The sequence below is a fragment of the Hibiscus syriacus genome, unplaced genomic scaffold (assembly GCF_006381635.1).
Source record: "Hibiscus syriacus cultivar Baekdansim isolate YM2019G1 unplaced genomic scaffold, ASM638163v2 tig00116982_pilon, whole genome shotgun sequence".
Taxonomy (NCBI): Eukaryota; Viridiplantae; Streptophyta; class Magnoliopsida; order Malvales; family Malvaceae; genus Hibiscus; species Hibiscus syriacus.
Window position 1 is genome coordinate 234,352 of NW_024063505.1, and position 72,089 is coordinate 306,440.

Sequence of the window (72,089 nt, forward strand, 5' to 3'; positions counted from 1 at the left end):
TTCTAGTTGTTATGAGTTTGTTTCTGTTCTCACTTATAATTTTATTTCATGACGGTCTGGTGTTATTGGGTCTCTCAAATCTAACCCTTAAAACCCTTGGGTTTCTTGCTCAAAATTGTTCGTGGGTAATAATACTAAGCTCCTCAATATCGATACTGTTGAAACATTTTAATATTTCGATATAACAAATTAAGTTAAATGGATTTTAAGATTTTCCAAATGATTTTCTAAGTATATTCGATATAACTATTCGAATATCAAAACATTACTCCAAATATTTCAAAAATCATTTTTGATCCTTACTTAAGTGTAAAATTAAGTTTTAATCATAAAACAATTTCAAAAATATTTTACAAAGTATTTCGAACCAATTCAAAGCCAAAAATTCCAGAATACTCAGAGGGAACCGATTCCCCCCCATAGGAGGAACCGATTCCCCCTGAATGGTTTGGCTCCGAGATTTCCAGAATGCTCGGAGGGAACCGATTCCCCCCAAGGGGGTACCGATTCCCCCCTGTTCAACGGTCGAAATATTTGAATTTTACACTTAGGGAACCGATTCCCTATGAGAGGGAACCGATTCCCCCCACTGTCCAAGCTGTTTTATTAAATGTTTTCACACTAAAACGGCTATAATATCTTCTCTAATTATCCCCAACGTTCAGAAGTGATCCAAGGTGTATTTAAGCAAGCTTAGAAGCCATTGATCAACAACAAGAAACATCAAGCAACTAGAATCAAGAGAGAATCAAAGAGAAAGCATCAAACCTCAAGTTTGAGCATTTCAGCCCATCTTCATTCAATATTCATTTTGCTTTCAAGAACACTTTTTTGTGCTCAATTGTATTCATCTTTGAGTTTCTTTTCTTTGTTCTAGAATTGTGCAACATCTTACCTTGTGAGGTTTTCTTGTAAGTTTGCAAATTTTAATCTTCTCTTTGAGAAAAGAGTGTTCTCAAGAGTTGGGGTATACTCTTGAGGGAATTGTAAGGTTATCTCTTTGGCCTCAAAAGAAAGAACAAATTAGTGAATTTGTTGGAAAATCCTTAGTGTGGATAGCTAAGGTAGTGGACGTAGACTTTGTTTGAGAAAGTCGAACCACTGTAAATCACTGTGCAATTGCTTTCAATTTTCTGCAAAAGCTTCCACAAAATTTTTATTGCCAATTCACCCCCCCTCTTGGCCAATTTCGTCATTCGATTAACTCAACAATTGGCATCAGAGCCTAACTCATTTGAAGGTTTAATCGCCTCTTGAGTCGATCCGGGAAGAGTTACATCGATTACAAAGTCATCAATGGCCTCCACTTCAAACTTCGACTCCGGTCTCGATTCGATGCCCGTCAACAAGCCTCCTTTCTTCAATGGAGCTAACTACGCCTATTGGGAATAGAATGATGTACTTCATTCAAGCAAGTGACATGGGAGCATGGAATGCCGTAGAAGAATGATACATTAAGCCCATCACTCATCCAAGGTTGTGGAGTGAAGGAGATACAAAAATATTCCAGCTCAACTCCAAAGCCATCCATATTATCTTTTGTGCTCTTGGACCAGATGAATACGGAAGAGTTTCATCGTGTACAACCGCCAAAGAAATATGGGACAAACTTCAAGTCACACATGAAGGTACAGATGAGGTAAAGAAATCAAAAATTAGTATTCTAACGCATAGCTATGAAAATTTCAGGATGAAACCAAATGAAGACATCAAAGCTATGACGATAGATTTTTCAACGATTGTCAATGGTCTCAAATCATATGGAGAGATCATCTCAAATGAAAGCTTGTGAGGAAGTTAGTCTACTCCCTCCCAAAATCATGGCAATCAAAGAAGACGGCAATCATCGAGTCTAAGGACCTATCGTCCTTAACTCTTGAAGAACTTATCGGTTCACTCCTCACTCATGAGATGATGCTTGAAGATGAGGTGGACCTTGATAAAGTTGAAGAGACACCAAAGGAGAAGAAGAAAAACATTGGAGTTGCTCTCAAATCCACAAAAGATGAGAGTGATTCTAATGATGATGATGATGACGAGGAAATGGCATTGTTTGCCAACGGTTCAGAAAATGATGAGACCTTACCAAGGAAGAAAATTCAAACGAAACGAAGGCCTCAAAAATGAACCAAAAGAGAAGGACCCAATCATTTGCTATGAATGCAAAAAGCCGGGGCATGTCAAATATGATTGCCCACAATTGAAGAAAAAGGTCAATCAAAGAATAAGCACAAGGCTCATGTGGCTACATGGAGCGATGAAGAAGGTTCCGATGAAGAGGAACAAGAAGTAGCAAACTTGTGCTTGATGGCATTCGGGGAAGATTCTAAGGTAACCTCTAACTCATCTGATTTTGATGATTTATCTTATGATGAGCTATTAGAGGAATATAATGGGTTGGCTTCGGATTATGTGAAATTATTTTTAAAATATAAAATGATGTTTCAAAATTGAAAAATGAAAATAAACTCATATCCAAACCAACAATGATCTTGAAAGTAAAATTAAAGATTTGCAAATCAAACTAGAAGAGTTTGAAAAGAAAAATTTAGATTTGCAAAATTTACTTTCAAAGGTCAATGATGATCATCAAAAGAAAATTGATGATCTTAAAATCTCTTTTGAAAAAGTTGGAACAAAACGTTTTGAAAAAGGAGAAAATTCAAAATCCAACTTTGTTAGAAAAGATTTTAGAAACTACAATCATAGAAATCCTCAACGAACCTTAAATGGTAAAATATTTAGAAGTATATGGTTCCTAAAGGACTCATTACTACTAAAGATAAAGATATCCTACAAAAATGGATACCTAAGGGAACTAGGATTTTGGAAACTAATGAATATGGACCCAAAAGAATTTGGGTACCAAAAATCAAAATTAATCTATGTTTGTAGGGAAAGGAGCATTGCTACAAGGCACGGGAAACAAATTCAAACTCATGGTACCTTGATAGTGGATGCTCAAGACATATGACCGGAGACAAAAGCCGGTTCATTGAGCTTAACGCCAAAAATGGAGGAGAAGTGACTTTTGGAGACAATTCAAAAGGTCACATTGAAGGTATTGGTACAATAGTAATACCTCTTCCATACAAATTAAAAATGTTTTATATGTGAATGGATTAAAGCATAATCTATTGAGTATTAGTCAATTATGCGATAAAGGATTCAATGTCTTATTTGAAATTAATGGTTGTAAAGTCATTGAAATTGCATCTAATCGGATTATGCTTGTTGGTCATAGAATAGGAAACATTTACATGGTGCATTTAGATTCTATTGATATGACTAATTTATGCCTATTGCTAAGGATGAGCATGATAGTTGGTTATGGCATAGGAGACTAGGTCATGCTAGTATGAGTGTTTTGCAACGGCTAATTCAAGGTGATTTAGTTCGAGGGTTGCCTAAGCTTAAATTTGATAATGATAAAATCTGTGATGCTTGTGCTAAAGGAAAACAAAAACGAGTTTCTTTTAAATCTATTAATGATGTATCAACTAGTAGAGTATTACAATGATCCATTTAGATCTTTTTGGGCCAACTAGAACTACTAGCTTGGGAGGAAAACAATATGCATTTGTCTTGGTAGATGACTATTCTAGATACACTTGGGTTCTATTCTTAAGTACTAAAGATGAAGCATTAGAAAATTTCATCACATTTTCAAAATAATCCAAATGAAAAAGGTTACTCTATCACTAGTGTTAGAAGTGATCATGGAAATGAATTTGAAAATCTTGGATTTATTGAGTTTTGTAATTCTAACGGTATTAGCCACAATTTTTCAGCACCTAGAACCCCTCAACAAAATGGAGTTGTTGAGAGGAAAAATCGAACTTTAGAAGAAATGGCTAGAACCATGCTTTGTGAAAATAATTTGCCAAAATATTTTGGGCGGAAGCCACAAATACCGCTTGTTATGTTGTAAATCGAGTAATGATTAGGCCAATTTTAAAGAAAACTCCATATGAAATTCTCAAAAATAAAAGCCTAACATTAGCTATTTTCATCCTTTTGGATGTAAATGTTTTGTTTTAAACAACGGTAAAGAAAATCTTGGTAATTTGATGCTAAAAGTGATGAAGGAATTTTTCTGGGTTATTCCTTAAATTCTAAAGCTTATCGTGTATTTAATAAAAGAACTTTAGTTGTAGAAGAGTCTATACATGTTGTTTTCGATGATAATCCCCTTCCGAGGAAGGATTCTTCTGTTAATGATGATGTAGGTATTGTACAAGCAAATGACGTTAGACATTACGTTGGAGAATCATCATCAAAGGAAGAAACAAAAGATGAGGAAACTCATGATCCCCTCGAGAATCCAACCATTGAAGAAAGGGAAGTATCTTTTCCAAGAGAGTACAACTATGTCAAGGATGGTGAAATTATAGGTGATCCATCAAAAGGGGTAACTACTCGATCTTCTCTTAGAAATATCTGTAATTATGTTGCATTTATTTCATGCATAGAGCCTAAGAACATCAAAGAAGCATTAAAAGATGAACATTGGATTATGGCTATGCAAGAAGAATTAAATCAATTTGAGAGAAGTAAAGTATGGACATTAGTTGAAAGGCCTAGTAATAAATCTACTGTAGGTACTAGATGGGTTTTTAGAAATAAACTTGATGAAAGTGGTAATATAGTGAGGAACAAGGCTAGACTTGTTGCTCAAGGCTATACTCAAGAAGAAGGCATAGACTATGATGAAACATACGCTCCCGTAGCTAGGATGGAAGCAATTAGAATGTTATTATCTTTTGCATGTTTCAATGAATTTAAATTATATCAAATGGATGTTAAAAGTGCATTTTTAAATGGTTTTATAAAGAAGAAGTGTACGTGGAACAACCTCCAGGTTTTGAAGATTCAAATTTTCCGGATCATGTTTTAAAATTGACAAAAGCTCTTTATGGTTTAAAACAAGCTCCTAGAGCTTGGTATGAAAGATTGTCAAATTTTTTAATTGAAAAAGGTTTTTTAAAGGAAAGGTTGACACTACATTGTTTTTAAAGAGAAAAGGTAAAGATTTATTAGTAGTTCAAATTTATGTTGATGATATAATATTTGGTTCTACTAATGATGTTCTTTGCCAAGAATTTTCTAAGCTAATGCAAAGTGAGTTTGAGATGAGCATGATGGGGGAGCTCTCATTTTTCTTGGGACTCCAAATCAAGCAAAGAAAAGATGGCATCTTCATTAATCAAGCTAAGTACGTCAAAGATATGCTCAAGAAGTTTGGACTGGAAAATGGGAAACCTCATAACACTCCAATGAGCTCTTCAACAAAGCTTGACTTAGATGAAGGAGGTAAATGTGTAGATGTTAAATTATATAGGTCAATGATTGGCTCTTTGCTTATCTAACTGCAAGTAGACCGGACATTATGTTTAGTGTTTGCTTATGTGCTAGATTTCAATCATGTCCTAAGGAATCACATTTACTAGCTGTTAAGAGAATCTTTAGATACCTTAAGGACACTCCTAGTTTAGGACTTTGGTATCCTAGAGACTCTAGTTTTAGCTTGCATGCTTTTTCTGATGCGGATTATGGAGGATGCAAATTAGATAGGAAAAGCACCTCCGGTACTTGCCAATTCCTTGGAAATATGCTGATTTCTTGGTTTTCAAAGAAACAAAATTGTGTTGCATTATCTACCACTGAAGCTGAATACATTTCAGCTGGTAGTTGTTGTGCACAAGTTTTATGGATGAAACAACAACTTTTTGATTATGGAATTGAAATAGGTACTATTCCTATCAAGTGTGACAATACTAGTGCTATTTGTCTCACTAAAAATCCCATCCAACACTCTAGAACTAAGCACATTGAAATAAGACATCACTTCATTAGAGACCATGTCACTAAGGAAGATGTAGTTCTAGAATTTGTTGATACTTTGCACCAATTAGCGGATATCTTTACAAAACCCTTAGACAAGGAAAGATTTTGGACACTTAGGAGAGAATTAGGTTTGACCAATCTATCTTCACTTAGTGTTTAAAATAATTTTAGCACTTTTAATAAATCTTGAAAAATGCTTATAATTTTTGATTGCATTCTTGCTATTAGTTAGGGGGAGTTTGTGATTCTTAATGAAAATTAATTTTATGTTCAAAAATCAATTAAAGATTAATTTAATTATTTGAACATAATTAATGTTTGATATATGAGTTGCCAATACCACTAGAAAAGATTAATTTAGCATTTTGTGCTTAAAAATTCGGATTTTAGCATTTTGGTGCAGAGGGAATCGATCCCCCCCTGAGGGAACCGATTCCCCCTTTGAAGGGGAACCGATTCCCCCCACAGGGGAATCGATACCCCCCTGGGGTTCTGTTAAAATCGAACAGAAAACCCCAAAATCCCAAACCCTCATTTTATTATATCTTCCACCGTTCTCACCCTCTAAACCCCTCAAATCTCCATTTTTGCCTCAAATCAACGATATTAATCGGAATTTGCTTCATAAATCATCTTCCAAACCTGTTGGAATCATTAAAATCGTGCAAACAACATCTAAATCCCCTCAATCTTCATATTTCAAGGTAAATTTTTCTAAACTCTTTATTTCATTATTTTTGAACATAGGATTAGTTTCAATTAGTTCTAGGTTGAAATAGTGATCGGGCATTGATTATTTAGTGATTAGAAACTAGATGTTACAACTAATTTCATCAAAAACACAAGAATTTTTCAAAATTTTTTAAAATTTTCGAAATAAAAAAAATGTTATTTTTCAAATTATTGTGTTTTGATCAAATTATATTGTTATTATGAAAAACTATACATATATTGTTTCTCAAAACCATATTTTTCAAAAGTTTTTCAAAAACTTTGCCCATTAGGATTGTTTTAGAGAATCTTGAAATATTGAGGACTCATTTGAGTTTTGGGATTAATTGAATTGCATACACTTGTTTTAAAATTGCAGGTTATTATATCTATTCCGATTTCCTTCACCATGTCAAATCCTAAACGTCCTAGGTCTTCATCTAGTTGTTCTAGTCGTCAACCAAATCCACCTCCAAATCCTCCTTCTATTCCAATTTCTAATCCCAATCCCACTGATCCTAACTTGACTATCCAAAATTCGTGTTTCAATCATCCTGGGTCTAGAAATCACCGATATTGGTATTATCAATATTTCGATTCTTACAAAATCCGGGAAGAACGTATTCCTTCTCGTCAAGCTATGTTAGCTATCGATTTTAAATATCTTCCCATTTTACAAGAATGGAAATTTGATAAACTATTTGATCTTGAACCCATCGTTTACCATCAACTTGTTCGTATATTCTACTCTAATGCCGTATGTGTTAAAAACCAAGCTGAAACCGAAACCATAGGAATTCGTTCCTACCTCCTAGGACAATTCTTATATATTGACCCGGCATATATAGCCATACATTTGGATTAGATAATGATGGTATCTCGAATGAAAAACAAATTTTAGGTTCTCGTTACAAAAGAAGAGATAGTGCGAGTGTCTTAGACCTACATGAGCGTTTTCTTCATCTAATGATTTCTTGGTGGTTTCGACCATCCGGAGGTCGTTATTCTACTCTTAGAGCTTTGGATCTTTGGTGGTTACATTGTTTCGAAAACCGTATTAAAATTAACCTACCTCAGATTATTTTTGCTGAAATTGTTGAAACCGTAAATCTTGTTCCTAACAAGAAACACTGTTCATCTCTAGTTTACGGTTGCTTTTTGAGTAATCTGTTTTCCAAAGCTGGGCTTAGAGTCGGTCTAGATGCCGTTTTTCCTCTTAAGAAACAAATAAATCTTCTTTCCTTAACGAGAGCGGGATGGGTAAAGGACAAAGAAACCAGTGAATGGGTTCGTTCTTCTACTCCGGGAGCTAGTTCTTCACAAGCTCCACCCGAAGCTGACGAAGATCCCGAGTTTGAACAATTAATGAGGGATATTGATGAAGCTGAAGAAGAACCTGAACAACCCGAAGAGCAGCCCGAGGAGCAAGCACAACAAACGCATCAAATGCCTCCATATTTTCAATCCTTTATGGAGACATTCGATTTCCGATACGCTACCATGGACTCGCGCTTTTCCTCTATAGAGTCTCATTTATCCACAATGGGAGCTCAACAATTAGAGATTCTTCGGGAGATGCGTGCAAACAATGAATCAACCAACGCTCGTATAAATGAACTCACACACGAGATGGCCGCTATGCGAGCCCGTTTTCCTCCTACCGATCCGGATGCTTGATTTTATGTTTAGCTTTAAAACTTTGAACAAAATGAATATTGTTTCAACATTTTGATTTGTTTGATTTTGTGGATTGTTGGATTTTGGATATATGAATGGTGTGAACTTATATGTTTGGTGTCTTTTATTCATTTTTGCATTATTTACATTATCATTAGCAATATGACCAATTTTGCCATATCACATTATTTATGAATATTGGTTTATGAAACTAATGGCTAACCTCTCTTTTGATTGTGATCTTAGCAGCTTAAGCTTATAATTAATAAATCAATTGGCTAAATGATTTTCAAAACCTTGTTTTACAATGTCTTTTTGATTTAACAAAAAGGGGGAGAAGAATAAGTGTTTAATGTTTTACATGATAAATTGAAGAAGTGTTAAAGTAAGGGGGAGTAATTTCAAACTTGATTTCAAAAATCTTAAAATGTTTTGTTATATCAAAAGGGGGAGATTGTTGAAACATTTTAATATTTCGATATAACAATTAAGTTAAATGGATTTTAAGATTTTCCAAATGATTTTCTAAGTATATTCGATATAACTATTCGAATATCAAAACATTACTCCAAATATTTCAAAAATCATTTTTGATCCTTACTTAAGTGTAAAATTAAGTTTTAATCATAAAACAATTTCAAAATATTTTACAAAGTATTTCGAACCAATTCAAAGCCAAAAATTCCAGAATACTCAGAGGGAACCGATTCCCCCCATAGGAGGAACCGATTCCCCCTGAATGGTTTGGCTCCGAGATTTCCAGAATGCTCGGAGGGAACCGATTCCCCCCAAGGGGGTACCGATTCCCCCTGTTCAACGGTCGAAATATTTGAATTTTACACTTAGGGAACCGATTCCCTATGAGAGGGAACCGATTCCCCCCACTGTCCAAGCTGTTTTATTAAATGTTTTCACACTAAAACGGCTATAATATCTTCTCTAATTATCCCCAACGTTCAGAAGTGATCCAAGGTGTATTTAAGCAAGCTTAGAAGCCATTGATCAACAACAAGAAACATCAAGCAACTAGAATCAAGAGAGAATCAAAGAGAAAGCATCAAACCTCAAGTTTGAGCATTTCAAGCCCATCTTCATTCAATATTCATTTTGCTTTCAAGAACACTTTTTTGTGCTCAATTGTATTCATCTTTGAGTGTTCTTTTCTTTGTTCTAGAATTGTGCAAACATCTTACCTTGTGAGGTTTTCTTGTAAGTTTGCAAATTTGTAATCTTCTCTTTGAGAAAAGAGTGTTCTCAAGAGTTGGGGTATACTCTTGAGGGAATTGTAAGGTTATCTCTTTGGCCTCAAAAGAAAGAACAAATTAGTGAATTTGTTGGAAAATCCTTAGTGTGGATAGCTAAGGTAGTGGACGTAGACTTTGTTTGAGAAAGTCGAACCATTGTAAATCGCTGTGCAATTGCTTTCAATTTTCTGCAAAAGCTTCCACAAAATTTTTATTGCCAATTCACCCCCCCTCTTGGCCAATTTCGTCATTCGATTAACTCAACAGATACTAACCTCTGGGTATTGATACTAATGACTTATTGAAGGCTAATAACAAAGGATTGGTATCAATACTCTTTTTTTAGTATCGATATTTCTGGTCTATGGTATCGATACTTTCCTCAGTACATATACCAAATTTGGCTTCGATGTTTTGAAAAAATATGCATAAGAATTGATACTCATATTGGGGAGTATCGATACTCCCATGAGTACCGATGTCAAAAATAGCTACTGAGATCTGTGAAGTGAACCCGATATCGATATCACCCTGCGAGTATCAATACGTTACCTATAGTATCGATACTTCTAGCCCAAAACCATTTTATTTTTAACACCTGAAGAACAATATCGGTACTATTTTTCTAGTATCGATACTCGTGTCTAGAAATACCATGTTTTGGGCATGAAAATGTCTCTTCAATACTACCAAACATCCTATTGAGGTCCCCAAATGTTATTAAAATGTTATGTGTGTTAAAAGAGATCATAATATGTCTTTTAACATGCTGAAAACATCAAAAGATGCAATCTTCCATGGACATGCTTCGTAACTCATGCAACCTACAAAAACTCACCTAGTGATCTACATGTGATAGAGTTGAGTAAAAAGTGAGTTACCTTGGATTCTAAGTTGCTGGAAACACCCAAAGTTCAACCAAGTGTGAGTTTTTCCTTCCCCTTAGTCTTGGAGTTTTCTCCAACTTCTTTCACCGTGTAAGAATTAAACACATGGATTATTAACATTTGAGAGTCTAGAAATGAATTAAAAACACTTCCTAAGGCTTAGTTCCTTAAAAAATGAGTTGATTTACATTGGGTTCCTAAACCCCACTAAACCCCACATTTGTTTACCATGGTGAAATGAAGAGGTTGAGGGCTTGATTTGAAACTTTGAAGTTGAGGATTAAAATTCTTACCTTTAAATTGCCAAACTAGGGTTGCAAGACCACCAGGTTATCACCTTTGTTGGTTCTAAGTTGAGAGGAAAATGATAGATGAAGGAGGAGAAGAAGAGACAAAGAGGAGTTGAGAAAAAAAGTAGACAACATGAGATAATTAAACAATTAAAGATTTTCAACCTTTCATAAAAAATGGGTAAACTTCTTCCTTGGTCCTTCAAGTTTTGATCATCTCTTAAAAAACCCTTTTTATCACGTGTTGGGCCAAAACCAAGACCAAACTCAAGGCTAACTTGGTCCAAATCCTCTTACTATGCTAATGGATTAATCTAACCCATTCGAGTTAACCCGAAACTACTAACCCAGGATTTTTAGGGCGTTACAGGCCCACTCTTAATTAAGAAACAAACATATTCATCCAAGACTTTGTCATAATCATCATCATTTGGAAATAACCTATAAAACACTTTATTCTCTCTCGATATATTTCACTATCTTTATGAGGAACAACTCTACTAGGATTCTTGATTAGCCAACCATTACTATAAAACATTCAACATATTAAAAAGAAAAGTACACATATATCAAAGAACTAGGAATTGAGAATATAAAATTCAAAACTAACAAAGTTATGTATGTACCTTGGATTTAATGAATGAGTTAGAAAATAAAGAGAAGTATAAGTCTTTGTTCAACGAGCAATAAAAAATTTATAAACAACATGATAAAAATGATTAAAGTCTAAAAGAGAACATTTTCCTTATTGTAAATTTCACTTCACTTTCTCAATCATTGAATCACATATCTCATATACCAAATGAAAGCATGGTTTATCAGTGTCACATACTCTAAGCATGTCATATATGTTCTTTGTAAAATCGATGATGTAAGCTACTTTATCCCATCAATCATCTCTCACAAGGATTTTCTTAACAAAGTTTGCTTTCTCCATGTCATCCTCTCTATAAGAATTTCTTTCATCACTTAGAACCATGATTGAAGTATTTGCTTGATGAGCTTAAACCTCTTAAGCATCATAACGATCAGAGAAAAATGAGTATCAACAACTAAAAGTAACTTAAGAGCTAAATCTTTAGAAGATTATCAATCTCATGTTATAGTTCATGATAAAATTCTTGATTTGCACGACATCCACATGAAATTTAGTAATCCAATGGAATAAGTTATATGTTTCCTTATTTCCCTAGATATTTTTTTACTGAACAAATGTTTTTCAAGGCAAGATTAAATGTATCAAAAACACACGGTATCTAATAAATATAAGAATACATTCTCTCAATAATCTTTCATGCCCCCTTACATTTAGTTACATTGTCAGTAATAATCTACACCACATTTTGATGACCCACTCATCAATCACTTCTTTCATCAAATTGACAATGAAAAACTTATAAAAACATAGACTCATTTATAGAAGTAACCATGAAATTAATGAGAGGTTTTCTTATTGGGTCACTCCAACCATCACACACAATAGTCAACCCATTTTCTTGTCATGTTGTCTTAATCGGTTGCAAGACTTCTCAACATTATTTTTTCTTGTTAGAGCAATGTGGTTCATAATTTATTATAACTAGGGAACATAACAAGGTATATTGTGAGTTGTAGCAAAAGTGAAAGCCCTATGATAATGAAGATTTATAACAAGATTAAAGAACAAACCATTGATATAGAATATTCTTGCAATTTTTTCATCTAATTGGGCCCTAGTGTTCATGTCGAATGATCTAGAAAGAGATGACAAGCTAGGTTTTCTCTTCTTAGAAGAAGAATCAATCTTAACTCCAGCTTGAGATTGAGAGGGCAAAGAAACTTCTTTAGTTACTCCTTGTTTCTTTTTCTTCTCCCACTCCTCTACCAACCTTACCATTTCAAGTATTTTATTTGTAGTTACTTTTTTTTTTTGCAAATTGTAACTCATTCACCTTAAATTTGAAGCAAATGTACATTTATCTTAGTATAACTTCTATTATAAGTTTCACCATAAATGTTACAGCAAAATTTCCAAGTTCCTCTAATAGTCCCCTGTTATATTTTTGTCACATAATCCTATAATGGAGATAAATTCTCATTTTGGGATGATGAAATTGACCCACTCCCACTATTACTTCCAGCCCCACTACCACTTTGAGATGTCGCATTTAAACTAATTGATCTATTTACATTAAACAAAACAAAACAAATCAATTGAGGTCAAGATCATGAATAAAATATTTAAAATTGTGTGTGAAATTAATTACATAATATAACATGTTTAGATTAAAATTTTACACGAAATAGAGTAGTCTTGTAACTCTGATTTCAACAACTAATTTATAAAACAATTCCTTGTACCACCTTCAGACCAATATGGGTGACCGATCCGATCCAAGGTGTCACATTAGGGTAACTGGAGCTACCCACTTTGAAAGTCCGGTAAAAATAAAACTTAAGAAAATTAAAAAAAAATCTCCATATATATATATTTAAACATCTTTCTAACATTAAAACAAAATTCGATAATACACAGCGTAAAACAAGTTTTTGACTTTAATATCAAAGCAATTGTAACTTATATGCCCTTAATTACATGTGTCGTACTCCACAAGCAACGTGGGAGGAACTCTCAAAATTGATGTCAATAAAAGAACAAAATCATTTTCTGTAACCTAAAATAGTAAGTAATAGGATAAGCTTTGGGAAAGCTTAGTAATATAAAACTACCAAATGATGCTAAAAGACAAACATATATAAGTAATAAATGAAAATTCTTTAGTGATGTTGATATATATAGGCTCCAGAGAAGAGTTGAAATTTTATTAGCTGATCCTCAAAGTAACAATTAGGAAGTATATCGATCGGGAAAGTCATACGGAGATAGATCTAAGAGATTTTGATTGAAGAGTTTAGTGTGTTCCATCAGTGGAGAGAAAATGTACATATAATTCAACATTGTAATAATTTATTTTAGTAAAACAGACTTTTAAGGAGACAATAAATTTTAGTTGAAAATATCTGACTGTTGTCCATCCAAAACATAGAAAGTGTAGGTTCCCTTAAACCATATACCACATGTACACCCGGTAAAGACCTTATACGTATTGTATAAGGGCTCGCGGTAAAGACTTACCCTGTGCACAAAGCAGAGGAGTCTGTGGTAAGGGCTTATCCTGTATACAAAGCAAAGGAGCCTTCGGTAAGGACTTACCATGTGCATGAAGCAGAGGAGCCTACGGCAATTAAGGTCTTACAAGTCATAGACTAAGCCCGTGTCACTTCCTCCAATAATAACCAACCTAAAATAGTAAAATGATAATGTCAAAAAACCATGATCTGAATGTATTTTGTAATAGAAAACAAAAGTCAGAGATTGTATTTTATTTCAAACAACAGAGTCATACATTTAAAATCAGAGAAAACAATATCATTTTTCTAAATCAGAGAAAATAATCAAATAAGCATAAAACACACTAGAGGGCCCAATTTATTCTTAGAAGTACTTGATAATTATAAGAAAATGAGAGACAACATTTCAAATAGACTTTGAATTGATTTCCTTAACGATATCTCTATTGAAGGGCTCAGTAGCTAACAGATCAAACTGAACATTCAAGAGCTGATAGACCATGACCATTTAGGATTCAGATACATCAAAAGAATATTCAGAAACTATAACATTAGGGTTATTCAATATTTTAGATATCTAAAAAATTTCCAATATTCATGCATGCAGGGGCATTTTAGTCACTTTAATTCTCAAAGAAATTTTACTGAAATGACTTAATAAGGATCAACGGTAATTTATAGTATTTGAGATTTCCATGACTTAATCGTCTCCCAAATCTGATAGAACTACATAAGTCTTATAACAGTGATATTTACCAAGAACTTAAACAGGAACAGTACACGGATGTTGATTCTTTAATACTGACTGCATTGTGAAGTTGAACAATTCACTTTAAAAAATCTTCCTCAAACGAATCTCAAGGAGACACAAACTTTATTCATATGTTATCTATCCTTATTATTGTAATTTAAGAGTATTAGAAAAGTCTGACATACTAAGGTTGTACTCCATAATCCTTATGAACATTATAGTATTTTAAGCTTTACCAGTATTTTTATAGCTTATCCAATGATATTCTCTTAATCTAAGTAATGACGATATTTAGGTCATTCCAAAACTCGAGAGTATTTCGGTCATTTTAAAGCTCGAGGTATTTCGGTCATTTTAAAGCTCGAGGTATTTCGGTCATTTTAAAGCTCAAGGTATTTCGGTCATTTTAAAACTCAAGGGGGTAAGTCGATCATTTTTAATAAATTCATTCATATAGAGTGTTTTCGATAAAATAGTCTTCAGGAGTTGCTTAGAAACCATAAATTTAAATCGTACCTTCTTAGAGGTTAAAAAGTCATTGTTAGAAATTTTACAGATAGATTAAGAGTTTAACATGCATATCAGTAGTCCTATCGATTCATATCTTAATTCTTAAGTTAATTCTACCATTAGTGGAAATCTACGCCCTTTTTAAACCTTGAGGCTAACTTTATTCAACTTAAAATTTATATTGGTCCTCTATTTCCTTATACGGGTCATTCGAGTCTTAATCAGTTCACTAACATTATACCGGAATCAGAGTAAGTTCATAATAACCAACCATAACACCTATCCAACTCATATTTATTCATGCATTGACCAATTACCAACATGTACCATAAAGTATGCATAGGATAATAAAGTATTACCTCGATTTCTAAGCTATACCACTCGTTCATATTATATCTCAGATACATGGCAAAAAGAATTACATAAAAATGAAGCTTAAACGCAGAAATCAAATCGAATCAGAAAATAAAATGCTGAAAAACAACTTATCAAGTTCGAATTTGATGAAATAGACCCTAAAAATGGTCTCAGATAATAAAAAACATCAAGATAGGTGGTCTCAAAAAAGTCAACAGTCAGTCAACGCCAGTCAACAACGGCTCAGCTCGGTAACTCAGCTAGGCCCAGTTTAAACCGGTTCAGACATATCCAATCATTTTAGAAATTCTCCTGGTTGAAAAAAATGCCCTGGCCAAACGATCACCAAAAATTCCAGAATTAATTTTTAAGTGATTTTGAGTCACTTACCAGTGTTATTTCATGATGGGGAGCAGTGGAGGGATGATTTTATGAACATCTGAAACTTCATTTTCTTTACATTTCTCCATGACAACACTGACGACAAATCCGAGGATACCAATCGACTATTCTCAACATCAGGAACATCATGGTATCAACGGTGTAGCAAACAGAGGTTTGATTGATGAATAACTATGGTGAACCTTCTTGGACAAAAGTTACTAAAAAGGGAAACTTAGAAGAGAGAGAAAGCTATGGAGTAAGGGGTTCCTAAAAATGAAAAAATCCAAGTTTGGATAGCTTTTAAGGTCAACACAAAAAAGGGAAAATTATTTCATAGGTCCCTAAACTTTTGTTGTATTCAAAATTTGGATATGAATTTAATTAAAAATTCATTTTGGTCCCCAAATTTAACTAAAATTTCAATTTAATCCTTAGAATAAGTTTAAGAAAAAATTAGCCCCTAAATTGAGGTGTGACATTTCCAATTACAACTTAGCTAAAAAATGAAAGCAGGGCAAGGGATGGAACAAATAAATAAACGCATAATGAAGCATCAAACCGTATCAAAAATCAATTTGCATGTGCATAGAAGAGGTGTTGTACTAAGCCGCAACTCTAATTTGAGGTACTATTTAAGCATATTAAAAACACAATAATTTTTTCCAGTTTGTACACTAACAACTCTAACTAGTTACAAACAAGAATTACATCTCATAATTTTACTTGGATATTGTTTTAAGCATTTTAAAAACACACAAGAATTTCTCCTATCTCTTTTTCTTTTCCAAAAATATTCCAACACAAAGCAAAAACTCAAAATAAATATGTGAGAAAGTTGTTTACCTCCTCATTGAGTCCATTCTTAATTCGTTCTCCTCTACCTTCACCTTGTTCCAACTTCCAAGTCTCTACTCTATTATGCCCTTCTTTTCCAAGGCGAAAAACAAACGAGGAGGAGAAGCACAAATACTAAAATTATTGAGCACCCCGACAGTCAAAACTAGGTTTTATTTTTTTTAAATTTTTTGATGTAAAATGCCAAAATTACCCCTAGGGATACATGTAATAGTCACATGCCATCCCCGAAATGTCCCTAAGTAAGCATTTGCCATCCCCGAGTTTGTTCAATCGTAATCCACAACTGTGGCACATCTCCGGTATATACCCTAGTCGTCCCTGTGCCATCCCCATGTCGGGAACGTATTAGGTACTTAAAACGCTCTTCTTTTTCCATCCCCATGCTTTATAAGTTTTCACTAATTAGTTCTTTTGGTTCTCTGCATATTGCAAAGTTTCAAGATGACAACACAACTGAATCAAAATAAGCATCTTTACTTTTTGGGTAAACTACACATTTACTACTACGGGTCAGTTTGGCAGGACTTATGAAACGTAACTTTTAAAAGTGTGGTAGAAAAGAAATTTTAAAAGTGTTATTTAAGAGTGCATTTTAAAATTTAATTGTTTGAGATTGTTGTTAAAAAGTCAGTTTGAAAATATAAAATGTCCATTATATACATTATGTTGTAAATTAAAAATATATAATTTAAATTATATTTATATACTTATTAATACTATGATATATAAAATATATCAACTTAAACTATAATAAAAAATATTTTAATATAACTCATTAATAATTTTTTTATAAATGAAATATTTTATTAAGAAAAAATATATTATCAATACTTTTTAACATGTGGATATAAAAGTTTTATGAAATAATAATTTAAATATTTGTTTAGACAAAAATAATATTATAAAAAATACATTAGTACTTGTAAATTAAAGTGAATTTTAATATACCATAAAATGTATTTACTTTTAATTAATTAAAATAAATTATTAAGTAATAAACTATTTTTTAAGGATGTTAATAATAAATTATTAAATTAAAATGTAAATACATAATTGAGTGGAGCTTATGCATTAGTAAGGGTAAAACTATAATTTGCTTCCAAATGCAAAGTTGAAAATGAAAAAGCTACAAATCCTAACTTTTACGGTTAGTTTGAAACCACCGTTTCCAACATAATATTTTTTATTTCTTACCCATTTGCCATTAATTTTGCCGTCAAACAGACATTTTAGCTAAAAAGTGTGTTTAGAAATCCACACAAAACAGGGCATACAACTATCACTTTTGTTTAGTTTTGGTCACTTAATTATTTTTTCAAAGGTATAATGCTAAAGTTAGTCCCCAATGTTTCATTTTGGGGAAAAATGCCTCTTTATGGATGAAAAATGTTAGTTAACAAACAATTAATTCTCTAAAATAAGGGCCTTTTACTTTAAAACAAAACGTTGAGGGCTAAAATACTGTAAAAAAAGAATAAATGTTAAAGTGACTATTCAAACAAATGTTACTTTGAGCCCTAAAATGAAACATTGGTGGCCAAAATGTTAAGAAAAGGGATTGCAATCAAAATGATCATTTTGAAAAATGTTGGGGGACTAATTTTGGAATTATATATTTTTTCAAAAATATACCTAACATTTAGTTTTAGTTTCATTTTGGTCTGTCGTCGTTAAAAAATTAACGACGATGTTGATGTGTCACCATAAGATAATGTCTCGTAATCATTGAAAATTTAAAAAATACCATGTTGTCAATTTTATTAATTTTTTAATGGTGTGTGACCAAAATAAAATTAAAATATAATGTTAAATATGATTTTGAGAGAGAAAATAATAAGTGATCAAAGCTTAATAAAAATGATAACTAATATATTAAACATATAATTGACCCTTGTTCTTTTTATGAAAGGACTGTACAAATTGTGTTGGCGAAAGCATCCATGGTAGATGATCTCCAAAACAAAAACCACGAAGTTAACGTGGTTGTTATTGACTACGAGTGAGAGGTTCACATCAGTTATGACATTAGATTTGTAATGGTGAGTGGCTACAATAAAACTACTTAAATCGTTTTATGATTATATTGTCAAAATTGAATGTATGATGGTCATATCTACATCAATACTATAATTAAGTGGCAATTTGAGTAGTTTACCCAATAAAATTGTACCTATATATTTCATGAAAAATCTAAGTGAATATACTATAAAAATAGCCAAAATAATAATAATGCTCATTTGTTTGAGGGTTTTCATTGCATTTTATCTAAGGGTGTTTGTTGAGCGAACTGATTATGAGTTGAGTATTGTTCGATTTGATTCGAAAATTATTTGACTCATGTTCAACTCGATTTGATACTCGATAAGCTATATAAAATAAGATAAATAATACATAATCAATCTTTAAAATAAAATAAATAACATCCTAAAAATTAATAAACTACTCACGAACTTATTGAATCGAGTTGGATCTTGCTCGACTCAACTCGTTAAGATTTTGAATTGAATTTAAATTTGAGTTAAACTAATCTGATTCAAACATTAATTAAATTTGAACTAAATCGAATTCGAGTCGTTAAATCAATTAACACCCTTAAATTTATCTTGATATATATATATTAGTGTAATGAATATGCCATGTGACTATAAGAGATAGCAAAGCAAAAAAGTAGCTTGTGAAAGACCATTCTTGGTCAATCATATAACATCATGTGTGTATTAACTTATTATTTATAAATTAAATCAAATCAGATCTATTAAAATTTTCAATTCATTAACAGTTGGATATTATGACTTAATCAACAGTCTCTGTTGCGTCACATTGATTAACGCTGTGATTTTACATAGCTATTCGATGATGCACAAGCCTCTAAGTATCTTGCATCAATTGAACTCTTGATCAATTTTAATTTTTTTAGATGTCACGTGACTTACCATAGTTATGCCATATGAAACATACAAGCCTCCAAGTCTCTTGCATTATATAGATAATTTTTTTTGATAAGTTCACACCACCTATTAAAATAAAATTTAAGTTATGATAATTAGATCTATTTGATTTGTTGATCTATCAATAGTTATAATAACCCTATGATTATCCCAACCAGTTAAAAACATTATAAATACCCATCAATATAATCGTAAAAAGGACTAAAACCTTATGTAATCTAGACATCATCTTCTCTTTTGCTCCGATGATCAACTCTCATCCCAACAAAAACACAAATTAACAATCATTCTTTAATTGATCACGCTTCTTTTTTCAAATGAAAAAAATAAATTATCAATAATAGATAAAATTAATTTTTTCGTATCAACACAGATTTATTTATTAATGTGCACAAACAAATTCTTTTGACAACAATACTGCCTAATACAGTTGGCAGAAGCGAATCAAACGGGAACATAGTGAAGTTAATCCTGGAGCGCAAGCACATTATTCTGGAAAAAAAATACACAGCATAAATTCATAATACTTGTTATGAACTTATAATCTAATTTTCTTTGAAGAAATGAAAACATAGTTTTGTAGTCATGTGCATTATTTTACTACCCATAAAGGAATTTGAATGGTAGCTTCTACCCGAAACAAGCCAACAGGTCACGGAAATCAAAGCTGCTGGAAATGGATCGGATCCGATCAGTTCACTCAACCAAATTATTAAAATTAGAAATGACCCACCAGCTTAATTAAATTAAACTAACCACTAAAAAGTTACGATTCCCTTCATGTCACATTCTGTTTAAAAGTCAGTTTTGCCCTTGTCTTTTTGCAGTTATCGATGAAGCAAGCAAGACTGGAAAGGAAATGTATGGTGTTATGTGTGTCAATTTATAAACTCGTTTTTCTTTTCAGAATTTTGATTATCATATATTATGTGTTAATGTATCTGTAATGCTAATTCAGAATTTTTAAGTTTGCCTCTAAGGCTTCACCTTTGGTTCAATAATTTGTGTTGTTTTTACATGTCAAAGAACTGGCCTTTTTGCTCTATATCTCCTAAATCTTTGTTTTTTTTTTTTTCATTCTTGTTTAGTGTCTCCCCCAGAATCTCTGAAATCTAAAGTACGTTCTTTTAATCTGTTTGATGCAAGATTTGAAGTGGGTATTTGAAGAAACCGCCATTGGTGCTCAAATGAAGCTTCTTTGACAGTAGCTTGAGGTGATCCGGTGCAATGCAGCTTTATAAATCTGCAATGGGAAAGAAGTTTGCTTCAGTGCTTCTTTTCTCTCTTGTTACAGTGATTTTCTGTACCACTGACCCGGGTGACCTTTATGTTCTAATGCAATTCAGAGATGGACTTGAGAATCCTGACCTCTTGGAGTGGCCTGAAAATGGCGGTGACCCTTGTGGTCCTCCGAGCTGGAGCCATGTATTCTGTGATGAAGAGTCCCGGGTCACTCAGAATGAAGCTCAAGGTGTGGGCTTGAAGGGTACTTTGCCCCAAAACTTGAACAAGCTCTCCATGCTCAAGAACATAGGTCTCCAAAGAAACCAGTTGAGTGGAAAGCTGCCATCTTTCGATGGCTTGTCGAATTTGCAGTATGCTTATTTGGATTACAACATTTTTGATTCAATCCCGACTGATTTCTTTGATGGTTTAGATGATTTGCAAGTGTTGGCATTGGATCACAACAATTTTAATGCCACAAGTGGCTGGTCATTCCCCAAGGCTTTACAAAACTCGGCTCAATTGACTAACCTTTCTTGTATGAACTGTAATTTGATTGGTTCATTGCCAGATTTTCTTGGTTCCATGCCTTCCTTGACAAACTTGAAGCTTTCTGGTAATAGTTTGTCTGGTGAAATCCCGAGGACCTTCAATGGCAGTGCTGTGCAGATGCTTTGGTTGAATGGGAATCAATTCACACTTCTCTACAATTGGATTGTTGCTCAATAAGGGCGATTGTTATCTGATCTCCCTGCTCTAAAGGTGTTTTATGTGAGTAGGGACGCTAATAGAGTTGCTCATGCTTTGGCTAAATGGGCCTTATCGAACCACAATCCAGTTAATTTTTTCCTGAATAAACCTGATTGTATTAAACAACTTGTAATCGAGGATGCTATTGGAATATAAGCAATATTTATTTCAAAAAAAAAAAGATGTAATTTATCATAATACTATCTGAAAATACCACTGCAGGATTCTTTACTTTGCTGTAAGGTTGAAACCCTATGCATAATAATAGACAGATAAAATTCATATGATTTTGCAACAAATGATATCAACTTCTTAAGGCATTGCTTGGGTTGAATTCTACAATATCAAACATCTACTGAGTAATTGAGTAAGAACCTAGTCCGGTCAACAGCAGATGCACCAGCCTGCTCGGCAAGCTGTGGTTTCTAAGCATAAGCCACAACAGCGCCGTCAGGGCACACTAATGGCATATGCAAACCCCAACAATTTTACTCCCCGACTCATTCAAGACTCCAGCCATATTCCTCCAGCTGCTTTCCTAACGGGAAAAATAAAATAAAATCAAATACCACATCAATTCTAATATTAGACGAGTTTTCCAATTCTTTCTTTTCTGTTTACCAACAGTGAGGAGGTCTTGGAGGTGTTGCCGCATGGACAAAAAAATGTTAAGCCCGACTTTTATTATTGATTATTTCATTGACCCGACTCACCACGTTATCTATGGTTTTAATGAATGATAGTTACGAATTTTAAAATAATTTCCAAATAACCACGTACTTTTTATTTATGCATAAGAAAAATATGAAGATTCACATTGGAAACAAATTATATGGACAAATACTATTGGTTGAGACCACAAATGACCGGCTGATCCGAGACCATTTAATAATTTCTCCCTATTGGGCTCACGCAGTGACGTGGAATTGATAGAATTTAGGGCTCATGCAGTGACGTTGAACTGATAGAATTTAGGGGTTAACTTATTTTTTTTAAATAGAGGTTTAAATTAAAATTTTCAATTTTTTTGAAGGGATCAATTTACATTTAAAAAAAATTGTGTTCTAACTAAATTTTTTAAAATTTTGAGACTTCATGAGAATCAAAATTTTTAAAAATTATGGGAGGGTTTAATTAATAACATTAAAAAAATTAAAACTTAATCTAAATTTTTATAAATTTTATGGGGTCAAATTAAAATTTTCTAAAATTTCAAAGGTCTAAATTATAATTTTTCAATATTTGGGAGGCCTTGGCCCCTACATGTCTTTATTGTGATATGTCTCTTGTCTAGTGATGCTTGTCGATTGTGATTTGGTTAGTATTGAATTTGTGTTCATTAAAAATATTTGTTGCTCAACTCGATTCGTTGTTCATTAAGCTCACTAAAATTTTGTTCCGTTAAAAAATTTGTTGCTCGATTTGATTCGTTGCTTTTAAGCTCGTTAAGATTGTTACTCGTTGCTCATTAAGTTCACCAGAATTTTTACTTTTTCTTAACAATAGGTAATATTTATTAACATACTATATAGAGCTTAATATAAATATAATTTAATAAATTTAACAAAAATTTTATCAAAAGAGTGTATGAAGTAATTTTAAAATCTAAATTCTAAAGTAATAATACATATATATTAAACTAATAATTAAGATTTAATTTTTGGATGTAACAAAATAATAATTATCTATTATTAAATTAATAATTTTTTTGCATAAAATAATTTTTTAAGATAAATACTAAAAAATTATAAAGAGCTTAACGAGCTGCTCTCGAGTTTATCGAGTCGAGTTGAACTTTGCTCGACTCAACTTGTTAAGATCTTAAATCAAACTCGAGTTTAATTCGAACTTTGATCAAGTTTTGACCAATTCAATTTCGAGTTGCTCAACTCATTAAGTAAACTTAACTTAGACTCACGAAAATTAATGATCGAGCGACTAAAACATAATAAATTGATAGCATAAGTGACTAAATTGTAACGTTGTAAAACCTATAAGCGAAATCAGATGTGCTTAAAACAAGAGGGATCACAGTGTTGTTTACCCCTAATATTTGATATCTATTCCATGCATCGACCTTCTATATCTCTCTCCAACTCTAAGCAGAGAAACAGTAACGTCATTTTGAAAAAACAAATTGCCCCCCCTCCTTGTGTACGCTTAGTTTCCAGTTCCACCCCCCAAAACCCGGAAAATAAAAACAGAATCTCTCTTTACGACTTCCCTTTTGTCCCAAAACCCGAAACAATGGCGAATGAGTTCCTTAACTTTCCTCCAAATTTGGATGATGGTGAACTTTGGCTCCCTTCTGATATTTTCCTCAACGAAGTTCCTTCCAAAATCAAGCCCCGCCTTCACCACCATAATTCCCCTTATCTCCCTTCCTCTTGCGTGGAAGACTTAGCTTCTCGTCTTGCCGCTCTTAAACTTCCTAAGCATCACCAAAAACTACCCAAAGCTATCAACTTTGAGGTTCTTTTCTAAAGCCTTTACATTTTCTCTTGCAAGCATCTCTTTTTTCCTCTTGTTTTCTTGCTTTCTTACACCCACTTTGCAGAGGCTTCAAGAACCGGTTTGTTACGGTACGGTTAATAGGAGTGGTTTGGAAGCGGGTCGAAGCTTTTTCGGTTTAAGAAACGGTCCGTTTCTTGGAGAGACCAAACCGGATTATGAATGTCAGTTCGTGAAACCAACTCAAGCTCAGGTACTTATGTTTTGGGTTTGATTCCATGAACAGTCTTTTCACATTTCAGTGTTCTTTACCTTTTTTATTATTTTTCTTTCTTTTTGCAGTATTGATGGTATGATATTATTTATTTTTGTAGGTTGAGAGCTACGTTGAAGCCAGGGCTAGGGTTCTGCAAAGGCAACAAAACCGGCTTTTTCAAAACCGGGATTTGCCATTTCAAGCAAAAGGTTTTAATAATAATAAGTTCGGGTTAGGTGGTGGTTTGGTGAGAGCATCGGGAGGCACCGGAGTTTTTCATCCTCGCGTTCTTAACACTACTTTTGATTCCGAAAAGAAACAAGGTAAAGTTTCTTTCTTTTTTTGATACGTTCTGTTTAGAAAAATTATATTTTTGGGTATTGAAGATGAACTGCTTTGTTTTTAAACTTTTTGTGTTTGGGTTCTGAGTTTTAGCATTGAAGCATGTGGTTTTCTTCTGCAGTTTGTTGCACTGCTGGTGTAATGTTTGTTCATTGTTGTTTCACATTTTGCAGTGAAACACTTTTATGAGAAAAATTTCAGCATGAAAGAATACAACTAAATATTGTCTTTGTATCTGTTACAATTATACTGGTTTGGCGAATTATTAGGTTATTAATAACGAAGGTAAAGATGGATGAAATTCCATTTAATGCAAGATTTATTGTAACTTGGACTTTGGCTTGTGAGTGTTGAATACGGTATGTGGCGTAACTTGGACTTCGGCTAGTGAGTGTTGAATAAAGTACGTGTCATGCTTATGTTCTATTTTTGCTAAGGGTTCGGAAGGATAGGTTTGTATAATCTTCTTCTTGCTTGCTTGGTGTGCCTGCAAAGGGAAAGTTTTCTTTTTCTATAACATTTCTAGCGGCCACTATATTTTGGATATTGCTTCACTTACACGTGGTAGATCAACTATGCAGAGTTGCTGTAATCTCTTGATTCTTTATGGCTCTCCTCTATACATGCTTATTATACGTATATGTGTATGTAATGCTATGACAGGTCTGAGAAATAGGCAATCATAAGAGATTCAAGTTAGCCGAGAGATGAAGGCCATGAAAGGGGTAGGTCTTGTGAAGCAAGAGGGTTGCTATTGTCATCTTCCACCAGTGATGTGGTTTCCTAGGGACTGGATTTAGTCACCTTCAATCAGCTTCCATTTTGTGTGCATGTGATTTGCCATGAAAAGATATGATAAATGACTGAATAAGACATATTTGCGGTAGAATGAAGTAGATAGAAGGTGAAATAAACTTGGGGTTTCATGCAAATCTTGTATAAGAGACGAGATGCTTTTGTAGTTAGTATTGGTATAATAGTGTCCTTGATTTAGCTTTTGTAGAGATAGATATGAATAATGCTTTTGAAAGGCATTCATGGTGAGGAATTGGCTGTTTTGCCATCCTTTTGTATTATGTTTGATGTAGCAATGCAGAATATTTAAGGCTCCTTTGAATTCAAAGCACTTTTGCTTTTTATGCTTTCTTGGGTTTCCCATTGTTGATGAAAAGACAGCAGTGAGCATTTACGGCTCCCTATTCAGACAGAGCACACTATGAGGGTGTACTATTTATTACTGAAAATATATCAGATAAAAAAGCCAAAACTTGTATTTTAAATACGAGTTATGATATTGTATATCATTGTTTTTTATTTTGGTCTGCACCTTTTCTTTTGTTTTACACAGCTTGCACCTTTTCTTTTTATACATTTGAGTGATGTCTATTTGCTGCTTTTTTTTTTTATCGAAATATGACTCGTACATTTAATAATTACTTGTCAGACATATTATCTCTTAATACTATTAATCTAGTATTATTTTTGATAAAGTGAGGATCGTCATTCGTGTTTTTGATGATTCTGTCCGAGTTAACGTCACATAAAAAAAGACATAAATAGTGATCCATGTCTTATTTAATTTTGTCTGAGCTGGCGCACCGCTCAAATACCCCCTTCCCACATCTATGAAACCCGTCTACTCCTATTCTCTTCCTATAAATATCGTACCTAAATACAACATTCAAACCACACTTAAATATCAAATTCTCTCATTCTTTCGAGTATTAATCTTTTTATTAAGAAGTTAAAATATTTTTATTGTATTATAATGAATCATTACTTTATTATTCCATTAAATTTTATTATACTAATTCTTTTTATTAATTTTGTAATTATAAAATGAAAGATGGTTTATTACGTTTAGATGAGAATCATACCTCGAGACATTTTGCCAATACAATAATAATTTTAAATTCTGTATATTAGATCCATTCAATCGTAACCTTAAGTTAGAGATATCTACTCGTGTATGGCCGTATTTGGTCGAGGCTAGATTCGATTACGTAGCAAAATATGAAGGACACTGTAACCTTGAATCCAACCTTATTTCTGCATTGGTTGAGAGATGGAGACCAGAGACACACATTCCATCTTTTGTGTGGATAGTGTCAACACACATTTTCATCCGTGTACAACACTCTCAACAACCCCAATTTAGTAGAATTTAGAAAACAAACATAACGTTAGAGTTTTACTAGGATTCAAACTCCTAAAAATAGGATCCATAAGCATTATAAATAGCCATTGTAACTCACTATTGTAACACACAATTGATAGACGAAATACGAACAGAAAATTGGAGCAATCAAAGTATTTTTTTGGCAAAGTTTCGAAGGCAACAAAGGTAAAAAAACCTTACCTTTTTTGGTTGTTAGGCTTGCATGTGTCGTTTGTTTCTTGCTTTCGATTTGTAAAACCACAAAAACTCAAAAGGCCGATGACTGGAGGGTTTTTTTTGAAACTAACTTTTTAGATCTACGGAACCCCGAGGTTATTTTGTGAAAATCGTTCGGACATTTGGAAAGAGGAGGGGAAGAACTTTAAAAAATTCAATTTTTTTATATTTTATTTTTTTCTTAATATTATTATTATATATACTTCATTATTATTATTATTATTATATTTTATATGTTTTATTTTGTTTTATTTTTTTAATTTATTATTATTTTTAAAACATTTTATTTATATGCATATTCATTATTTTTTTATCTTATTTTATTTCATTTCCCTACCATTATTATTTTTTCTCTCTATTATTTATCTATATGTATTATTATTATATATATATACATTTTTTCCATTTATTTTTTATTTTTTTGCAAATATTATATTTATTATTACATATATACATATATTTTATTTATTATTCTTATACCCTTCTATTTTTATTTTCTTTTATTACTCTTTACTTACTGTTTTTATTATTATTATTATTATTATCATTATTCTATTTTATTTATTTCTATTTACCCATTTTTCCTCTATTTCATTTTTATTTTTATTCCTTATCTTTATTTTTTTATCTTCTTTACATTTGTTTTATTTATTTGTATTTTCTTTTTTTATTTACTCATTTATTATGTATATATTATTATCATTATTATTCTTTTTTCTTCATTTTATTTTTCTTATTGTATTCATTTTTATCTTCACTCTTTTTTTATTCCTTTATTTCGGTCATTTTTTTATTTTTTTATTTTTTTATTCTATTTATTTTTATTTTTTTATCTAACACGTTTCTTGACTCTCTTAAGGGTACACCTTTAAAACTATCTAAGGTAAGTAATTGTGATCATATTTTTACCTTTTAATTTTAAACTACAATTTTCTTAATTTAAGACAATTGGAAATTGAGTAGTACCGAAAGAGCAGCTCAAGGGTGCTAACCCTTCCTTGACTGTAACCGATTCCTGAATCCGACACATCTTTGGAAAGAAGCAAATCAAGTAAGAAATAGGGTATCCGATCAACCCATTTGTTTTAAAATAAATGATCAGTGGCGACTCCAATTCGTTTAATCCAAGTCGAAGCCCAATTTCAAGGCCCACACGAAAGACGGTTCCGATAGCTTGGCGACTCCGCTAGGGAACAGTAAGTGAGTCAGGCTAAGGTAATTTCCAGTTGTCTTTTTAACGAAAAGGGTAAGTTTAAATTTTAAGGTAGCATTTCGATCCTTATTGCTTACTTTTGATTATATTTTCGAGTAAATAGTTGTACTAACCATTTTATAATGATTTCAGCCTTCAAAGTTTGTTTCTCACTTAAGGCTCTAAACTCGAGTTCTAAACCCTATTTAAGTGGGGGTGAAAGCGACGCATTCGTGTGATTTTATTCACCACACATGCCTAACAAGTAGCATTCGGGATTCATATACCTTATGTCTTCGTGTGAATTTATTCACCGTGCGGGCATAAGGGAATGTTTCCTCTCGAGTTTAACTTAGTGCACACAAGCTTGTAATGGGCTTAGGACTAGGGGTCTGGCAAGCCCAAGGGGGCACCAGCAAGGAGAACTCGGGTACCTTTTTAGAACCTAAACCAGGAGATTACAAGGAATTAGAGATCACCCCAAAACCTCATTCTAGACTCTAGGCTTCTTTGATTTTATTTCTTGTTTTACTTTCTGTTCAAAGCATGCGAACTAGACAAATATGCGGTTAGGATTTGTTTGAAATTAGCATGCATGATAGAGATCATGTCCGGGTAGGAATAATAAGCATGTGGGGTAGGATTTTTCATTTTTATTATTGTTTTGATTTACCTCACTAACTCTTTTTTATTTTTGTTATCTTTTATTTTAATTTTCATCATTTGTATCATTAAAAAAAGAGGTGTTGATAAAAAACGTGTTCGTTAACTGTAAATAATTCGCATTAATGAACAAAGGGGTTGTAATACAAGAGGTGAAAAACGCAGGAGTCCGACTATGGTCAGAAAAGACTCAGAAAGAAAAGAAGGACAATCTGCAAGGCAACTATGTGTCACATTCGATCAAGAAGACGTGGTGCCCACAATCAAATACATCACAAGTTAAATTTTCAAAAATAGGTTGATAAAGGTGGCAGGGGTAACACGAGAAAAAGGTTACTGACCTCGAGAGTCCCTTCAAAGACAACAAGAACAAGCTGACAAAACGATAGCTGAATTGGAAGCCATTGTCGATAAATTCAAGAAACAATCGAATGAACTTCAGATAATCCCTTTGATGGAGGATTTCAATGGCGTTTTCGTTATAGAACAGGTTCAACAAAGGATGAAAGCTAGAGATGCAGTCATTCGATACTTCTGGGAACTGGTTTAAAAGATTTAGTCAGGATATACCTTTAAATATGTTTATTGTCTCTTAAAAGATAAAACACTTTTGTCCCAATAAGGATTATTTATAATAACATACATGTTTTCGAATCAATGCCTCAAACATTTCATGCATTTTTGCATTTTACATCTACATTTCATTTTTAAGTATTTTCATAAACATGAAATTTCTTCGTGGAGGATTCGATGAAGTGTTCTTAACCACGTCACACCACATGAAAACAATATTTTAATAATTAAAAGAAAAATTGAAATCAGTACTGTGGGAGCCTGATCAGCTGATTATAGGACTAAGCCTGCTAGGATGATATGAGAAAATAGTCCACATATCCTAAGGGCTACAATGTTGAAGTTGTTTGCAATTACCACATAGGAAGCTTCAGTTATTCATCTAAGAACTGTGAGTGCAAGATCCAAAACCCGATGGATTCAGGGGCATGGACAGTTGAAGAAGGGGGCATGACATTTACCATTTGCATTGAGAGCATTGTTTTGTTTGAACACGCTTTTTCATGTTTGTTTAATCTTTTAAACGATTGAATTTATGCTACCTTTTAAGGTGGAATAATTGAACAAATTTTAATATTTAGTTCTTCGAATATTAAATGAATTAAGGATTCTTTTAATTCTTCAAGAATTATAGATTTTTGACATATGACAAGATTAGACCTTTCTTATCCTGTCTCAAATCCCAAAATAAAATACCTTGATTCTTTACCCAAAATAACTCATGGTCATTACCAAAAGACCAAATTTTGACATTATCACCCTTTGAAACTTTTGAACCTTTCTTTGAGTAAATAAAGTCACACCATTTTCTTTTTAGACTCAAAATTGACCTTTTTATACCATTAAAACCCAAGGCATTGAGTTGTTTTTTTGAACATGAGCATTCTTCTAAGACACAACTTGGGGCATCTCGCAGAGAGCCTGAACATTGAGACATGTCGGGAGCAAGAAGCAGAAAGAAGAATTCATTTGAAATAATTCTATCATACATTAATTACATTATTTTCATGTGAATAAAATTAATCCTGAAAATCTATCCCCTTAGGGATACCTCTTCCGTGAAGACTTCCATATATGAAATGATGAACGACTTTCTTTCTTCATCTCTTCACAACAGGAGAAAATATATATCCCTTGTGTCCCCTTTTGAGCCTATAGTGTTTTTCTTCTGATTCAACCCTAACCAAGGATCACCCTCCACATTAGGGGGCAAGGTGGAAAAAAGTAACTCACATGAGTGAAGACATCAATCCAAAGGAGATACCAAATGCCAAGTGCGAAGATCCAATCAGAACAAAAAAAAGAGAAAAAACAAAGGAAAAAACAAAGATAAAATAAAAAAGAGAAACAAAAACTAAGAAAAAAGTGAAGAAAGAAGAAGACAAGACACATATGCAAAGATTCTCTCGATTCAAATGACGCATCGAGATTCAAATTATGAGATTGATCAAGCATAATCATTCCAGAATCACTTCACTCGAAGATCATGGAGCATCCAGAGAAAATCAAGAGAAACATATATGAGCATATTCAAATTTAGCAAGACAGGATTGAAGGCATCCGAATGAATTGATCCTTGGTTCAATACCCTGAAACACTTGTTTAGGCCTATTTATAATTTTTTTATAACCATGAACCATGGCCTACATCACGTTCCTTAAAAGTCCCTTCTGATCATACATGGATTTCTGAACAGAAGAGGCTATCTTCATATTTCATCCCATCCATCATGATTAATCTTTATTTGCAAAAAGTTTTCTAAAATCTTTAATGCATGATAGAGAAAAATAACAAAGGGGGTTCAAGACATAAATTCTAATTATGCCTTGAAACCAAATGAGGATTCGAGTTGAAAACCTGAAAAGGCGGCTCAAATATAAAATTGTGCAGCTGAGGCGATCATACAAATTCCTTGATAAGGCATCGCCCAATCTGAGTGTGACCATGAAAGCTGGGAGTCGGAGAACACTTCCAGTAAAGGAGCATGCGAGCTAACCCATAAAACCATTGAGAATCAAATAAAAAAAATCCCAAACCGTTGACCAAACACAATAACCTGAGACTTTTTTTTTCCTTGTTTAACCATTTCCCAAAGATAGCTTTGATCTTGGCACTTGTCAAATAACTATAATTTATTGAAGGATTAACAAAGTAATTAATTCTTCGATATCCAATGAACTCTAGTTTTATGATTCATCTTAATTGTAAAACCGTGAAAGGGGTAATATTTTCAAAACTTTTGGTTAAACATTTTTCGAAACTCTTTTAATTGATATTTTCAGAACGTTGAAAATAAAAGAGAAAGAATAACATTTTTTCAAACAAGACAATCTCTCTAGAGTGGATCTTGGTAAATGACATGTGGCTCTCAGACACTAATCTCATGCTTAGAATCAATGTTGAAGCAAGAAATGAGGAACAATGAGAGCACCTTTGAAGATTCAACATCAAATGTTGGGGCATTTTTGGAAATTCAACATCGAATATTGGGGCATCTTCGGGGATTCAAAATCCTGATACGAACGATCAGATCTTCCGAATGTGTTTCTTTTACATGCATGAACCAACAGACAAAAAATGAGATATTGTCCGAGGAATAACACAATAACTAATTCATTATGAATACATTTTAAAGCATCATATTTATCATTTTTTTCATATACATAATGTTTGCAGCTTTAGAGTCAAGTTTTAACTTCAAGGCGAAAGATACCCGATTTAAAAGAGTTTGTAAAAAACCGATGGTGGTTGCTTAACTCAGCAGCGAGGAGCTACACCTCAAGTAATTTGACATATTGAAAGATCGACAGATCTTATAATCAATTTCAGACATGTTCGAGAGCTAATTCAGAACGGATCCAGTTCACGTTTTCAAGACAGATTTCAACTCCACGACGGAGGATATCCGGCTGACAAAATTTCGCTTTCCCATGAAGGGGGGTTATCCAAAGAATTATGATCGGTTTAGACCCACAAATGGGAGCCATCATTCATTTAGAGGAAATTTACAGCACAGCTTAAGTCGAGACAAGCTGACTGTCAACAAACAACTTTTCAGTTTCATTCAGAGTCAATTTCAACTTCACAGCGAAGGATATTGGACTCGAGACAACACAAGCTCAACTTCACAGTGAAGGGGCGACTGACTATCAACAAACAACTTTTCAGTTTCATTCAGAGTCAATTTTAATTTCACAGCGAAGGATATTGGACTCGAGACAACACAAGCTCAACTTCACAGCGAATGGGCGAATGACTGTCAACAAACAACGTTTCAGTTTCATTCAGAGTCAATTTCAACTTCACAACGAATGATATTGGACTCGAGACAACACAAGCTCAACTTCACAACTAAGGGGCGACTGACTGTCAACAAACAACTTTTCAGTTTCATTCAGAGTCAATTTCAACTTCACAACGAAAAATATTGAACTTGAAGTGAAATAATTTGTTCGAGAATAGATTTCAACTTCACTACGAAGGATATCTAACTCAAAGCCAAACTTCACAACGAAGGGGTCATCCACGGTTTCAACTTCACGACGAAGGGAATTGTGTCCACCCGCAATATACAATACTTGGATTTCAACTTCACGATAAAGGATATTCAAGTCAAGGCTCAACTTCACGACGAAGGGGCCATACACGATTTCAACTCCACGACGGAGGATATTGTGCCATTTGAGGCTCAACTTCATGACGAAGGGGCTTCCCAATTTCAAAGTCAATTTCAACTTCACGGCGGAGGATATTGGACTCAAAACAATACAACTTACTTGGATTTCAACTTCACGACAAAGGATATCCAATTCCAGGCTCAACTTCACAACGAAGGGGCCACCCACGGTTTCAACTTCACGACGAAGGGAATCATGCACACAAGCATCATCCATCTCTAGATTGGATTTCAACTTCACGACGAATGATATCCAACTCAAAGAAGGAATGTCTGTCAACAAACTTTCCAGTTTCAGAGTCAATTTCAACTTTACAGTGAAGGTTATTGGCCTCGGAACAGTGCAACTTACATTGGATTTCAACTTCGCGATAAAGGATATCTAACACCCAGGCTCAACTTCATGACGAAGGGGTCCTATACGATTCCAACTTCACAAATAGATTGACCCAACTTCATGGTGAATGAGTCATCTGTAACACATCAACACCAAAGTCTTCAGGTCAAGTTTCACCTTCATGACTAAGTATCTTGAGCCAGAAGACGATTCAGAGGCCACTTGCCAAGAGCTTTGAGTTCGATTTCAACTTCACGTCGAATGATATCGTGCTCAAAAGCTTCCAGTTCAACTCGACCTCACAACGGAGGAGTCATCCGCAACTCAATTTGACAGGGAGTTATTGAAACATCAGAGTCAATTTTCAACTCCACCGAACGAAAAACATGTCTTTTAATCTTTGCCCTATCCCCGTTACACGACTATGGGCAAAGAGGGGCAGCTGTCAACACATATTTTTGTCTGGGTACAACACTCTCAACAACCTTGATTTAGTGGGATTTAGAAAACAAACATAACGTTAGAGTTTTACTAGGATTCAAACTCCTAAAAATAGGATCGAGTTTTACTATGATTCAAACTCCTAAAAATAGGATAGAGTTTTACTATGATTCAAACTCCTAAAAATAGAATCCATAAGCATTATAAATAGCCATTGTAACTCACTATTATAACACACAATTGATAGATGAAATACGAACAGAAAATTTGGAGCAATCAAAGTATTTTTTTGCAAAGTTTCGAAGGCAACAAAGGTAAAAAAAACCTTACCTTTTTCGGTTGTTAGGCTTGCATGTGTCGTTTGTTTCTTGCTTTCGATTTGTAAAACCATAAAAACTCAAAAGGCCGATGACCGAAGGGGTTTTTTTTTGAAACTAACTTTTTAGATCTACGGAACCCCGAGGCTATTTTGTGAAAATCGTTCGAATATTTGGAAAGAGGAGGGGAAGAGCTTTAAAAAATTCAATTTTTTTATATTTTATTTTTTACTTACTATTATTATTATATATACTTCATTATTATTATTATTATTATTATTATTATTATTATATTTTATATGTTTTATTTTGTTTTATTTTTTTATTTATTATTATTTTTTAAAACATTTTATTTATATGCATATTTATTATTATTTTTATCTTATTTTATTTCATTTCCCTACCATTATTAATTTTTCTCTCTCTATTATTTATCTATATATTATATATATATATATATATATATATATATATATATATATATATATATATATATACATTTTTTCATTTTTTTTTATTTGTTGCAAATATTATATTTATTATTACATATATACATATTTTATTTATTATTCTTATACCCTTCTATTTTTATTTTCTTTTATTACTCTTTACTTACTGTTTATTATTATTATTATTATTATTATTATTATTATTATTCTATTTTATTTTATTTATTTATATTTACCCTTTTTTTCCTCTATTTCATTTTTATTTTTATTCCTTATTTTTATTTTTTTATCTTCTTTACATTTGTTTTATTTATTTGTATTTTTTTTATTTACTCGTTTATTATGTATATATTATTATTATTATTATTATTATTCTTTTTTCTTCATTTTATTTTTCTTTTCGTATTCATTTTTATCTTCACTCTTTTATTATTCCTTTATTTCGGTCGTTTTTTTATTTTTTTTCTATTTATTTTCAATTTTTTATCTAACACGTTTCTTGACTCTCTTAAGGGCACACCTTTAAAACTATCTAAGGTAAGCAATTGGGATCATATTTTTACCTTTTAATTTTAAACTACAATTTTCTTAATTTAAGACAATTGGAAATTGCGTAGTCCCGAAAGGGCAGTTCAAGGGTGCTTACCCTTCCTTGACTCTAACCGACTCTCGAATCCGACACATCTTTGGAAAGATACAAATCAGGTAAGAAATAGGGTATCCGATCAACCCATTTGTTTTAAAATAAATGATCGGTGGCGACTCCAATTCATTTAATACAAGTCGAAGCCCAATTCTGGGGCCCACCCGAAAGACGGTTCCAACAGATAGTGCACAATTACTCTGGAAGATGTCTCCATGCATTTAGGGCTTACGGTAGACGGGGATGTGATTTCTGGGTGGCGGATGGTTACTGACATTCCTTGTGCGAAGAGTATCTTAGAGGTGTCCCGCCTAATTTCAACGGTGGTCGAATACCGTTAAATTGGTTGGATACATCTTTCCAACATTTGAGTCGCGACACCTCTGAGGAGCATTTTAAAATGTATGCACGATCTTGCATATTACAACTCATAGGAGGGATCCTAATGCCCAACAAATCGCGCAACCAAGTTTATTGCATGTGGTTGAGTCACCTCGCAGATTTTCTTCATGTTGGCACACTCAGTTGGGGCTCCGCAGTTTTGGCATTTAAATATAAGGAAATGTGTCGAGCTACTGACTATTGAAAAAATACTATCGGCGGATGTCTCATTCTTCTCCAGTCTTGGGTGTGGTATCGCATGCCCTTTTTATGTCATGTGGTAAAACCCGTTGGTCTTCCCACCATTATTGAGGTAATTTCAATACTGATTTCGTATATAAATAATTTTGTTAAGTATGTAATGAAAATTATTTCATTAAATAGGTCATTAAGTGCAATAAAAGATCATTGAGATTTACCTGATGAATTGGAAAAAATTAGGCTACTCATTGATCAAAAGGTTGGTACAGAGGTATGTATTTAAATATTATTATATACTTTTAATTATCATTATATAATTAGAATATTATTTTTATAAGAATTATATATATTTGTTTTAGTTTCAGTGGGTTCCTTATTCTACTGAAGAAATGATGATTTGCATCCCACATCACTTGAGAGACCCATTAGATGTCTGGATGACAGTGGTCCCTCTGATATGTTATGTTATTGTTGAGTGACATCCTACTGATTGCGTGCTCCGCCAATTTGGTTTTGTACAATCTATTAAAGAAGCACCTAAGAATCTCGAGGATATGCATATCATTGATAGACGTGGCAAAAAAGAAGTCGACTGGCTGCTGAAGCACATTGAGTGGGTAATGATATGGGAGGATCGTCATGGGCGCATTCCCCGTACGAAACCCATTTATGTGGATCATTACTTGGTTACAGATGATTATTATGAGTGATTCAACACGAACGGAAAACCGTTCCTACTTTTCGAGGAAACACAAGGTATGAGCATTCATCGACGTCGACAAAGACGTCCACCATCATAGCATTATCGTCCCCCGACTCGTGGACAGAGCACAAGCGCTTCCGGCTCATACTCAACTATAGCACCGAAACCATCACAACAACCACCATCTACATCGGTGTACATTCTACAGCCGTTTCAGATGGTACCGATGTCGTTTCAGATGGTACCGAAGCCGTTTCAGATGGTACCACAACCATTTCATATGCCACTTCAATCAAGTTAGAGGCCACCATTTCCATATCAAATGTCACCACTACAGCAAAGTTTTATGACCCCTATTAGCGGATATTATACTTTTATGCTTAGATCCAACTTAGGGTTCATATACTGTTATTTGGCAGGTGAAACTTCACCACATGGACAAGCACCTCCAGTGCAATTTTTGCATTCATCGATGTCAGTGTTTTCAGAGTTCTCACAGTTTTTTGTGAGCGGTGGGATAGTCAGCTATACACCTCCAGGGCCCTTATTCTATGGAGGTGCTACATCATCATTCGTCCATCGTCAACAAAATATATATGCTCATGATGATGATAATGATGATGATGAGAGTGAGGAGGAAGAACAAGTTATACGAAGAAATCCTCATCGACACAGACAACCACCTCCCTGCATGGAGTTGTTTACTTAATTATGCTTTTATTTAATTTTTTTTGTTTACCAGCAATTATAATTTTTTTATTTAATTATGATTTTTTATTTATTTTGTTTCTTAATGTTTTTATTATTTAATTGTTTGAATTATTTTTATTATTTAGTTGTTTTTATTTTTGAGTTTATCGTTTTCTTGTTTTTAGTTTGTTCGAATTGTTTTAATTCTTTAATTCTTGAGTAGCCAATTACTCGATGATGCTCAAATGACATTAACTGAAAGTAAATGAAAATTAAATAACCAAAACTTAGATTTCATAAACAACAACTACATCAATCACAACATCAACAGTTACTTGATGACAGAAGAGATAGCCAAATTTTCCTATTGTGTCCTATGTTTCTACAATGCTCACATCTTTTGTTTTCTCTGGACGTCTCCCGAATATCCATATCACAATGAATTCATCTAGATTTTGGACGACTGAGCTCCCTCAATAAGGACGGATCTGGTACAATCGGAAGCCAATTCTGAACCTCATTAAGGTATTTCTCGTTACCTATAGGGGAACTCAAATTCATATACATTACACTTCTAAAAGTCAGTATACAAGATCCACAAAATGGTTATAGTCTTGATGGGTATGAGATCAAGCTACTATGACATGAGAGCATGGATACTTCAGAGCTTAAAAAATCCATAGTCACACCATATGTCTCGTAGATCAACTCTGAACGAGTTAGCTTGAATTCCTTGAAGAGGTCGCAGTATCTATGTGACACGAAATAATTCATGGGTTCTAAAGAAGATTGTTACAAACATTCCATTTGATGCAACGATTCTTTTTTCTAGATATGTAACTAATCTTGGGTGATAGACATTACCGTTTTGCATCCAAGTTTGTGCTTGTCCCCCGAGCTTGGCAAAAAATGCTTCCAAATGAAAATATGTTGTTTTAACCAAAACCATTACTGGTAAATGACGTGCCCCATTTAAGGTCGAATTGATAGCCTCAGCCAATGTGGTCGTCATATGTCCATATCGATATCCATCATTATATTCATTTGTCTACATTTCTTTGCTAATGAGGCTGATGTAATTGTATCCTTTCTCATTATTTCCTAGTAAATATTGAAGCATGGACTCAAATGTTTTAAGTAATAGTTCGTAACCTGAGCATCAAAAGTAGAACTTACTGTTAAGTTTCCATAAAAATGAAAATGATTGAGAAATAAAAAGCAACATTTTGATATACCCATGCGCAAAAGTAATTGACACTCATGATTTTTCTTAAACTTTCCATGATAGTTAGTAGCAATGTGTCGGATACAATACCGATGTTGGACATAGGGTGGTTGCCATATTGGACCCAAATAATCTATTGATACTTTGATCCCAGCTCCACGATCTGAAATGACGCATATTTTTTCCCTCTTGACAACATGTAAGCATAAGTTTATGAGGAAAAAAGCCCAAAAATCTGTATCTTTTCCTTCAACAAGGGAAAAAATAACTAGAAGAATGTTGCGATTACCATCTTGGACAACTGCCAATAGTAAAACTTGCTTGTATTTTCCATACAAGAATGTCCCGTCAATTTGGACCACGGGCTTGCAGTATTTCACAACATTAATACACTATGGGTAGGTCAAAAAAACTGGTAGAATTGGTATCGATCGCGAAGTACTCGATCATTGTGGTATGCATGACAAGTTTCGAAGTCGAAAATTGTCCCAAGATTCAATCTGCCCACTAATCTAAACCAACTTGGTAATTCGTTGTAAGATGCATCCCATTCACCGTGAAGTTTTTTAATGGCACTCTGTTTGTCCTTCCATGATTTCTTGTATGAGATGGTATACCCATATTATGACTGTGTAGCTGAAATTAACACCGCAATAGCTATATGGGAACTTGCTTTTACTATGAGCATGATGTCTTGACAGATAATGTCGGAGTCCAAGTTGGGATGATCCTGGTTGATCCCTCCAACACAACATGTGTGAGGATCTTTGTATACCGTTACCATATATTATTTTTCCTATTCCTCTTCAATAAGTGAACCATCCAATTACATCTGTTATCACGTTGGACACAATGATAGACATACTTTTTGGTGGTGGAACGATCAACTCTAGACTGAACAAAATTATGAATGTTGTAATTCTTAATTGCTATCATCGCTTATTCTTTGCATGGAAACTCCATTCCTTTATATAACTCACCATCATTGAGTGATGCGTTAAATCCGTAGTCACTATCCATATCCGCAAATTCTGGCCCGTACATTGCATCATAATCAACTTCATACAAGTGTACTAGAGGTTCGGTGTGTACCGTATTTATGAGAACTTCATCTACATCATCATCGGAGTCTATGTTGAACTGCAATGATTCTGGTTGAATGAATAGTCTAGTCTCAGCATCATCCGCACCTGGATCACGAAGAAGTTCTTCTGGTGGAGATGAGGGTTCCTCCACGATGTCGACATTTAGGTCGAACAAGCTGGTAGTTGAATGCCTTCCCCTTGAACTTGAAGGCATCTCGACATTGAGGTCGAAGAAGCTCGCAGTTGAATGCCTCCCCTAGAACTTGAAGGCATCGTGTCAAATGGGTACTGCACAGATTGCTGCGTCGAGGGCATCTCCATATTCAGGTCAAAGAATTTGGCAGATGAATGTTTTCCCTTTTGAACTGGATGCGATGTTTCTATACGGATTGCTTGTGGAGCCACCTCAGTATAGATCATAACAAGTTGATGGGATCGCACCATCATGTGGATTTTCCCATTAACGAGTTAAAATCATTACACATTACTTGAGTTGGGCTTTCAATCTTGATCAGCTTGTTGAGCCAACCCATAGTGGGAGCATAATGACATAGCGCGAACATCACACACTTCAACAAATGTCGTATACATCTATGTATCGAATTCTGAATATTGATTTTGAGAATCAACCATCATAGCAACATCGTCATCGTTGGAGAGTTCGAACGCTGTATAAGTTAAAAAAATATTGCAGTTGTAAATCTGTATTGAAGTGAAGACAATCTTCTAGTACTTCCAACATGAACCTTCCTTGAAATTTTCCTTATCAGCTCCTCAAGAGTGATATTTCTCTTGAAGGATATTCTGACAGAATGATTTGATGTGAAGACGACGTTGATTTCATCATTTCAAATTTCTCCATCATATTAAACAATAGCTGAAATACGAGTCATTTTGAGAGTTTGAAAGATTGAGTCTTATATCTGCAAAAACAATAGCTGAAATAGACCTAATTAAATAAATAATATATGAATTAAAATATAAACTAATCGAAAAAAATTTAAAAAATTTCACAATATTTTATAACATAATTTCATATAGTTAACGTATCCGCAAAATGTCTCGAGGTATGATCACACTTTTCAATTTTACAACCACAAAAATAGTACAAAATAATTAGTACAACAAAATTTATTCAAATAATCATATATAAATAAATATAAAAAAATAAAAAATAGTTTTACCTTACAACAAAAATAGAAGGAATTGATGAAAGCAAAAACAAGCAAATAATTTTGGTGAGGTGACGTTTGCATTCAGAGAGGGTTCTTATTTACAGGGGAAGGGTGGGTTTAACAGCCGAGCTGCTCGGTAATAATGGAGTACTGATTATTCAACGTGCATAATGAAAGGCGCGAATTATTATACGTGCCTTACCTTACGTGGCGTCAGTTTGGACAGAAACAGATAAGGCGCGGATCGTCATCCGCGCCTTTCTTTACATGATGCCAACTCGGACAGAACACCACGAAGACGCGGATGACGATCCACGCTTTTTCAAAAAGAGTGCTAGGTTAGTAATATTAAGAGAGATGATGCCTGACAGGTAATTATTAAGTGAACGAGTGATATTTTGGTAAAAAAGCCTCCATTTGCTACTGAAAATGAGCAAGACATTACTCTCAAAGAAATGAGTGAAATATCCTTTTGTCCATCCTTAAAAAATTAAATTTAATAATATACTATTAATTTAAAATATGAATATAATTTTATTGATAAATTAAGAAAACAAAAGATTTATTTGAAAAAGGAGAGTCGGAGGAAGCTTTTAAGTAGATGTACGAAAATGCAGGCAGATATTCTGAATGAAACATAGCGCAGATATTCTGATAGCGAATCCATCACATAATTCAAAACCTATATATATACAATACCAAAGTAAAAACACTACACAACCAACTATCCAGTGGTCCCTAACATTTCGCATTTACTCCTCCTGTAGCAACCCCCACTTTGAACCATAATGTAAGACTTATTATCCTCTCGCTCTATTTATTTTGCTTCCATTACATGACTTTTTTAAGATAATAAAGTTTATTGTAAACCACGGCTAGTCACTTCTTACTTTGCCCCCAATGTATGCAAAAAAATGCATAGAGGGAAGCACTCGAAAGAGAGCAAAATGAAACACTCAAAGGCATATATTAACACAAACATGAATTAAACAATGCGCTAAAACGGTAGTTACATGCGACTTGTGTTTGAATGGGCGGGAGGGCTTATCTATTATTACTCGGTGAAAGCAAAGATCAGAGTTTATATATAAATCTTTTACCAAATTAGTACCTCACTAGTGTGGGATACACATTACATTAAAAATTTTACTAATAATTCTCCACTGTATATATTACTTAAAAATAACACGTCATTTTTCCCCCTTTACAGACCTAAATACACCCCTCCATAGCCAGCCCAACAACAAATATTGGTCCAACCCGATGAACAGTCTAGAACCCAGGACCCTGTCCTCTAGAGCGACCCGTAACCCGCGACCTGAACCAGTCCAGCTCCAAGACGTAACCCGAGCCAACTAGGGTTTGAAACCCTAGCTGCCCATCTCTTTTCAGTGCCGTAACCCACGCAAAAGGGGAGATCCACACGCCGATCGATTTTTTCGGTAGCAAACATAACGCCATGGATTCGTGGGACTCACCAACAACCATAAAATCAAGAATATCAGTTCGAGTAGGACTAAAAAAATAAGATGTAAAATAGTAAATCCTAGGCTATAAAAGGCTGTAAATCGACCCAATAACACACGATTGGAGGAAAAAATCATATGAAAAAATTATCAAGAAAATGCGAGAAGCATATGAAAAGCTTGTAAAATTTTTGAAGAAATAAAGAGGTACCATTTTCGATGCTTGCATGTAGAGTTCGGTCTCTCTTTTTTGTTGTTTGGCTTTCGTTTTTGACTCGGAAAATTTAAGACACCGATGATCGGGGGAAGGCAACCGAGGAGTTTTCCTCGGATCTAGCCCTCTCGAGACTGATTTTTTTTAAAAACCACTGGTATTTTCGCGACAAGGGTTAAAGGGGCTTCATGAAAATGCAAAAAAATAAAATTCTTGGCCACCGCTAATGAAAGACGGCCGACTAGGCGATGGCCGGCCGGTTTCTAGGCTGGGGCTGCCGTGTTCTTCATTTGCTGAAGAACATGAAGAACAGGGAGCGATTTTAATTTTTTTTTGGTTTGATTCGTTTTGGAGAGAGGGAAAAAAAAAAGGAATGTGTTTATTAGGTTGGTACTTATACCAACCCGCGTGACCTGCGACCCGACCCGTCCTTCCCTGATGACCCGCGTGTTTTTTAAAACAAAGGGGGAATTGTAGTTTTGGTCCCCTTTTTTTAAAGATTTTATTTTGCCCCTGAATTCGATTTTTACACCAATTGTCCTCTTAATTTGGCCACCCAATTTATTTTTATTTTAATTAGTCATGTTTACTTAATTTAAGTTTTTTTTTAATCCAACATTTTTATTTATATGTATATATATTTATTATTTCTTTTATTTATTTTTATTTTATTAATTTTCCATACATAACGTCATTTATATATTTTCTTTTATCTTTTTTTATTTATATATATCAGTTTTGTTTTATTTTATTTCCTTTTCCTTATTTTCCATTTATTATTTTTTATATATATTGTTTTTGTTTTTTATTTGATTTAATATTCTTTTCCTTATTCTTCCTAGTTTAATTTGTTTTGTTCAAGAAATTCAACGGAAATGGAATTCGACGCCATAAGGTGCTATTAAGTGGTTCCCACATATATTCTTTTATGATTATGTTCCAACAAAACAACGTTTTTTTTTCATTTTAAAAATTAACATTTTTTTACTCTTTTTACTCTTTATTTATTTGTTTGTTTGTTTATTTATTTCCTTTAAAATTTAAATTTTCTTCATTTTTTTTAAAAACCTTTTTTAAAACAATTTTTCTCCCTCTTTTTATCTAATATTTATTTATCTAATTTTTATTTTCCAATCGATCAAAGGTAAGCAATTCGAATCGGTTTTTTTTAAATTTTAATTTAAATTTCAATTTTTGCAATTAAGACAATCAACAAATTAATTGATACCGAAAGGGCAGTTAAGGGTGTTAATCCTTCATTGACTGTAACCGACTCCCGAATCCGACACATTTCTGGTAAAACGCAGATCAAGTAAGATGGTGTCCGATCAACCTAAATATTTTTTAAATGATCGATGGTGACTCTAATAAATTTTTCAAGTCAAAGCCCAATTCTGGGCTTAACCAAAAGATAGCCGCGATAGCTTGGCGACTCTGCTTAGGACTAAGGGTCTGACAAGCCCAAGGGGGCACCAACAAGGAGAACTCGAGTACCTTTTTAGAACATAAATCGAGAGACTAAAGGGTATTAGAGCCCACCCAAAAACCTCATTTCAAACCCTAGGCTATTTCCATACTATTTCTTGCTTTATTTTCTGTTCAAAGCATGTTAACAAGAAATTTATATAGTTAGGACTGGTTCAAAATTAATATGTGGGATAGAGATCATGTCTGGGTAGGAATAATAAGCATGTGGGGTAGGACTTTTATTTTCATGATTGTTTTGATTATTATCTTTACCTCACTAACTCTTGTCATTTTTGTTTTATTTTATTTTATTTCCATCATTTGCATCATTCAAGAGGTGTTGATCCACCAAAAATGTGTTCGTTAATCGTAAATAATCTACATTAATGGACAAAGGGGTTATAATACAAGAGATGAAAAGCTTAGAAGTCCGGCTATGGTTAGAAAAGACTCAGAATAGACCGGGATTTACACCAAGCTCATCAAAAGTCAACCTTTTGAGTTAGCAAAAGTTGTAGGGGCAGATGAAAAAGGTTACTGACCTGGAGTGTCCATTCAAAGATAATAAGAACAATATGGCGAAACCTAGCTGAGCTGGAGACCATTGTTGACGAATTCAAGAAACAAGCAAATGAACTTCAGATAGCTCTTAACAATGGAGGGCTCCAATGGCGTTTCCGTTAGGGAACAAATTTAGCAGAGAGTGAAAACTAGAGATGCAACCATTCGAGACTTCTTGGGACAAGTACAAAAAGCAGCTCAGAGAGGCCAGAACGGTTCGCCAAGGAATTCGACCGGTTACAGAAGAAGGCGAAGACGAATTAACCTGTCAGAAGCTTTTTGGGGTCTAGAAGAATATACCTTTAAAATAATTTTTTGTCTCTTAAGAAATAACACTTTTGTCCCCAATAAGGATTATTTATAATAACAGACTCGTTTTTGGATCAATGCCTCAAACATTTCATGCATCATGCATTCCTGCAAATTTAACATTATTTTTCTCTTTTTCATTACCTTCACATTTCTCATAAAAAATGGGAACATTTTGATCATATTCCCATGACTTACAAGGAACTTTACCAATAACCTTTGACACTCAGGTATGTCACCATACCCGGTGAAACCCCTGAAGCCCCCATACCCTAAGTGGTATGATGAGAATGCTCATTGCGAATATTATAGAAGTGTCACAGGGCACACTATCGAGATCTACTCCGCATTCAACAGAATCGTGCAGAAAATGCGTAACAAGAATTGGATCGACTTCAACAACTTGAGGGCATCCAAATAAGGAAGAAGATCATTTCATCATTTACATATTTTGTTTGAATTTTTTTTTCTTATTTTCTCAGTTCTTTTTTAATGAATTTATGCTACTTTAAAGATGGTGAGAAATGAATCAAATTTGCAAACTTGAAATTTATTGACTATCAAATGAATTAAAAAACTCTGTAAATGATCGGAGTTATAAATCTTTGACAAAGTAACATGACCCTTGATTTTACCCCAGAAGATACACTCGAACACTATTATTCTTTTACAAGAACTGACATAACCTTCTCCTTTCATAAGGGAATGAACAAGAGCCCTAGTATTCGGGTAAGTATAGGAGCATACAACATGGAGCATCTTCTGCATATGACATCACTATACTTTTTTAGGGACGTTCAGTGATGATAATGATCTTTAAAAATGGAATAGTCGAGTAGGTGAATCTAGTTTAAGGCAGTTACTTGGAAATTGAACTCTAAAAATGAGATTCCTTGACTTTCAACAACACCTAGACTATAACAGGTTCTTCTTGACAAACTTAAGAAATTGGTTCCGTATACCCAGATTATAATATTATATATATACAATAAAGCTTGAGATGCTCCTCTAAAGCAATTGGTTAAATGCCCCGACTTTATGGATAAGATTCAGGTAGCCTGATAAAGGTAATTATAATATACAATAAAGCTTGAGTTGTCCCTCTAGAGCAATTGGTTAAATGCCCAACTTTATGGATAATATTCAACTAGCTGATAAAGGTGATTATAATATCTATAATGATATTGAGCTGTCATACTACAACAATTAGTTAAACGCCCCGGCTTTATGGATCTAGCTAGCTAGACAATGATAAATTAAATAAGGAGTTTCGGTAAAAGGTGGACTAAGGTAGTTAAGGAACCCTTGTTATAGTCAACTTCACACAAGCACTCTGGAATTTTATTTTCAGACCAATATTTTTGTACTGCCTTTGTTAGAGAAGCATACAAAGCTTGAACAAATGGAAGATTTTAGAGGATCGAAATATAATGTCTAGTAATTGATTATACTAGTTGCGTCATTTTGTTCGCATCCGATTAAAATGCCAAGCGAGAAGGAGGGGAATGTTGTAATGACATTTTGGTGGCCGAATCCTTAGAAATTAGGAAGTAAACTCACAATTTGGACACCTGTCAAAGAGCTATAACTCTGAAAGCATTAAAGAGCTATTAATTCTTTTGATATTCTTTGAACTCATGTTTATGATTTGATTCAATTGCGAGCCTGAATTAAGGACAATGTTTTACAAAATTCTTATATTCTCATATTTTTCCCCTCCTAAAATAAGAGAAAGGAGAAAAACATTTTCAAACATTCAAACAGGACAGTCTCAAATGTGAAAGGCTGCAACCCAAGAAGTAAATGGGGCATGATCGATTTCGAGTACAAGACCGACATACAAAATGCGGCTCCATCTAGGAGATAAAATAGAACTAATTCATGTTGCATGCATCGTAGACACACTTAAGAGTATCACATTTATCATTTTTTGCATACATAATTTTTGTTTTTTAGAGTCAAGTTTCGACTTCAAGAAGAATGATAATCGATTCAAAAGCACCTTCAAAGATCGATGGTGGTGGCTTAACTCAGCAGTGAGAAGCTACACCTCAAACAACTTGACATATTGAAAGATCGACATATCTCATAATCAACTTCAGACATGTTCGAGAGCCAATTCAGAACGAATCCAGTTCAGTTCAACTCAATGACCAGCAGCTATTTCTCAACTCCATGATGGATGATATCTGAATGACAGACTATCTCACTTGTCTTTCTCACAAAGAGGAGTCACTCGAAGAACATCTCACATGGCTTTCCCGTGAAGGGGAGTCATCCAAAGATCATCTCACTTTGTTCAGACCCGCTAAGTGGAACCGCTTGAAATTATGACCAGCTTAGACCCATGAAGGGAAACCATTTTTCACTTAAAGGAAATATTAACAGCATAGCTCAAGGCAAGAAAGGTTATCTGTCAACCAAGACCTTCGAGTTCGATTACACTCAGCTCAAAGGAACATCAAATTTATAGCATAACACAAGGCGAGAAGGGCTATCTATCAACCAAGACCTTCGAGTTCGATTACACTCAGCTCAAAGGCATATCAAATTCGTAGCATAACTCAAGGCGAGAAGGGTTTTCTGCCAACAAAATACCTTCGAGTTCGATTACATTCAGCTCAAAGGCATAACAAATTCGCAGCATAACTCAAGACAAGAAGGATTATCTGCCAACAAAGACCTTCGAGTTCGATTACACTCAGCTCAAAGGCATATCAAATTCGCAGCATAACTCAAGGCGAGAAGGGTTATCTGCCAACAAAAGACCTTCGAGTTCGATTACATTCAACTTAAAGGCATATCAGATTCATAGCATAACTCAAGGCGAGAAGGCTTATCTGCCAACAAAAGTCCTTCGAGTTTGATTACACTCAGCTCAAAGGTACATCAAATTTATAACATAGCTCAAGGCGAGAAGGGTTATCTGTTAACCAAGATCTTCGAGTTTGATTACATTCACTCAAAGACATATCAAATTCGAAGTATAACTCAAGGCGAGAAGGGTTATCTGCCAATAAAAGACCTTCGAGTTCAATTACATTAAGCTCAAAGGCACATCAAATTTACAACATAGCTTAAGGCGGAGGCCTATCTGTCAACTAAGACCTTCGAGTTTGATTACACTCAGCTCAAATGCATATCAAACTTACAACATAACTCAAGGCGAGAAGGGTTCTCTATCAACCAAGACCTTCGAGTTCGATTACACTCAGCTCAAAGGCACATCAAATTTACAGCATAGCTCAAGGCGTGAAGGGCTATCTATCAACAAAGACCTTCGAGTTCGATTACACTCAGCTCAAAGGCATATCAAATTTACAGCATAGCTCAATGCGAGAAGGGCTATTTGCTAGAAAAGACCTTCGAGTTCGATTACATTCAGCTCAAAGGCATATCAAATTTACAGCATAGCTCAAGGCGAGAAGGTCTATCTGTTCACCAGGACATTCAAGTTCGATTACACTCAGCTCAAAGGCATATCAAATTTATAGCATAGCTCAAGGCGAGATGGGCTATTGTCAATAAAAACTTTCAAGTTTGATTCCATTCAGACACATCAACCGCACGATAGCATCAAGAAACTACTTTCTGGTTGAAGCCGTGGTCGGTCTTTAAGTCAAGAAAAATATATGGGGCAATCTCTCAAGTTCAATACAACATAACTCAAGGCGGGAAGGGTTATCTGTTAATAAAAACCTTCGAGTTTGATTCCATTCAGCTCGATGACATATCAACTACTTTCCTGGTAAAGTTTAAACCGAGGTCTTTAAGTCAAGAAGAAGACCTGGGTTGGCTGTGCTTTAGTGATAAGCAACCATTTTCCAGCAGCATAACTTAAGTCGAGAAAAACTATATGTCAACGAATATTTCTGAGTTCGATTTCGATGGCATATCAACCACATGGTGGAGTCAAGGAAACATTTTCCATCCAAGGTCTTTAAACCGAGAAAAAGACCGAAGGGTAATGAGAAACCACTTTTCGATTCAAATTCCGAACTACGCTTCAATCTCATATCATTTCATGATGGACTCGACTTTGCGATGGAGAGTCATACACAACTCAATTTGACAAGGAGTTATTCTTAATTGAAATATCAGAGTTAGTTTTCAACTCCACTAAACGAAAATTTGTGTCCTTTTATTTTTGTCCTATTTTTCGTTCCACGAAAAAGGACAAAGAGGGGCTGCTGTGGACACTAATTTTCGTCCATGAAAATATATATATATATATATATATATATATATATATATATTATATATTACTTAAAAATAACACATGTCATTTTTCCCTTTACAGGCCCAAATACACCCCTCCACCAGCCAACCCAACAACAAATATTGGTCCAACCCGATGAATAGTTTGGAACCCAAGACCCAGTCCTCTAGAGAGATCTGTAACCCGCGACCGAACCGGTCCATCTCCAATATGTAACCCAAGCCATCTAGGGTTTGAAACCCTAGCTGCCCATCTCTTTTCAGCATCGCAACCCACACAAAAGGGGAGATCCACACGCCGACCAGTTTTTTCGACAACAAACATAACGCCATGGATTCGTGGGACTCACCAACAACCACAAAATAAAGAATATCAATTCAAGTAGGACTAAAAAATAGGATGTAAAAATAGTAAATCATAGGCTATAAAAGGCTGTAAATCGAACCCAATAACACACGATTGGAGGAAAAAATTATACGAAAAAAATTATCAAGAAAATACGAGAAGCATACGAAAAGCTTGTAAAATTTTTGAAGAAATAAAGATGTATTTTTTTTCTTACCCTTTTCGTTGCTTGCATGTAGAGTTTGGTATCTTTTTTGTTGTTTGGCTTTGTTTTTTGCTCGAAAAACTTAAGATGCAGTTGATCAGGGAAGGGCAACCGAGGAGTTTTCCTCAGATCTAACCCTCTCGAGGCTGATTTTTTAAAAACCACTAGGATTTTAGAGACAAGGGTTAAAGGGGCTTCATGAAATTGCAAAAAAATTCTCGGCCACCATCAAAGAACGACGGCCGGTGCCGGCGTACGGCGGCCGACGAGGTGGTGGCCGACCGATTTCTGGGCTAGGGCTGCCGTGTTCTTCATTTGCTGAAGAACACAAAGAACAGGGAGAGGTTTTAATTTTTTGGTTTGATTCGTTTTGGGGAGGGGAAAAATAAGGAATGTGTTTGTGAGGTTGGTCCGAGTGACCCGCGACTCGACCATTCCTTCCCTGTTGACTCACATGTTTTTTAAAACAAAGGGGGGAATTGCAGTTTTGGTCCCCCTTTTTTAAAGCTTTTATTTTGCCCCTGAATTGATTTTTACACCAATTGTCCTCTTAATTTAGCCACCCAATTTATTTTTATTTCAATTTAGTCCTATTTATTTAATTTAAGTTTTAATTATTATTATTATTTTTTATTTTTTAATCCAACATTTTTATTTTTATTTATATGTATATATATTTATTATTTCTTTTATTTCTTTTTTATATTTTTCTTTTATTTTTTTTATTTTTCCTTACATAACGTCATTTATATATTTTCCTTTATCTTTTTTTATTTATATATATCAGTTTTGTTTTATTTTATTTTATTCCTTTTTTCGTTATTTTCTATTTATTATTATTTATATATATTATTTTTCTTTTTATTTGGTTTAATATTCTTTTCCTTATTCTTCCTAGTTTAATTTGCTTTGTTCAAGAAATTCAACGGAAATGGAATCCTACGCCATAGGGTGCTATAAAGTGGTTCCCATATATATTCTTTTATGATTATGTTCCAAAAAAAAACAACATTTTTTCATTTTAAAAATTAACATTTTTTTACTCTTTTTACTATTAATTAATTAATTAATTTGTTTGTTTATTTATTTCCTTTAAAGTTTAAATTTTCTTCATTTTTTTTAAAAAACCTTTTTTAAAACCGTTTTCCCCCTCTTTTTATCTAATATTTATTTATCTATTTTTTATTTTCCAATCGATTAAAGGTAAGCAATTCAAATCGGTTTTTTTAAATTTAATTTAATTTCAATTTTCGCAATTAAGACAATCGACAAATTAATTGGTATCGAAAGAGCAGTACAAGGGTGCTAATCCTTCCTTAATTGTAACCGACTCCTAAACCCGACACATTTCTGGTAAAACGCAAATCATGTAAGATGGTGTCCGATCAACCTAAATATTTTTTAAATGATCGGTGGCGACTTTAATACATTTTTCAAGTCAAAGCCCAATTTCGGGTCCAACCGAAAGACGACCGCGACAAATACAAAGAAATATAGACCCGAAAAAAGAAACAAGAGAACAAAAATAACAAAAAATTAATCTTTTAAGTGCTAATATGAACAACTACATAGTAATGAATAGTTATCCTCTTAATAAGTGAGCAAATCTTAAATTTGTGAATTTACTAAAAATCTTTTACAAAAACATATACGTAGTTCTTGATAATATTAAGACATTATCATACTCATGAAAATCATCACACGCTAAGTATTTACGTAGGATGTTATTATTGATATCAATTAGTAGTCCTTGATAAATGATGCCAAAGCCTAGCTCCTTACTCCGCGTGATCTCCTTTTCCTACTCATGAAAATCATCACATGCTAAGTATATACGTAGTGAGACATTATAATAATAAATTAAGACATATAGATATATAAAATATAGTATAAACCATAGTAAGGAAAATATCATAAGATAATATATGAACAGATAAAACAGACTTGTTAAGTCACTTTCATATAAATAACCTGCAAATCTGTAATACCCCTTTCCCATATTCGTCTCTAAACACGAGCAGAATTTTCTCATGAAACATTTAAAAACAATATTTATTCGAAAATCGGTACAATTTTGTTTCTTTTAGAATCATTCATTAGTATTAATCACTAAAAATTATTTAATCGCGTACAAATGAAAAATAATATTTTAGCATCCAAATCATATAAGATTTTAGGCAACAATCAAGCAGTTCACAACTAAATCATAAAATAAGTGAAACTACCTAAATAAAATTCATCTTGATGCTAATAAAATATGACTTTATCAAATATGAAACCAAAATTCATGTTCATAACCATATGTTACTTACTAAATTCTACACATATAATGTAACCCCCTCAGACTGATGCGGATAGCCCAATCCGATCCAGGGTGTCACATTAGGGCACCGAAGCAACCCACTATAAAATCTCAAAAAATTTAAAACTTTTATTTTAACATGTAACTTATAAAATGATTTATCGTATGCAAAATAAAATAGACTTTCAGACTCGTATATAAAACAAAATACAATTACATGCCCCCTAATCACATGTACCATCCTCTACAGGCAACACGGAAAAACTCCCTTATTGATGTCGATAGGTGCACTGATACAATTCTTTTAACCTGCAATGGTGAGTAATAGAGTGAGCTTCGGAAAGCTCAGTAATATAGTACCATATGATGCTACAAGACATGTAGATAAATTAAAAGCCATATAATTTCCTTATTGAATCAGATGTATACTAGTTGCGGAATAATCTGGGTTTCCTTTAATGGTTCATCGATTTGAAGCCATGAATATCATAGTTCATAGGAAGTGTTCAAATTATGACATTTTCAAGAGATTGAATAGGATGTCTAGTGTGTTCATATCAAAACCAATGAAAAGATATAAATCTTTTAAAACCATAGTTAAACCCCCAACCAAACTACATTATGTATTTCCCCAGAATTGCATCTATAGGGCTTGCCCTCAACACACAGAAAAAAGGGAAGCCAACTTAAAGATATACCTTGGGTCTACTGAAGGACATCCTTAGAATCGTAGGGTTACCTTAAGCACACAGCTAAGGGAACCAACCTAAGGATATACCTTGGGGCCTACCCAAGATATCATAAGGTCCGTAGGGTTACCTTATGCACACAGCAAAGAAAACCAACCTAAGGATATACCTTGGAGCCTACCCAAGATATCCTTAGGTCCGTAGGGTTACCTTATGCACACAGCAAAGGAAACCAACCTAAAGATATGCCTTGGGGCTTACCCAAGATATCCTTAGGTCCATAGGGTTACCTTATGCGGACAGCAAAGGAAACCAACCTAAGGATGTGCCTTGGGCCTACACAAGATATCCTTAGGTCCGTAGGGTTACCTTATGCACACAGCAAAGGAAACCAACCTAAGGATATACCTTGGGGCCTACCCAAGATATCCTTAGGTCCGTAGGGTTACCTTATGCACACAACAAAGGAAACCAACCTAAGGATATGCCTTGGGGCCTACCCAAGATATACTTAGGTCCGTAGGGTTACCTTATGCACACAGCAAAGAAACCAACCTAAGGATATGCCTTGGGGCCTACCTAAGATATCCTTAGGTTGTAGGGTTACCTTATGCACACAATAAAGGAAACCAACCTAAGGATGTGCCTTGGGCCTATCCAAGATATCCTTAGGTCCGTAAGGACTTAGCTGGATCAGGGCTGTGCCTCCATACTCCAGATTCCTATCCATATAAAAAATCCAGTAGAAATCAGTTTTATCCGTAAATCTTAATACATGGATCATGATCCAGTAATATATCATAACTGAGATAATAAAATAAATCGTATAACCAATTTCCACTTGTACACCATAAGTAGTCAAATGATTAACCCAAGGGAGTGTATTGGGGCCCAAGAGCCTCCCCAAAGATCACCTTAGGTCCGTAAGAAATTTCCAGCTTGATTAGAGCTGTACCTCAAGTCTAACCATATAATATCCCAATAAAACAGTTCCATTTGTGACCAGTATATTTCATGGTCTATAAATCATTAACCATAATTTTATTCCAATGACAACAGGGAAACCTAATAACACATTTCAGGTAACCATAATTCATAAACCAATAGTTTCCATGATTCCATAAATAGGAAAAATTCATATTTTTCAGTGAAAACCATAATCAGATATCACATACCATGATGCCATGGTTCATAAACCAGTAAATCAATGATTTCGTTAAAACTATTTCAAAACATATAAAATCACCATGTAGTTCATATGAAACACACTAGAGGATTCAAGTATTCTTCAGAGGCATTTTGTAGTCATCAGTATGAATAATAGGAAACTTATGCAATTTGATCAGATTCCAGGAACAAGGTCCTATTGAAAATAATCGATTTTTAACCGATCTAATCAGATATTTAAGGCTGATACTTTAGAATCCCACTATGTTTTCATGTGCATCAGGAAAGTGTTCAGGCATGCCCGGAGTGGTTTGATCTAACAAAATAAAAAGGAGATTCAAGACATTTACAATCCATGTTGATTGATCGTTTATCGAATAATTCAAACTGAACAACTATCAAACTAATGCATGTCGACCCGTCAATTTATTGCCTTTCCAGGTATTCACTCTTTAATACTAGCAATCCTTGTCCATAGATGATCTTCAGAATCATCACTAAATATACCTTAAGGAATCGAAAAGGTATCCTTATAATCTTTATTTCCTTTAAACATTACAACAATATCAAGAATTGATGACGTATTTGATTCTTAGTTCATAACCCATAGGGACCGTACATCATACAAGTTCATTGTATTTCCAGACTTATCCAATTACTTACTAAATTCTCTGTCATTAATGTTACTTGGTTTATTTAGCAATCAATTCTATCCCGGTTACTTCAGAGTTTTCCAAAGTAATTCAAACACTTCTGAGATTCGGATACATGTTGTACTTCCGTTCAGTTCACTTTGGTCATATACTAAAATCATTTTGGTATTCATGGTTGATTTATCTCACTAATATCCACTTCTTAATATCGAATGCGCTCTAGCGTTGAGCTGAGTAATACAATAATTATCATCAATCCAAACTTGATGAGACAAACAAGCATTGAAGTGGTACCTATTCTATTCAGGTACTGACATAACATTAGCATTGTTTGACCGATAAGTTGTGTTCCATAACCTTTAAGAGTAGTATAACATCCATTTTTATTTGAATTTCTTAAATAATCTGAGACATTTACTTAGTCTAGGACAAAAGGGTATTTTGGTCCTTTTTGTGCTCAATGTTTTTCCATTCATTTCAAAACTTGATGATATACATTTTTTCATGGGCTTGGTGATATTCTTTAATCATTTCCATTACAGGGGTATTTTGGTTATTTTATAGATCTAGGGTATTTCAATCATTTCCTTCTGTCCGATCTTATTATTTAATTCCAAATTATCATTTACTTCAGTCATTTCGAATAATTCTGTCAAAAGAACACCCTCGATAAATTGTTCTTCAGGTATTTACTTATAACTTGGATATTTTTGGGTCAAGTGTCTTCTCAGATTTTACAAACGGAATATCATGAACTTTTCTGTACAAAGACATGATCTTAACAATTAAATCCGTAATTTATCGAGTTAAATACAAATCCTCAAAGTACTTTCTCATTCCAGGTCAACTCGGACTATTTTTACTTTCAAGGGCATTTTCATAATTTCTTAACCAAATAGTTTTGGTATTAACCCTTTATGAAAATAATTATAATTTAGAGATCCTATGGTTAATTGCTTCCCGAACATTCTCTGATCTTAAATGATTCCCTTAACAGACTTCTAGCATATTGCGCAAACCCTAATGGTTAAAAACCAGTTATCCAAATCTTCTAAGCAAAACTAACATTTCTTATGCACATCTGTAATTTTTACCAGATCAATATGTCTTTTCAAAGTTATTAACCAACTTCCAGGGACAATTCTTGTCGTCTTACAACGTAAGGGTATTTTTTTAATTTTACCCTACCAAATTATTCTCATAATTTCTCATCCAAGTACCTTTGATGAAATAAATTATATGCTACAGATCCAAGCTGATTCCTTTATCATTAAACACAGACTTGAAATTTTAATTCTAACAATCCATCAATTTCTTATAAAAATCATTTGAACCATAATCAGTTACCAAATTTTTATCGTATTTGGATCAAGTGTAGAAATTAATTAACTACACGTATGAGACCAATTTAATCTTATTCATGCATTTACCAATATTCACATGTTCCATAAAGCATAAAGAGGTAGTAAAGTATTACCTTGATTTTCGTGCCATACTGATCGATCATAAAAATTCCATTCGAACGCCCTCGATTTTGAATTTAACTTTCCATAATTCCTTAAATACACAAAAAATAAATATTTCATAAAAAACATGGCTTAATTTCGAAAAACAGATCGATTCGGGTGATTAAACAATGAAAACCAACTTACCGAGTTTGAATTTGGCGAAACGGCCCCAACAACAGATTCAGGACGTCAAAAAACATGAGAATATGTATACTCGGTCAAATTCAAAATTTGTTCAACGCCCGATTAACGCTAGTCAAAGTCCTGATCAATAGTGGTCAACGCCGGTCAACACAGGTTAACAATCGATCGTTTTACACAAATATCACCCTAACCAAAATTAATTACAAAATTAGCCCTCTTCTACAAATATTTATAAAACTAACACCCGCGGTTTTACACAAATAGCACCCAAAAAGAAATTAATTACAAAATTAACACTCTGCGGCCAGACGATGCCCATTCTCAGGAGGTTGCGCATGAACAGTGATACGGTGTCGGAAAATTCCCGGAAAAATTCCTACAAATTATTTTAAGTGATTTTAAGGCACTTACAAAGGTCTGTTCACAATTTTGAATGATGTAGAGCTCGATTTCAACAAATCCAAAACTTTGATCGCTTCACCTCCTCACGCGCCACCGCCGACAGAGATAAGGAGGACACCGGTAGACTCGGAACTGTGCAAGGAACACGATGGTGCGAGAGGTGTCAAAAACGGATGGTCGGATCGTCGTGAATCGATGAAAAACCAACTAAAATCGAGTTAAAACCGACGATACTTCCGACTGAAATTAACGACAAACGATAACGATTTACAACAAAAGGTTTGAGGGGTTTTGTTCATCGGTTGACAACGAACACGATGGTGGTTTCGGTTCGTCGATCGGATGCCGGACGATGAGTAAATAGGAGTTCAAAGGGGGATTGAGGGGAAGAGGAAAACTGGAAAAATGCAATCTGCAACACTAGGAGAGAGTTTATAATTCTCTCCTAAAGAAAATGGTTAAACTATGAGTTTAGCCACTGAACTTTCTGTACTTGTTAAAATGGTCTACCAACTTTACGATTTTTCAATTTAATCCCCAATTTTCTTCCAAAATACCAATTAAATCCAATACTTTATAATTTTTAAAATTTAGCCCCTAATTTAGGGTGTTACAATTCTCCCCTCCTTAAAAGAATTTCGTCCTCAAAATTCATTCATGTCATATTATTGCAGAAATGAAACTTCCATCAGTTCTTTCATATCTTTAAGTAGCTTTTACAAAAGTACGAATCCTCCACTAATCCTTAACCAGCTGAGCATACATTCTTATAAGAACTTTTCCTCATTTCAATAAATGAATCTGAACGAAAATTTCCTTAAGTAATCAATTCAGTCTTGGTCATGAGAATAGGCTCATAGAGCAGTAGCATATCTCAATTTCAATCCCGGAGTCGAGTCAGAATTTTCTCAGATGAATAACTCTCACATTACTCGTGAGATACTTTACAACGTTTAGACAGATGTTACTGTATTACTTTTTATACAAATAAAAACTTCGGTTTACTAGTTAAAGATAGGGACCCAGCCCTGGAGTTTCGGCTCAGAGAGGTACGATTGTAGTCTAGGGGCATGTACTGATCAGACATCTTTTGAAATTTGATTGGCCAGTCTATCTTGAAATTTTTGACTCAAACCAAAGTTCTGATACCACTAAATGTAACCCCCTCAGATCGATGCGGATAGCCCGATCCGATCCAGGGTGTCACATTAGGGCCACCAAAGCAACCCACTGTAAAATCTCGATAAATTTAAAACTTTTATTTTAAACATGTAACTTATAAAATGATTTATCAGTATGCAGAAATAAAACAGACTTTCAGACTCGTATATAAAATAAAATACAATTACATGCCCCTAATCACATGTACCATCCTCTACAAACAACACCGGAAAAACTCCCTTATTGATGTCGATATCTGTACTGATACAATTCTTTTAACCTGCAATGGTGAGTAATAGAGTGAGCTTCGGAAAGCTCAGTAATACAAAACTACCAGATGATACTACAGGACATGTAGATAAATTGAAAAACATAATTTCCTTATTGAATCAGACGTATACCAGTTGCGGAATAATCAGGGTTTTCTTTAGTGGTTCATTGAGTTGAAGCCATGAAGATCATAGTTCATAGGAAGTGTTCAAAGTATGACATTTTAGGAGATTGAATAGGATGTATAGTGTGTTCCAATCTAAACCAGTGAAAATATAGAAATCTTTTAAAACCATAGTTGAACCCCCAACCGAACTCCATTATGCAGTTCCCCAGAACTGCATCCATAGGGCTTACCCTCAATTCACAACAAAAAGGGAATCCAGCCTAAGGATATACCTTGAGTCCACCCAAGGACATCCTTAGATCGTAGGGTTACCTTAAACACACAGCTAAGGGAACCAACCTAAGGATATACCTTGGGGCCTACCCAAGATATCCTTAGGTCCGTAGGGTTACCTTATGCACACAGCAAAGGAAACCATCCTAAGGATATACCTTGGGGCCTACCCAAGATATCCTTAGGTTCGTAGAGTTACCTTATGCACACAGCAAAGGAAACCAACCTAAGGATATGCCTTGGGGCTACCCAAGATATCCTTAGGTCCGTAGGGTTACCTTATGCACACAGCAAAGGAAACTAACCTAAGGATATGCCTTGGGGCCTACCCAAGATATCCCTAGGTTTGTAGGGTTACCTTATGCACACAGCAAAGAAAACCAACCTAAGGATGTGCCTTGGGCCTACCCAAGATATCCTTAGGTCCGTAAGGACTTACAGTTGGATCAGGGCTGTGCCTTCATACTCTAGATTCCTATCCATAAAAAATCCAGTAGAAATCAGTTTTATCCGTAAATCTTAATACATGGATCGTGATCTAGTAATATATCATAACCGAGATAATAAAATAAACCGTATAAACAATTTCCACCTGTACACCATAACTAGTCAAATGATTAACCCAAGGGAGTGCATTGGGGCCCGAGAGCCTACCCAAAGATCACCTTAGGTCCGTAAGAAATTTCCAGCTTGATCAGAGTTGTACATTCCAGTCTAACCATATAATATCCCAATAAAATAGTTCCATTTGTGACCAGTATATTTCATGGTCTATAAATCAATAACCATAATTTTATTCCAATGAAAATAGGGAAACCTGATAACACATTTCAGGTAACCATAATTCATAAACCAATAGTTTCCATGATTCCATAAATCAGGAAAAATTCATATTTTTCGGTGAAACCCATAATCAGATATCACATACTATGATGCCATGGTCATAAACAGTAAATCAATGATTTCGTTAAAACTCATTTCAAAACATATAAAATCATCATGTAGTTCATATGGAACACAAGAGGATTCAAGTATTCTTCAGAGGCATTTTGTAGTCATCAATATGAATAATAGGAAACTTATGCAATTTGATCAGATTCCAGGAACAAGGTCCTATTGAAAAGAATTGATTTTTAACCGATCTAATCAGACATTTAAGGATGATACTTTAGAATCCCACTATGTTTTCATGTGCATCAGGAAAGCGTTCAGGCATGCACGGAGTGTTTTGATCTAACAAAAACGGATTCAGACATCAAAAAACGACAGAATAGGTATACACGGTCAAATTCAAAGGTCGTTCAACGCCCGGTCAACGCCGGTCAACAGTCAACAGCCGACCGTTTTACACAAATATCACCCTAACCAAAATTAACTACAAAATTAACCACATTCTTCAAATATTTACAAAACTAACACTCGCGATTTTACACAAATAGCACCCAAACAAAAATTAATTACAAAATTAACACCCTGCAGCCAGACGATGCCCACTCTCGGGGGGGTGTCGCGTGAATAGTGATACAGTGTCGAAAAATTCCTAGAAAAATTCCTAAAAATTATTTTAAGTGATTTTGAGGCATTTACAAAGCTTAGTTTGCAATTTTGAACGGTGTAGAGCTCGGTTTCCACAAATATGAAACTTTGACCGCTTCACCTCCTTAAGAACTGCCGTCGACGGAGACAAGTAGGACACCGTAGACTCAGAATGGCACAAGTAACACGATGGTGCGGGAGGTGTCAAAAACGGATGGTCGGATCGTCGTGAATCGACGAAAAACCAACCAAAATCGAGTTAAAACCGAGGATACTTTCGACTGAAATTAATGACAAACTATAACGATTACGACGAAATGTTTGAGGGGTTTTGTTCATCGGTTGACAATGAACACGATGGTGGTTTCGATTCGTCGATCAGACGCCAGACGATGAGTAGATCGGAGTTCAAAGGGGGGTTGAGGGGATGAGGAAAATTGGAAAAATGCAATTTGCAACACGGGGAGAGAGTTTATAATTCTCTCCTAAAGAAAAATGGTTAAACTATGAGTTTAGCCATTGAACTTTTTGCACTTCTTAAAATGATCTATCAACTTTACGATTTTTCAATTTAATCCTCAATTTTCTTCCAAAATACCAATTAAATCCAATACTTTATAATTTATAAAAATTAGCCCCTAATTTGGGGTGTTACATATAAATTATTATAAACCCTCTCAAAATATCATAACATATCAAAGTATTTATAACCCATTTTAATATATTACTGACACTTATTATACACATACAGCCAACTAGAAATTTAAAAATAACAGTAGAATGTCATTACTGATACTAATAGGTAGTCCTCGATAAGTGATGCTAAGCTAAGCTCCCTACTCCACTTGATCTCATTTTCCTACGAGTGAAAATCATCACACGCTAAGTATACACTTAGTGATGTATTATCATAAATAAAGTAAATCATATAGATATATAAAATATCGTATAAATCATAATATTGTAAATATCATATAATAACGTATAAACATATAGAACAAACTTGTCAAAGTCTTTACCTTATCAAATAACCTGTAAAACAATATATATATATCACATGTAACCAAATCATAAGACTCAATGAAATATTACTTTCCATTGAATCAATCAACATGTACTTTTCAATTACATATAAACCATATCCCAATATATGATAAATGAGAATGCAAGGTACACGTGTCTCATCAAGTATGCGTAATATGCAGTTGAAAGTGCCTCATAGATAATTTGCACTCGAAAGTACCTCATAGATAATTTGCACCATAGGTTCCATATAGTATATGCACTAATGTACCTTGTAGAATGTACAAATATGTACCATATAATCACTCCACCTCATGGCATGCTAATTGTACCTAAGACTCTCATTGCACATACAATGGGCTTTTTATTTCATAATCCTATAACATTTATTTATTAGAAATATCCATAGATAGAAACATATCAAAATAACATATAAAAGTGTATTGGGCAGTTCATACCCGAAATCATCCATAAACCATTTCAAAACCATTATAAAAATATTACATAATGCGATTCAATTCTTTTCATTTCAAAAATATTTGAGGTTGACTTATCGCAAGTCTTCCTCATATCATATATAATAGTATAAGCAAGAATGCACTCACTTGGTATACTTAGTTTGCACACTTTATTTAACGATATACGCCTCACTTTTGTATTTTTTTCCTTAACTTTTAGCTTGCTTTGTTCTAGATTTCGATCACGATCTATACGAATATCATTTACAAAACATATACATTTCAAAATACATGTTAGTACTTTACTAACATAGGCTCACAATAGGAAATAAATTCTAAAAATTCTTTTGATACTTATTTGATACTAATTCTATTTCATAATATCAATATCAATCTTAATACTTCAAATTACAACTTTAGTTCTCCCATTATCCACTTCAAAGAATATATCACATAATAATTTCTAATTCCGCAATTTAACCATTAAAACGAATTCTTTTATAATTCATCTCAATATTTCAAATTTATTCAAAAGGTCCATTTTCATTTAACTTCAAAATCAAGCATCAAAAGATATAATCAAGTATCCCAACAATGCATTTAAACATTACATATAAAGTTCACACCGATTTTCATTTCAATCCCATATTTCCTACTCTATATGATTTGGTCCCCTAACCTTTATAAACTTCCAAATTGGTACAAACAACATTATAAAGTATGTAGAATAATTTATTCATAATTTCTAGTCTCAGGGAAAATATTTGTATTTTTCTCTATTTTCTTCACTAGGTCGAACCTTGTATACTACTTTAGGCATGATTTCCAACTAGATGCAATCATGAATTCAACTTCTCAACATCATTTCCAATCATCTACAATCAATTCCATATCAATTACATTTCAAACATCCAAATTCAACATAAACCCTAGGTGACTGAATTGAACAATTTCCAATTCCAATTATTTTTCATCACTTTTCAAGCATAGAAATGATTCAACAACATCAACTACATCATAATCCAACCTTAGAAAATGAAAACCTAACCTCCCCTTCATCCACCCAAATCAAGAACTCAAGGTTTCAAACATGGAAAACAAGAACAAATGGTACCAAATGATAGATAATTTCATGTAAAAAAATTTTGTATTTCATGCCTTTTCCCAAATTTGTAATAAATTGGCTTGAAAATTGTAATGAAAAGTTTCCCTTACCTTATGGAGAGCTCACGGAAGCAAGGATTTTGGGAAAGAAAGTCTTGAATTTTCTAAAAAAATCTTAAGTCATTTGTTATATTTAAGGATGAAATGAATTAAAAAATCATTTTATGTCAAGTGACCATTTTACCTTTCAAATCTCATGTAAATTATCAAGACATGTGGAAGTTTCATTCATCCAAAGGTCAAATATGAACCAACATATTTGATAGCTTCCAACTTTCCCTTGAAGTTTCCCAAAATTACATTTTTTGCCATTTTTCATCTCACGATCCCAATTTAACATGAAAAATCAACTTAAATCCAATGATCCATGCTAAATTCCAATAATTTATAAATGGAAATTAAATTATTAACATTCCTCTATCATCCTTCAAAATATCTCTAAAATCTGATTCGATTTGATTATTCAAATTTTTCCTAGACTTGATTGCTTTATAGCTTTTTACAGAAACTTTGTACGAAAAATCTAAGCGAAATGAAAATTTTCATTTTCGGTTAAAATTTTTCATTTACGGGACTAAATTATATAAATTTTTAAAATTACAACTTAATCCCTAAACTTTTCCTAAATTTATACTTTGATTATAAAACTTTTAAAATTTTCATTTTGGTCACTAGCTAAAATTTTAGGATATTACAAAATCATCAGTCCAAATATAAAACAATTTATATCAAATCAAAATATATATTCGATGAAAGATTTACTTTCATTCGAGTCGATCAAACTTGCACTTTTCACTTTCATTCAATTCATAACCTAGTGCATAATGAATGAGAATGCAAGGTACGCAACTCAGACGAGTGTGCACAATATGTAATTTAACTGCCACATAGATAATTTGTACTTTTAGTGGTAGATAGATGCATAGGTATTGTAGAACACATCATTATACAAGAAATCAATAATTGGAATGGTAGCTCACAACATCAAAACATCATGAACCCCCATAATGTACATATAGTGCCACATAAAATATATACAAATGTACTAATACATAATCTAATCAATGGTCACTCCACCTCATGGCTTTCCAATTGTACCAAGACTATTTATGCACATAACAATGGGCTTTGTATCAAAATCAAATAACTTTCATTAATCAAAAGTATCCATAGATACTCATATATAACGATTATTATAAATCAGTGCATTGAGCAGCTCATATCCAAAATCATTCAAATACCACTTAATAAAACATTATGAAAATATATCATAATATAATTCAAACCTTTTTCATTATCAAAACATTCGAGGTTGACTCAACGCAAGTCTTCCTCATATATATATATATATATGATAAGTAAGAATGTAATCACATGATATGCCTCACTGGAAAACCTTTACTATCTATTGGCCTCACTCTTGCACTTTTTCCTTATCTTTAAGCTTGCATGTATCTTGGTTTTGATCATGATCTATATGAACATCATTTACAAAACATATACATTTCAAAGTACATGTTAGTATATTACTAATATAAGCATATAATAGGAAATAAATTCCTAGACAAATTCTTTCAAGACTTATTTGATACTAACTCCATTTCATAACATCAATGTCAACCTTGACACTTCAAAATACAAATTTAAATTCTCCTATTATCCAATTCAAAGAATATATAACATAACCATTTATAATCTCACAATCAATTACTAAAATGAATTCTTTTAGAATTCATCTCAACTATTCCAAAATATTCAAAATGGTTCATTACAATTTTAACTTCAAATTCAAGTTCTATTGATATATTCAAGCATGTCAACCATCCATTTAAGCATTGCACATCAATTTCTAATCAATTTTCATTTCAAACCCAATTTTCTTACATTATGCAATTTGGTCCTCTAACTTTAACAAACTTCTAAATTTCTCCAAACAATATTCTAAAGCTTGTAAAATCATACATTCATCATTCCAAACCTAAGGGAAATTTTCAATATTTCCCCCTAATTTATATTCACCTAGGTAAAATATAACATACTTGCTCAAGTAATCTTTCCAACTTGATTCAAGCATGAATTCAACTTCCAAACATCATTTCCAAGCATTAGAAATCAATCCCATATCAAAATAATTCAAACTTTCAATTTCTACTTAGAACCCTAGGTGGCTGAATTACATAAACACCATTTCCAATTGTTTCCAATCATATTTCAAGCATAGAATGATTCAATAATATCAACTACATCATAATCAAGCTTTAGAACATTAAAATCTAATCTCCCCTTCATCAATCCAATTCAATAAATAAGGGTTTCAAGTATGGAAAGCATGAAAAATTGTGCCCAATGATAAATAATTTCATGTAGAACAATTCTGTATTTCTTGCTTTCTTGGCACTTACCAGCCCAAATAAATGGCACATCCTTTTTCAATAACTTGGTAAGTGGGGAGGTGATCATCGAAAAGTTATTTATGAACCTTCAATAATAACCAGCAAGTCCCAAGAAACTCTAGACTTCAAAAACATTCTTTAGAGATCTCTATTCAATAATGCCTTGTATATTCTTGGGATCCAATCTTATGCCCTCTACTGACACTACCTGGCCAAGAAATGCAACCTAAGACTACCAAAACTTGCACTCTGACAGTTTAACATATAATTTTTTCTCTCGTAAAGATAAATTATGAAGAATTACACGAAGATGCGATCATGTTCTTCTTTAGTCTTAGAATAGAACATAACGTAATCGATAATACCACTACAAACTAATCTAGTTATGGATGAAATATCTGATTCATCAAATCCATAAATGTCACAGATGAATTCGTCAACCCATATGACATCACCATAAACTCATAATAGCCATATTGAGTCCTGAAAGCTGCTTTTAGAATATCCTCTTCCTTTATCTTCAATTGATGGTACCCATATCGGAGATAGATCTTGGAAAACACTGATGCACCCTTTAATTGATCAAAGAGATCATTGATATTTCGATGAGGATACTTTTTCTTCATCGTCACTTTATTTAGTTGATAATAATCTATGTATAAACACATAGACCCGTTTTTTTTTTTCGAAAACAACCCTGGTGCACCCCAAGGAGACACACTCGGTCTTATAAATCCTGGATCTAACAATTCTTGCAATTGTTCCTTTGAATCACGAAAATCAATTGGATCCATTCTACACGGGGCCATGGAGATAGGTGTGGTGCCTAGTAACACTTTAGTTCCAAATTCCACTTCTCAATCTAGAGGTAAACTAGATAGCTCATCTAGAAATACATATGGATATTCCTAAGCAGTCGAAATATCTTTTGACTTAGTTTTTATGGCTCGAGTATCCACCACATTAGATAAGAAAGATTTGCAACCTTGTATCATTAGTTTATTTGTAATTACCAATGAGATCATAATAAAAAACATATTTACCCTTTCACCAACTACTATGATTTAATAACCTTTTGAATATCACAGAATTAATCGTTTTAAGTGTCAATCCATAATTGCATGAAAGGTAACTCCATTAGATTCACTGGGAACTTAATTTCTTAAATCTTCAAAGGATAGTTTCTACTGATACGTTTCACCCTCGCACTTTGGCCTAAAGGGTTAGTTGCTACTATGCCACTTGAGATTGATTGTAATGGAATGTCTCTTTCTTTAATCAACTCAGTACTTAGGTATGAATGAGGGTTCCTTAATCTTGCATTGTCACTTCTGGTTATGTCGGTGCACTATCTTAATCAGACTGAACAAGAGATTTATGATTAATTTCATTACTTCAGTTACTCGCTTATTTTCAGACCTCATGTTCAGTCATTTGTCTCGAGCCCTCTATTTCAAACGTATGATACATACACTTATTAACTTTCATTAGTAAGTAGTAATATCAATCAAACCAAATAATCATCAGATTAGTAATATTGACATCCTAGTGGCATGTACGCACTTTTCAATTCAAAACACACTTGATTTAGGCCTAGAATTAACTAAGCCTTCAAATATGATACCAATAAATGTAACACCTCTTTTTTCGTATTTGTTATCAAATACGAGTCAAAGATGTCACATTATGCATTCAAGAAAATCCTTATTTAAAAAATAGTAAAATTTCGTTTCTAAAAAAATAATCATTTAAAATCAATAAAACCACAATTAATTTAATCACATAAAATCGAAATATAATATTTTCATATTCAATTCACATTAAATTTCAGGCAGCAACATGACAGTTCAATACTATTTTATATAATCAATGAAACTCTCAAAAAATTGCTTAAATAGAAATTCATCCCAATAGTAATTAAAATATAGTTTTTTAAAATAGTAACCAACAAACCATTTTTATAACTAGTTTAATTACGCTCTATTTATTTAGAAACTGAAACTTATAAGTTATTACAAATCCATTTCAAAATATAGTTGTTACGTACACTTATTATACGTTTATATGCCAACTAGAAAATCAAAATAACATTAGAATGTTATTACTGATATGGTAAGTAGTCCTTGATAAATGATGCCAAGCCAAGCTCTTTACTCCACTCGATCTCATTTTCTTACGTGTGAAAATCATCACACATTAAGTATATACTTAGTGAGGCATTATCATAAATAAAGTAAGACATATAGATGGATAAAAAATAGTATAAATCATAGTAAGGAAAATAATATATGATCAGATAAAACAAACTTGTTAAGTTACTTTCATATAAATAATTTGCAAATCAACAATCCAACTATAAAACAATTTTCATCAAATCAAAAATATATATTCAATGAAAGATTTGCTTTCATTTGAATAATTCAAACTCGCACTTTTCACTTTTATTCAGTTCATAGCCTAATGTTTAATGTATGAGAATGCAAGGTACATGAGTCAGACGAGTGTGTGCAATATGCAGTTTAACAACAACGTAGATAATATGCACTTTTAGTTCTAGACAAATGCATAGGTACGATAGAACACATAATCACTATACAGGAAATCAATAATCGGAATGGTAGCTCAGAACATCAAAACATCATGAAACCCCATAATGCACATATAATGCCACATAGAATGTACATGAATGTGCCAATACACAATCGTATCGATGACAACTCCACCTCATGGCATGCCAATTCTACTAAAGAATCTCAATGCAAATACAATGAGCTTTATGAAAATATATCATAATACGATTCAAGCCCTTTTCATTTTTAAAATATTTGAGGTTGAGTCATTGAAAATCTTCTTTGTATCACAAACACACACATATATGTATAAAGAAAGAAATCTTTATCCGATAAATTATCTTGTGGAGTATTATGGAACCACTACAGCAGAATGACGACATAACAAAACACAACATCATGTATCGATAATCGAGAATATTATAGTACCAAATTCACTTACTATGTTTTGCATTCCGAAAGTAACATGGTACCTAATTCACTTACCATGTACTTACTGTAGCTGTGCACAATAGTACCAAATTCACTTACTATGTGCATCAGGCAGCTAATGATACTCCACCTCTATAACATAATGCATAATAGTACCAAATTCACTTACTATGTGCATGCCAATTATAACAAACAATCTCAATGTACATACAATGGGTATTTTTATCAAATTCATATATAGCTTTGCTCATCAGAAGTATCCATCAATACTCATAGATCAATTAACGTATAACAGTGCATTGGGCAGTTAATACCCGAAATATATTTCATTTTCATAACATGATTAACATCATAATAATCATATCAATATAATAGAACGGGCTCAACTCGAACATTTAAAATAGTATATAACCTAAAAATAATATAAAAAATAATTTAGCAGAATTACCTATTCTTGCAGTTCGCACTACCCATAAAGAATTAATATTTTGTATTAAACTACGCACTTAAAATTTATTCCGTTTATACCATTAGAAACTAGACTCAAATAAGAATGTAACCATATAAAGTAATATTTCTAATTTAACTTATACAATTTATGGTGAATTTTCTAATCTAGCGTACATAATCTGTTTTGAGCAAAATCTATTGTCCGATTTTTGACTTATCATTGATTAAAAATTTACATCTTGTAACATACAATTCAAAATTAGTTTCTGTTTGTTTTAAACAAAACTAGATTGACAGAAAATCCAACGGTATAAGAATCACCTTCTAATACATTCTATAGAATTTATGGTGATATTTTCCAAAGTTAATGTCAAGATCATATAATCTTGGCAGATTTCATTATTTTGCATCTTTAGCTTATTCACTAATTCCATTAGCTTCTACATATAAAATGGACCTAAATGCACGAATCATAAAATCACATAGCATTCAGAAGTCACTTCTTAAAGTAATAACTCTATTACTGGCTCATCATAAGCCAATGTTTCCACAATAACATAAATACACACTAAATATGCACTCACCTCGACACTTTAAACGTCAACAAAAAATGTAAAACTTCCCGAAAGCTTTATAAGAGCTTTTTTCTTACCTTTGTTAATCATTTCACCTCAATTGAACTTGGATGGTTCAAACATGTCAATTACACAATAACTAGAATCAAATACATATGTTAGAATCTATTCTAACCATGCGTACAAATATAAAGGATTCTCTTAAATTCTTTTGATGCTCAATCAAAACTAATTACACTTCATACTCTCTAAAAATCTATCAACACTTCACATTATAACTTCAAATATATCCATATCCAAATCAAAGACTAATTCACATAACATTTAAAATTTCACAATATAATTATCAAAATGATATTTGGAATTTATCTCATTATTTCCATAATATTCAAAATGGTTCCTAGCCATTTAACTTCAAATTCAAGTTTCCAACAATTTATTCAAGCATGATACATTAACTTTTGAACAATTTTCATTTCAATCCCATAATTTCCATCATTTTTGAATTGGTTCCTAAAGTTGTACAAACTTCCAAATTGATCCAAATAATATTCTAAAACTTGTAGAATAATCAATTTATCATTTCTAGCCGTAGGGGATTTTTTTAATATTTTCCCCTATTTTTCCTTCTTGGGCAAATGCTATAGGTCACTTTAGACATGATTTCCAACTTGGTTCAAGCATGACTTCAACCTCTAGACATCATTTCCATTCATCTACAATCATTTCCATAATAAAATCAATCAAAATTCAACTTCATATCAGAACCCTAATCATGTATGAATCTTATGTAGACATTTTCAAGCAGTTTCAATCATTATACAAGGATGGAAATGATTCTACAACATCACAACATCAAAATCTATCATTAAAACTTCAAAATCAAACCTCCCCTTTATTCACCCTATTCATGAAATTATGTTTCCAAGAATGGAAATTATGAACAAACAGTACCAAATGATAATGAATTTCATGTAGAACAATTTCCTATTTCATGCTTTCATCCAAAAACCGAAGGAATTGGCTTGAAGATGAAAAATAAATTTTTTCTCACCTTAGGGATGGAATTCATAGCATATAGGAGAAAGATGAGAAAAGTTACATGATTTTTCTCCTTAAAACTCTATTACTCTTTTCCTTTTAAAGATGAAAATGAATTAAAATTTGATTTAATGGAAAATGAAAATTATACCCTTAACAATTCATGGAAATTACCATGAAATATAATGATATCATCATCCTTACATCACCAAGTCAAATATGAAAAAACATAATCATAATTTCCAAGTTTTCCCTTACACATGGAAAATTAATCTTAAATCCAATAATTCATGTTAAATTATTTCATATTAAAATATGGAAATGAAATTATCAACCTTCTTGTGTCATCCTTCAAAATATCTCAAAAATTCGATTCGATCTGATTATCCAAATGTTTCTCAGACTTTTTCACTTTATAGCTTTTATTCTTGGGGGTTAAATATTCATTTACAGGGACAAAATAGAAAACTTTTGAAATTTATAATTTGGTCCTTAAACTTTTCTAAAGTTTATATTTTGGCCACTAAGTTTTCAAAAATTAATTTTTTGCTCAATAGTCAAAATTTTGGGATATTACAATTCTTCCCATTAAGAAAAATTCATTTTCGAATTTTCAACACGTTCTTAATCCAAAAAGATGAGGAAATAGTTTTTTTTTCATCTTATTGTTTTATTTCCTATATAGCTTTGTCAACTTTATAATTTCTCCAAAGATCTTTATTAAGTGGTGTTTTGTTCCTTAGTCATTTAACTTCATATTCTAATATCTTTATCGGTTCTTCCTCATAAATCAAATCCAGTTGAATCTCAATCTTTTCTGTTGCGATAATATGAGAAGAATCCAATTAGAATTTCTGAGCATCAATACATCAAATACATTATGAAATCTAATCCAATTCTGAAGGTAGTGCCAGCTAATAGGTCATTAAACCAACTCATTTCACAATCTTATAAGGACCAATGAATTTTAGACTTAGTTTTCCTTTTTTGACCCAATTCACAATACTTTCTTCCATGGTGATACTTTGAGAAATATTTTATCCTTAACTTGATACTTATTCTATGTCCCTTTCAAATTTAAACACGACTTTTGTCAGTCAACAACAATTTAAAGATTATCTTTTATAATCTTAAACTTCCTTAATTAGATCAAGGTCGACTATGTCTTGATCTTTAAGTTTGAACCGATTCAAAGGGTCTCTGCATTTCCTTCCATATAAGACTTCATAGGGAGCCATCTTGATATTTTTCTGATAACTACTATTATAAACAAACTATCCTAAAGGAAAATACTTTTCCCATGATTCTTTGAATCCAATTACACATGCCCTTAACATGTCTCCCAAGAATTAAATAGTTCACTCAAATTGTTCTTCTGTCTGAGGATACAAAGTAGTGCTAAAATTTAGTCAAGTTCCTAAGGCTTTGTATAAAGATTTCCAAAAATATCGAAGTGAACCTTGGATCTTTATCAGTTACTATTGAGACAAGCACTTGATATAATTGAATAATTTATTTACTATACCATTCATTATACTTATCCATAGAGTAATAATTCAGATTGGGATAAAGTGAGTTGATTTGGTCAATCTATTTGCAATCACCCAGATTCAATTCTTTTTGAAAGTGTCAAAGGTAGCCTTGTAATAAAATCCATCATAACTTGTTAACATGTCAGGTATTTCAAAATAAACTCAGTTACAACTATTTTCATGCCTAGCCACCAGTATCAATTATCTTGAAGTCATAATGCATCTTGTTTCTTCCAAGATGCATTGTCAAAGGACTATAATGCGCCCTAGAGAGAAGCTCTTTCTTCAATTCCTCATTGTTTGAAATATAAACTCTTTCTCGATAATATAAACATACATCATACTTAACTTCAAAGTCTTTGGTCTCACCTTTTTCTTCTTGTTCAATCCTTGTTCAACACTGTTGAGTTAATCAATCGATGGAATAGGCCAATAGGGGGTGAATTGGCAATTAATATTTCGGTGAAAGCTTTTGCAGAAAATTGAAAATATTTGCACAACGATTTAGAGTGGTTCGACTTTCTCAACCAAAGTCTACGTCCACTAGCTTAGCTATCCACACTAAGGATTTTCCACAAATTCACTAATTTGTCTTTCTTTTGAGGACAAAGAGTAACATTACAAATCCCTCAAGAATTATACCCCAAATTCTTGAGAACACTCTCTCCCAAAGATAACAATACAAATTT

At 33.3% G+C, this 72,089-nt stretch overlaps 1 protein-coding gene and 1 long non-coding RNA gene across 2 annotated transcripts; both read left to right on the forward strand.

Annotated features, from left to right (window-relative positions):
* Window positions 1-20,657: 20,657 nt before the first annotated feature.
* LOC120192838 (protein STRUBBELIG-RECEPTOR FAMILY 4-like) lies at window positions 20,658-21,491 on the forward strand. Its single transcript, XM_039195552.1, has 2 exons — window positions 20,658-21,125; window positions 21,233-21,491. The coding sequence occupies exons 1-2, from the start codon at window positions 20,803-20,805 to the stop codon at window positions 21,234-21,236; spliced, it is 327 nt and encodes a 108-aa protein (XP_039051483.1). The 5' UTR covers window positions 20,658-20,802; the 3' UTR covers window positions 21,237-21,491.
* A 2,658-nt stretch (window positions 21,492-24,149) lies between these two features.
* Window positions 24,150-25,705, forward strand: LOC120192845. Its single transcript, XR_005522806.1, has 3 exons — window positions 24,150-24,253; window positions 24,375-24,579; window positions 25,262-25,705. It is a non-coding gene; the product is annotated as an uncharacterized LOC120192845 (long non-coding RNA).
* Window positions 25,706-72,089: the final 46,384 nt, after the last annotated feature.

Coding starts and splice junctions, on each gene's coding strand:
- LOC120192838 (XM_039195552.1), top strand. CDS start 20,803: ATGCAGCTTTATAAATCTGCAATGGGAAAGAAGTTTGCTTCAGTGCTT.